The sequence below is a fragment of the Aulostomus chinensis genome, chromosome 17 (genome assembly GCF_037954235.1).
Source record: "Aulostomus chinensis isolate RoL2024-O1b breed Wild chromosome 17, RoL_Achi_v1.0, whole genome shotgun sequence".
Classification (NCBI taxonomy): Eukaryota; Metazoa; Chordata; class Actinopteri; order Syngnathiformes; family Aulostomidae; genus Aulostomus; species Aulostomus chinensis.
Window position 1 is genome coordinate 14,936,427 of NC_141336.1, and position 72,051 is coordinate 15,008,477.

Genomic DNA, 72,051 nt, shown 5'->3' on the forward strand with positions numbered 1-72,051 from the left:
TACTTCACCCTGGAGTTTGGTACTCGTGTTTGACTGCACCAGACACCCTAATTACCCTTACTGGGAACCAGTGAGGGGGTTTCAAAGCTTACCCTGCCTCAGTCTGAGCCATTAGGGCCTTTGGTAGGATGTAGGTACTGAAGAAGGGGATCATCTTTACAGCGCTGCAGGTGGATCACACCTTCACACCGTCTCTCCTGGTGCCAAGACCCCATCGCCTACGTGCAAGAGGATGATTATGGAGGTCAGCACTACAGATCGGCAGTGTCAGCCTAAAATTTATGTCCCACATCTCTGCAAGCTTAACCATGAATTTTGTAAAGTGAATACACAGCTTTCCTGTTGCATTATGAATTCAGTCATTAACTCAAGCATTTTTCTTCAATATTTCTGTTTGTACTTCAATAAATGCAGAACTTGCCTTTCCTGTCGACGGTGTTTGCCATATTTATCACAGCAGATCTTCCTGTGGAGATTCAAGAGTTGCCTGAGACATCTTCAATTCTCTATGAAGCCATTTATAAAGGATCTTCAACTGGTTAGACTATTCTAAAAAAAAAATTGTTATAACCCAAAACAAGCTAAACTTCAGCCAGCCGAATCAATGTGACCAAGTCCAATCCTAAGCATCCCGTTTTGCGTCCTCACTCTGTTGGAGGGCCCTCTCAGAGGAGCGGAGGCTGTGATTTTAGATCAGTTCGAACCCCAACAGGAGCACAACAGGTGTTTGAAAGTTCACACTTAAAAATGAATGCATTTATGAGCAGGTCAAACCTTTGCCTTGTGCATTTTAGAGCCCATCCACCGCTTCATTAAAACCCTGTGACCTCAAACTAATGATGCTCTCTTGAATTAACTCAGCCGGCAGAATAAGGTACGCTGCTATTATTCATTGGAGAGGATCGTCAAAAAGGTAATTAACAAGCACCACTTACAGTGGGAAGGTTGATTCATTTAATGGTGACCTTGTCTTCCCTGTGAATGCTTAAATTCTTTTATTGGATAAAGAACACCAGACTCGACATACAAAGCAGTTTCAAAGACATTGAGTATTGTTCGGACAGCTTGTCCTTAAATATTCTTTGTTGAGTATTTTCACGTATCCCACGCATTTAAAAAAAATGTGTTTCCCTCAAAGATAAAATGCTCCTGCCGTGTCACTGTGGAGAAAAATATACGACAAGCGGATAGGATAAAGAACATTTGGCAGTAATTGACGATGATCCTGTGGTGGAAAATATGAATCGGTTCTGGGTCACGCTCTTACGCTTGACCTCAGCTTGTGTTTTTGATGGTTTAATCTTTGCCTTCGCGGGGATGAAGCAGATCTCCTGGATCAGCAGTTCAGACTCTGTCGTCCTGTCTGTTTTTGTGCTGAGCAGGCAAACCCTGCATGGAGTTCAATCCTCCAGAGGTGGAAATTCACTTCACTCCCATTCACTGCTTTACTCACAGGTTTTAATAACTAATCTGTCAGTTTCTTTATTAACCTCCTGAAAAGAATTATAGGTCCCCTTTAGCTTTCTATAACTCACGGGAGGGACCATTCACAGTTAAGTTACTTCTAATAGTCATTGTTTTTTATTCACTCACTGGCATTCACTTTATTTTGCAGGAGTGGCCTGATCACATTCCCACCTGGAAGCTGCTCTGATTTCCCCATCTGTTGGCCGCTGAACCAGGTTACGTTCGGGGTCTGGCTCATCAATGTACCCACCCAGATTTCTCCTGCAAGTCTTGGGGATTGAGCTGGCGACCCTCCAGCCCTGAGCTTGCTTCTCTGACCTTTAGGCTATCACTGCCCCCCAGTTAGCATAAATTAGCGTGAAAGGTTATCAAGTTTGCTGCCAAGAACTTGTTGAAATATTGTTGTGCATTTGAAACCATGCATATGTCATCAATAAATGCAAGACTGCAACCGTTTTAAATATTTCAGGAACTTAAATCACTTCAAAAACTAGTATCTTACCCACACATATTTTCTGGAGTACCAGGACAACCAGAAATAAATAATGGATCCCATCCAGCGGGGAAATGGGGTTATGTTACAGCTTCAGTCGCACATTCAAAACGAGAAATAAATATGAAAGAAATAATAAGATGAAAGTAGAAATATGAACATCAATGTGTCCACTGTTGCCAAGTTTACTCAGGAGGAGTTGCTGGATCCCTGTAAACTTATAAACAATTCTAGACCAACTTTATCTGCCCTGAAACAAACATCTGTTATGAATTGGTGCGATCTTAATACATCTTTAGTGGAGTGAATACAGCAAAATATGCCTCTAAATATTTAGCAACAGTGTCGCTAGAACCTCTTCGGCAGAGGTAATGAGAGATGCTCCTCTCCAACAGGATCAGTGTCAAATTTGTCGGTGACCCCTTAATTCCAACCGTCCATTTGTACTTGAACAATTGGCCTTCATTAAAATGTTAAAGCGCCAAAGACTGCCGCTGCTGCAAAGCTTTTTTAAATAAGTGATCTATTACACCAACTCTTCCTTCCTTGCAATACCTGTGAGTTTTGGGCCTGATTTTAAGATTTTACTGTGTTTTTTTTAAACCGTAAACGATAAGATATAGAATATGTGTGACTTCCTTATTCCCATGAGCCCGACCGCCGCTGAGATCGTCCAGCAGGACTCTCCCAACGGTTTCGAAATCTTAACTCGTTCCCCAAAGGTGACCTGTCTTTTGCTGTTAAGGTATTTCATCTGTGCAACTCTCTGCCTGGAGATACCTGGCAATCTGTATCCTCTTGTTAAATTCCCCCTTACCTGACTTCTGTTGCATCACATCTAGTTTGTCAAAGAGGTCAAATAATGTAAACTAATCATTTTTATTGAGAATGTCTTCAGGTTGCCTGTGTATGTATGTCTTATCTCGTATCTCAGGAATGTCTTAATGGCATTCTTTCAAAAATTTCCACAAATATCCACGGGAACTCATGGATGAACTGAGAAGGAAACCGTCACCTCATGAGTTTGTGATAACTGTCACATTCTAATTTGTCTTCATTTTATCTGGGAAGTTGATATTTTGACTGCATAGCTACTAAAAAAACAAACCTCCAAAAGCTTCACCAACTTTCACCTGCACTTAACCTCCTTTTCGTACATTGAATATATATATCATTCCAACTAAAGCCATCACTAGCTATAACATTAATTGGAGCTTCATATATATTTCTCCCTTGAATCTATTCCACAACCGCTTCTTATTTATTTCGTGGACATGCCACTGGGCATTCACTGGCCCCGATTTGAAGCAGGATCATCAAGGTAAAAATAGATTAATAAACAAGCATCAAACCGGATCATGTCATATTGCAGGAATTCTAGGGTGATGCTAATGAGCTGGAATAAATGTCAGGCCACCTTCCAGGCTGCTCAACATTTATGAATGCCAGGACTGAGGTGATCAGCCATGTAGCCCAGCATCCCATGTGTCTGTAGGATTTTTATGCATTTGTGGGTATGCATGTATGAGAAATCAGTCATGCTCTATGACTCATCCTAAATATCCATCTTTTTAAGGATGTTTTGCTTTGATTTAGGTGGTGACATGGGGATGCCGAGCTATGAATAACATTACTGCAGCTGAAAATCTACACTTAATCGATCAAAACGTAATATAGCAAGAATCAAACAAAAGGATTTTGAGTTAAAATCACCTGGGAACCAACGTGATCAAAACAGGGCCGGCATCCCTCCAACACACTCTGTTTTGTCAAGGAAATGAGGATAAATGCATGCCTCCTTTCACACTTTGATGAGCAACATGCATGCTCACACACACACATATCGCCACACACAGCGATATGAATGCTTTTTCAAGCTTTCCAAGCACTCATTGTGCAATATGTCTTAGTGTGCCTCTTCTCGTCTGACATGCACACAGCCAACCAGGCAGGTGATTCATAATTAATGCTTAGCTGAATATAATGAAATTCATCATATGTGTGTTTGGCAGTGTGAAACCCACGGGATGTAGTCTCAACATTGCTTTTACACTCTGTGTTTGTCTTACAGGAGTTGTCTGCAACTTCAGATCTCATACGTTCAGTCAGGTGATTCTCATCTTTTTGAAACGTCGCTTATAAAAGTGTTTTATGACTCTATATTACCACAGATTCCTCGATCATTGCTGATATTCCTGGTAGCCCTCTCTGTGCATCTGTGCCCCACATCTGCTCTGGCTAAAGGAATGCATTTCAATAATATCACAGTCCAAAATTGCAATGGCCTCCCGGGCTTTGTTTCGGTGACAGCAGCTGTTATTGGCCAGTCGGATGTGATAAAGCACTTTGGCCCCTGATGTACGGACGGTGCTATTGTCCTGGAAATAAATGCACGGTTGATGGTCGCATTCTTCAGTGCTGACAAGTAGAGTAGAGATGTTTATGGTTTTGCACATGCGCTGTTGCGTGTAAACTGTATGTGAGCATAAGAAACCAAGACCTTTCGTGTGTCATGCATGTTTCTTGTGTAGTTCAATCATAAACCTAACTTCACCCATATACAGTACAAGTAAGTTTTCCAGCTTATGGTGGGATGTTAATACTTGTGTGTCATGTCTCTTGTTGACCTCTGTTCCCCAGGTACTTGCAGGGTCACTTCTCGACAAACCTTAATCGTAGCTGGGAATGTTGGGTGAGAGGTTTTCTAGAAGCTGATGTAGATTTCTTTCATTTACTCTGCATTTAGCTTCTGGAAGTGGTCTTCACATCAGTCCACAAAGATTTCCAGGACTTATCTGAAATCAACCTCTCCCTCCTGGAGGAGACTGAAGAAGAGAGTGTCATCTGCAAACACCAGAAGACGTCAGTCAGCATGAGCCCTGGGATTCCCCGCTTGATGATACCCTCTCCTGAGATTCTACCTGACTGCCTGCATGTTAAGAAGTTGAAAAATTCTATTTCACCAACATCAAGATTAAAATTAGACACATTGATTCATGAAAGATGAGTGCGTTAATCTGAATGTATCACAAATTGTCCGCCTGCATGAGAAGTTTAACAAACTAAGTTTTGTTCATTTCTTTACTTCAAGCAATATTTGTGTCATCTAATTCAAAAGTACACACCAAATCAGAATTAATTCTTCAAATTTAAGAGAAATTTTCAAAAAATAAATTATTGAGAGGGACATGAAAGAAGAAGAAATATAAGCTTTTGATCACTATTGTTTACATGACTAAACTTACACACAGCGAGATGTGAAAATGCCAGTGGAGATAATTGAGCTGCATAAATCAAACTTGCCTCGCTGAGTGAGGAGGGGCAGCAAATGATGGAGGTGGAACGATGACTCCAGGAGTTTTTGCTCCATGCCAACCTCCTCCACCTCCAGCTGCCAGCAGCATTATAGAAACAAGACAAGTGTAACAAGTAGGAGCCAGAGGATACAAGAATGGGGTTTTATAATTATCCCCAAATAATTATGAGACACTTAAGCAGTCCTCCTTAGAAATGCACAAATTCAACACTTTCTGCCTCTTTACACTTGGAACAACAATTTATCTACGCGAGCCTTGTGTGTATCAGCTGCTTTGTTGGGTTCAAATGCCACCGGGCGACTTTCGAGGCATGAGGGAGATTAGCAGTCACATCAAAAGCCCACGCTGCCAATCTGGAACTGATTAGAACAACAGAGTTTCTCCTTTTCCCTTAAAAGAATTCCCAGAGGTAATCCTTGAAACTTTCTCATCATGTGTTGTCTGTGTGATCAGAATACATTCACTTCCTTATGTTACACAACTGAATACTTCTAAGAACCTCTTTATTTTAGTGATATTGTTTTCCTTTGCGGCAACATTATGTTGTTTTGTTTTGTTTTTTAATTGATTTTTCGATCCTAAACAGAATACATTGTTATTTTGCCCATTATTTAAAGGCTGTCAGATCAGACCAGACAACAAGGTACTTTGTGAGAAATCTTTTAGTACTTAAGTCCTTGATTTTTTTTTTTTAATAAATCAGTCCGTGCATTTTAATACATCAGTGTTTGATGCCTGCCTGCCTTTTATCACGAGGTGTGCTGGTGAGGAAGTGACCCAGTAGCAGACGGAGACAAGGAGTGCTCAAAAAAGGGGTACTTATTAATCCAAGGAACCAAAGTACAAACAAAGGAACTCTAAGTGGTAACTGAGGAGCGAAAACCAAGTAACAACAAAAGGGGTCAACGGGCCTAAATCCTGGACACAGAACAAAGTAACAACCAAAACTTACGTAAGGAAACGAGGAACACAAAGGAAACATGAAAAACTGGAAACATACGGAAAAAAACTCACAAAAGGTGAAAGGTGAAAACCACTAGACGTGAGACATAAGACAATGACCTGACATGGATCAAGGGAAACACAGGTTAAATACACAGGTGCAAACGCTGGTGGCGCAATCAAACAGGTGAGACACATGAGGTAATCACAGGAGGGAGCACGGGAAGACAGGACAGGGATCGTGACACCTTGACCAGTCTCAGTGTGTAGCTCAGCCATGACGGTGTGTTAATCAGGGAAATCACCTGTTGAAGTGTTTGGTTAGAAGGAAAACCTGCATGCACGTGGCCCTCCATGGCACATGGTTCCCCACCCCTGCCTTAAGGGAAGGCTACATTTACATTGCATTTCCTGGAGAATTCCCCTTACTGTGACTTTAACTATATTTATAGTATTTTAACTTGACCTGAAACCAAATCCTAACCCTATAATTGGATCATTTATATTACGGGGATTTGGTTTTGTCCCCAAGAGTCTCCATAAAGCGAATATGTTCTGTACTCCACACTTGCTTTTATCAGTTTTTCCTGTGTATTGTGTGAAACACTTTGGGTTGCCGTCAGTATAAAACAAATTCATAAAAATGTGCTTTTCTTGTGTCCCTAGATGTACGTCTCCACAGCATGAGGGATACTGCTCACTGTTATCACATAACCTGAAATAAGATAGTCACACTCTTCCTGCATCCCCACTGGCCTCGCAGTGACAGTGAAAGGGTCTCTGGGTGGTGTGTGGGCTTAACTGGTGTAATTATACACTCTTGCTGTCAGAGCTCTGGCATCACTTTAATGCCTAGCTGGTTCTTATCTATTGAAATAAAAAAGGTTATTATTCTAAAAGAGGGTCAGTCTCCAGTCCTCCATGCTGCACCACATGAGCTGGGTCATTAAAAACTTGTCAAGAAAACTAAGGCTAAGCAGGAGGGGGTCAGATTTATTTTGAGAAAATAATTGCAGTAAATGAATAATAATAGTAAATCAAAGCAGCAAAGATAAAATATTTTTCTCCAAATGCCAAATCCCTGATCCAAAACTGCTTTTAGTCAGATTGTGTGTGTTGTTTGTGTGTTTTTGTTGTTTCAACTCATGTAAAGCATCTTCAAACCCAAGCAAAGTACTGTATAAGTAAAAAGTGTTTTTATTGTTATTTGTAATCGTACTATTAAGTTATAGCTGAATAAAAGGGAAATGTCATTTTCAACCATTCTGGATGGAAATAAGAGTTTGTTTTTATCAGAAACTATAGAAGCCTGATATACTTCAATGCAGTGAATAAAATACGATCTCTTCAGTCTAAAGACTAAAACTACTAACATTAACAACAACTGCATTTTCCTTCATATAGTGAGTATTTGAGTTGAGTGATTTGGACAGGGGTTTTAAAGAGCCCTCGAGACCCTGTATCCATCTGGGATTATTTGTGTCTTTAGGGTTCTTTGATTTCACCTTAAAAAACAGGATATGTAATTCACGTGTGGGGAAAACTCTTGTTCTGGACCACATGATGCTACATTACAGCCAAAACACAAAAACAGGGTTCAAAATAGGCTCAAAATGAGCTTTGTTGTCCTCTGGGTGGGGTAAAATGTAACACAACTCCATAACTTCCAACACAACAAAGGCAAAATGTTACTTTTGAGCAATACAATTTTTTTTTTGCCTTTCTTTTATTCATGCTCTCCTCTCCCCTGAAGTGATGTTTAAAATGTCTCAGCTTCATTTAATGCAGGATGCGTGACATCTTCACCCTGTGGAAATCATGTGACACAGCAAAACTCATTTATTTTACTTTGTTTTTGGCTCGGCTCTCGCCCGACGTCCCCCTTGTGCTCTCCAACATCTTAAATTAGGGGAAACAAACGCCAAGCTCTTCTAAAATCTACTTGTATGATTCTCTGATTAATTTCGGGTTTATCTGGCTGGGATATTCATCATGCCCGAGGCTCATCCTGTCCCCTACTATAAATACGATTGACTTTCAAATGTCCTCTTATCGTTTCCTGGCACTGATTGCATTCTTCTCTATGGTAATATATTAAAATTAAAGAGAACCAAAACAGATTATTAAAACAAACTTTTGTAATTGGTTTGGTTGCACCCACACACACACACACACACACACACAAACTTTCATGCCTGAATGCCACGGCATACCGCCATACTGCTGGGCCACTTGCCAGTGTGTGAGAATATGCAAATATGCTCCCCTTTTGCAGCAAACGTAGTACAAAGTGTCCTGACCTTTGTTGTGCTTCCTCCCTCTGTGGATGTACACATGTACAACATGTTTTTTTGTATGTGTGTGTGTGTGTGTGTGTGTGTGTGTGTGTGTGTGTGTGGGTGGGTGGGTGTGTGTGTGTGTGTGTTTGAGTGGAAGACGCGTAGTGGTGGAGTCGTCGCAAACCAACAACAGAGGAGAATTGTGAATGTGTGATGCTGTATCTCATGAATTAGATCAATTACATACTTACATAAATAATTTATTACATTTATTTATCAACGGAATGAGGTCTGGCCCTGTTGTGATGTGGTGCTGTGTATTAAAATCTAATTAGGTACAATAAATTGACTTTTGGGGGGACGAGGTTCCATTTTACCTAACCTGCAGAGTCGACCAAGTTTAGAAGATCAAGATCAGAACTCAAAAATCGGACATAATCATGAGTCAAGCTTAGTTGATCTTAGTCAACAGATTATTAATGTGCTGGAGCAAACCAGAACTGAACACAACATCGCTCCAGACAACAGAAACAAAAGAACAAAACAACAAAACATGGAGGTAGCTTGAGTGGATGGTGGTGCTCCTGGTTCCCCCACCAACAAACCCATGTAGCTGAGATTCATTCCTCCTGCTGATCTCCTGATTGAGGTGCCGGCGGACGATCGTCCTCACGTCATCGGCACCTCGATCAATACGCCTCAAAGCGCCGTGCCTTCTTTCGCAACCTCTGTGTACGGTAAGGCTCAGGCTCCCCAGAAATGTCCAGCTCATACTTGGGGAGAGGCTCTTCCCCACCGTACGTCTCCGTCACCTGGCAGAGGCTGCCGGGGCCAGAGTCCTCCACTGAGATGACGGGCAGGTTAAGCCTCTCCCAGAGCTTGGCCTTAATTTGGGAGCCAAGCTCCAGGCTGTAGCGGAGGAGGTGTCCATTCTCAGATCTGTGAGGAAGGAAAAGAAAGAGACAAAACTCTGGATTGAGAAACAGATTTGGACGTGATTGGAAAAAATATGACGATGTAACTGCAGGCTTCTAGAACCTACCTCATCATCTCATCCACCACCTCATGATCGATGGCAGCTCTCCACTGACATATTATGAATACGCAGTTCAACAGGCTACTGGGGAACTGCGTGTGGTTGAGGACAGGTAGGAAACGCTGATGGCACAGGCAAGTCATCAGGGTTTATAGAGCCTGATGGCTTTGGGCCCAGTCCCAGTGGCCCCCCCTTCACCAGACGAGGAGCCACCTTCTTCCCTCTTCTTGAAGGAGGCTTCTTGTAGGGCAGCTGTGGAGAAGGAGCCACGTAGAATAGATAGTCAGGAAAATACTGACTGGATTTGAAAAAGAATGACTGAAGACCAAAATTACAAACTTTTATTCAAATTAAACACAGTCATGGCACTGAATGTCAAGTCAGTTTTATTTGTACAGCACCAAGCAGGGCATAGACAAAGACAGATGATGGAGAAAGACAGCTATACAGAAGGAAAGACAGGGATAGAGATAAAGAGGGAGAGAAAGGAGGAGAGAATGATGGACAGACAGGATGTGAACAGACAGGAAGAAGAAAGACAGCAAACGACAACAATAACTAGCTACCAATAATCACAGCTATAGGTCACTCAAGTCATCAATTCAGGTTTCCTTCCTAAAAGCCCGGTTGGGTTGTACAGCAGGTGAGCTACCACTCTGTTCTCTGCTTGGACCAGCAGCAGGAGCACTACTCTGGCTGCTACTAGCAGCTAAGCTAGCATTAGCATCCTTGCCACTGGTTCTACATTCAGCTTGATAAACACAGATATTTCACCTACTTTTCAGGTGTTACAGTGATGTCACATGTTCTCCTCTGCTCTGCTCTGTGTGTGTGTGTGTGTGTGTGTGTGTGTGTGTGTGTGTGTGTGTGTGTGTGTGTGTGTGTTCTTGTACTTGCTACAAGTTTAGGACTAGAATATGTAGCTATTTAATCAACAGAGTGTGGACGTATTTGGAAAGTTAGGGAATTTTAGCTGGTCCTCACATCTTCAAAGGGCCATTTGAAGGTCAAGACTTGGTTTTAGAGTCGAGGTTAGAATCAGGTTCAGGTTAGGTTTAGGTTAGGGACTAGAGATGTGTGCCTGTAGAGGGACACAATGGGTGCACTGGGGTGGAGGTTAGGGTCAGGCTGTCGGTAGAGATGGTTAGGTTTAGGGTGAGGGGCTAGGGAATGTCTTATGTCAATGAAAAGACTCACAAAGATATAAGTACAAGGGTGTGTGTGTGTGTGTGTGTGTGTGTGTGTGTGTGTGTGTGTGTGTGTGTGTGTGTGTGTGTGTGTGTGTGAAATGTGACCTACACTAACACTGAATGACTGATGCACCTTGGAGGCTTGTTCGGCTCAGGTGCATGTCATGTATTACTGGAATGTCTCGCATGTGAATCTGACCTGGGATCATGGTCGCATGTCATCATCTACATATAATACTGACAAATAGCACATACGGTTTATGGAAAAAAGTAAAATACAAAAAAAAAACCTTTGCGTGTTTCACCTTTTTGGACGCATTGATGGGATTCACCTGCTAAAACTGATTCAACACATACTGTAAGTGATGGTTTAAATCAATACACTATTAGCTAATAGAGCTCTTTTTAGAGGGAAAAGCTCAGCCATTTTATGGTCCTAGAGAAGGTAATAAAAATGTCAAGTGACAAGAACCATTGCGTGTTTAATATCTTTATGAAAATTATCTTCAGGACCCACTGTCTGATACAAATATTAATGTTTTTGGGTGTAAGTACAAGACCAGTAGGGTGGTCTCATCATTGAGATAAACTTAAGTGACAGGATTCCTGCTCATCGCTCAATGAAAGACATGATCGAACAATGTGTGAGCTATGTGTTACACACCTCTGTTTGTTCTCCACAAATGGAGCCTTTTCTAAAGACATTCTCTCTATCTAAATGCCTGGAGGACTGCAAGGTTGCGTGATGAGAAAAGACAAAAGAGACCTGCTGTAAAAAAAAAAAAAAATAGAGGTGTGTCATGTGGACGTGGTCAGTGTGGTTGTTCCAATTGATTGTGAGGATTATTGACTGCAGCAGCTGTCGCTATCCCTAACAGAGGGACCTGGCATGTTTCTGGCTTTGGTCTGACAGAAATGTCACTCAAGAGTTTGCTAAACACCTCACACAACAGGGAGGCTGTTAATCAGCTGTTCTCTGTCAGCTGAGGGGGTGCAACTGCAGTTATGGTTTTGCTAACTGCTTAGTTTGAGGCAATGATTTGAATGCAAAACCAAAAAAGAATCTCCAGCTGTTTCTTGGACCGGTGACTCCACAGTTTGGCCACAATGTAAAATCATCTGTTTTATAACCAGCACCGCTCTCAATCCTCACCGTGACTCAAGAACTGTGTCATTGTTACCACATCCCTTCAAGCTGGCTCCTTAATGTTTTTGCTCCCTGTTAAAATCTTCCTGTTTAACATCGTTTACATGGTTTGATAGATTTATGCGTGCTATGAATGATCAGTGGTTGGGTTGCAGGTAACTGATCATGTCTAGATTAGTAAGGGTCAGGAAGAGGAGGCAGCCTAGCACAGAAGGATGGTTTCAGTAATACCTCTGAGCAGGAGGTGGAGTTTAGAGGGATCCCCAAATATGAAAAATGGCAGAGAGTGTTTTCTTTGGGCAGGGTTTACTGGCGCCATCGATGATCATAGCTCACTTTATTGTCCAGGATAATGCCGAGGTACTTAAAGCTCCTCGCTGTCTCCACTGGCTGGCCGTGGGGGAAATGAGGGCTTTTTTTTTATTGAAGGTGTTAAAGATGAGCTTCATTGTGTTGGTGATGCTAATGAGGAGGTGACTGTACACCACTGGGTGAGGTGGGCCACCAACACAGGGAGGGCGAGCAAGCGGTGTTTACTCAAAGAAAATGTGTTAGTCTTCTTAAATGAGATTAAGCTGAGGGATTTAAGTTTATGTGGCTGCACATCCCCGAAAAAGTCAAATGAATGAGTTGCATTTTATTTGACAAAAAAAAAGAGAAAAAAAAACCAGGCTGGCATGGATTTATATGTTTACAGAGAGTCACTCCTGGGTGGAGGTGGGATTTCTCAGAAATCTGTCTTGTCGAAAACATGTCTGGTTTGTCTTTTGGAAACTTGTAGAGAACACACTGTGTTACTACCTGTGAATACCAATACACACACACACACACACACACACACCTACCCTTAACCTAAGTGACTGGCAGCCGGTGAGCATCTCCTCCACTACCTTCTGCCAATGTATATTTCTGTTTTCACACTCTGTTGAGTTTGCTGTCGTGCATCTTCTGAATGTGTGCGCGTGTATGTGTGAGTCTGTGCCTGTGCGTGTCTCTGTATGTATGTCTATGTGTATGTATGTGCCATTACTATTAGCAACACGGTGATGGGCTTCCCTTGTGACCCATAGAAACACACGCTCACGACAACACACCCAGGTCAAAGGTTGGATTTGAACCACAAATTGCATTCAAGGACAATGGCTGATTCATCTCTCTGATCAAATCTGCCTCAGCACATGTCATCCACTACTTTTTAGATTAGAAGTCCATTTTAGAATAGATTTCTTTTATTACGCTCTCAGTACAGCCTGGAAAAAGCCTGATGTCACCTGCTCAAGGACATTTTGCTAAGAATCCAATTTTATTTATAAGCTACACATAAATGTCAAAGCAGAGTGTGAAGTATTTGAAGATATTTTATCATCTAACACTGCTAATCTTTATTTAAATAATAAGCTAATCAAATATCTAACCATTCCGACATTTTTTTAAGACGTGAAGTTGTTAAGAAACCTAATCAAATTTGCATGTTGGTGCAGCTGAGCGCAAAACCTCCATGATGTTGCAATTTTTGAATTGGTTTATTGATCTATTCTGTATATTTCTATTTTCAATGGATTCATTGTTTTCTTTGCCACAGTAATAAAGCAGAGTTGCAGCTACTGCACTAACAATGTGTCCACAACAAGTTTTAATCATACGAGACATGAATTCCCTTTAGAGGCACATTATCTCAACCTATTAAAGTCAAATCCTTACTATCCTTAAACTCTTGCCTGTGGAGAGGTTAAACTTCTTCACAGTTGTTCGTCTTGTGAATATTTGTGATGTCAGGAACAGGTAACAATAACAGCAACATATGAACTTTTTAACGCAACGCTACCTGTAACCTAACAAGATTCTCCAAGTTGGTTTTTCACACAAATAACGCGATTGTGAATACGACTGAAACAGTTCGTACGACACACTACCGCTGCTAATCAGGATTTAGAAAAGTTCTATATCCTAGCTTCCTGAAATCTGTGTTGGCACAGGTGATTACTCCAGTACATGCTTGCAGTGGGTAGGTAAATGATGTAAACTAGGAATACAAAATGAAAACAGTGAAAAATGAAAGGAAAAAGAACATAATTATTAAAAAAAAATGAATTATTTGAAACTGAAAAAAACAACAACTCTGCAGAGAGCGTCTGGTGAACCGCAACAGCATGCTGTCAGTGCTTCAGTAGCTCAGCAAACACCTTCATCACAAGGTAACATTAACATAACATTAGCATACAATATTAATCAGTGTGTTTGCTTGTTGAGATGAATGCTAGGCAAAGCATTTGCATTAATAATGGCTGCGATGACAAAGTTCCATAATCAATATGGTATGTGACACGCTTCCGATGGTCAGTGTATGTTTTTGATGCTTATTCTGGGTCTTTGCTCGCTTTCCTGTGTTGAGGCTTACAGCCAGGATGCGTCATTAGCATTACTGTGCACTGACCATATAAGAATAAAGTAGTTGTAAGGTTTCCTGTTTAACAAACTTGTACCATGCCTAATAAGGCTCATTTCCAACCAGCAGATTGCACCCTAAAGCCAATAAATCCAAGACTATTGCACTTTGAGTTGACCTGGATTTGAACCCTTACTCTCTGAAGATTAAAGACACAACAATTTCCAATTACTGACTAGGGTTTGATATTCATTTGCAATTAAATCAATTATTTATATATTTTTCTGAAATATTAACCAACTATTTGCTAACTTTGTTTTATGTATTGGATATTGATATTTCTTATTGCTATACCTGACTGTTCTGATTACTCTATCACTGAATTACCAGAATAATGAACACTTGCAGCTCCAGTGAACTCATTTTATAGATCCATGGTCATATGAACAACTGCTTGGTCTCAAGACCCAAAAACGTAATATTTCCACTATACAGTCATACATCAATGATAATTTTATTTATTTAGTAATTATTTATGAGAAATGAGGTAAGTTGCAGCAGCTGGAAACATTGATCATACAAAAAAATTATCACAGCACGTCAATGGAACAAGAAGAATACGGGGACTGGTATTAAGGAAACCATTCTTCATGTTCACACCTGCATTTTCTGAGTGTCACATTCGCCAGAGAAAATGTTGATCAAAACAGAGCCATTCTTGCTACAGGGTCAGAATCCGGCAACAAGACAAGCCATTTATCTCGTGGAGTCACAGTTATCCTCTGTGATTTAATACAAATAACATGGCCTGTCCATCAGCTGGCGCCCATGAAGTCCTTGACAGTGCTGCTTTGTCCTTATGGCCTGTTGTAAACCATAAACAGCAGCCATTTCCTGGAGTTCTAACATGTACCTGACAAGCACAATCCCTTTCGTGCTGTCACGAAGTACTTCAAGACTTAACCTTTCACTTCTCGTCAGCTACAGCTGCTCTTCTTCTCTTCCCTCTGCATCTCCCATTCAGATTGCAGCCTGAATACGCGATGCAAGAAGATGGTGCACAGAGAAGCGAAGGGTTACGACTTTGCACTGAGTGATAGATGGGCCGTGCGGCATGTCACAAGGCATTTATTTAAGATCTGAAGGAGGGGAGATGATAGGTGCTGATGTGCCCGCTCTCAAGGCAGTGCCCTTTAAAATAGAATACATCAAAACAACTCTTTTGTCTATTTCTAAAAAAAAATAAAAATCTGAGCAGAGTATGTCATGAATATGTCATAAATAATGTTTGCTACAGTTTATCTTTTAATAAAAGAGAAGAAGAATTTTACTTCGCAGCAGAACAGAAGATAAATGCGGCGCATCAGAAATCCCATTCTATTTTCAGGAAATGTAAGTGTAAATGCTATCGGGCTCGCATTCACGTCGGTGCTGCTTGGTGTGTGATCATGTGCATGACTGTGTGAGAGCTCGGGTCACTGATGACAGTGGTCTTATCCTCCCCTTGAGGCTCCCCTTCAGCAGATTTCCCTGTAGAACCTCTGCCTTTCCGCAATCTGTGTTGTTCTCTCTTTCCATTTGTGTCCAGGCTTTTCACTTTCATTTGACGCTGGAGGCCATTACAGCTTTTTCCTCTTTGATCCAGTTCACTTGCACAAGCCTGCTTGCTTTGGTCCGGGAGGATTATGTAGCACTATAGGGAAATATAAATGAATCGCACATACATGTAGTAAATCAGAAGATATTTTAATTTGATCATTTTAATTTGCAAGAATGACACTTGACCAGCAAGATAGAAGATTGTATAAATTAGCACTTTTCTTGGCTGCAACACATTCCCACATTTAATTACAGTATAATTAGTGCACCGCAGCAGCACTATTGATTTTGTTAACATTATGCTTTAGTGACTCTAATGAATGCAACCCATCAGATTCAGCACATGCAAGTTATTCAGTTCTGCTGTGGTGTATTTAAATGTTAAATGTAATGTGCCTTTTTGATGTTTCGTAGATTGGAAATGTGCCGATAGATATCATAACAATCACCAGCTTAGCTCATTGAATTTTCAGCCTTCATTAACAGATATCTCTGTAACTCGGGGGCAGATGAGCTTAGATACTGGCATATTAACACCTTCTACCCCACAGTTGCCTTTTCACACAACTGGAGCATTAGCCGATGACGACATTAGCATTGATTTGGAGTTACTTTTCCGGCCACCTGAAAACATGCTGGCCTCCACCAACCCCTGAGGGAAATATCTGCCTCTTTAGCTGCCAAATATATCAAAATTAACTGATCTGAATGCACTGAGACTTTCGTTGGAGGTTGCCATGGGGATGATAACTGCTTAGTTTCTGCTGAGTGACATAACGATTCTCCCAAGAGATACCTTATGAGCTCTGGCTTATTACTCCAAGACAGCAGCTTCTATGGCCTCAATTATATCATGAGAGACAGGCGCTGAAGTGCATTGATGTACTGTAGTGTTCAAAAATGTGGGGCACTCAAGTTGTCCTCCTGAATAAACATTTAAAGATATTACTTCACCAAAATATCATCTTTTGTTGTGATATCACTCACCATTAGATGTATTAAATTCCTTCTGTTTTTTTCTCTTCTTCTTGGTGACTTCTTGGTCAATCGAGCGGTCAGAAAATACAAGCCTCGTGCTTGCTACTGGAAGTAAATGGAGAGTCAATAACACATCAAAATACATCAAATTTCAGTTTACAAGCACATCATCTAATACAACCCAAGTTTTTATCGACCTAAAAACTAATGAGTGTGACCATGACAGAGACAGACACCAGAGAAGTCATCTTTGAAGATACAGTATAATAGGAAAATAGAACACAACAAGGTTTAAGAAAATTATTCCATGAAAATATATGACTGTACAGATGTTAATGTATTTGGATGTGCAGACACCACTGCCCTTTAGTTTCACTCTTTCATGAAATGATCATTAAAATAACACTTCTCCTGTACAGAGAGCTAAGGACCTGGATCTGGTTGCTTGTCTCTGAGCTTGTGATCTATGTCTCTCGGCAGCTAGTGGATGGATATGTCCTCCGCGTGTTTAGCATTTTGGTATTCAGATGTTGAATAAACAGAGCGCAAACTATAGTGCATGGCACAAAGGGGCCCTCTTTAGACATCTAATTATCCACAGGTGTGTTTCAGGTGTGATATCTGTCAAACAAATCAGAGCGATACATCTCACTATCTTTCAAGCCTAGGTTGTGAGAGGATTTGGCACGCTGCAATTTCAACAGCGCACACCTTTCAACTCGGGAGAAGAAATGGACTTCCTCGTGTGCCGGGTGAAAGTGCTGCGCATGTCTTATGTTTACATACGGGAACAGCAGGCATCCATCAAAGCCCTCAGATGTAACAGCCGATGTTTCCACATTTTTGGGCATCAGTAGAACTACATTGCAGTGCCACACATCTGCTCATCTGACTGATGCGCCCTTGGAACAAGCAGTTTCAGGTGTCCCATAATTGCAATACACCATGGTTGCAACACATGTCATTACCATATTTTAGCACCTATCAGAGCAGATGAAGCATGATTTCTTTTGCTAGTTAAAGGTTAGGGACACTTGAAATGAAAACATCATCCGCACCAGCTTGAAATGAGCAGCGATGCTTTTGCTAACCGAGCCCCAGCTTGTAAGATATATCCCATAGAGTCAGACACCTTTTTTTGGATTTGTCCTATGGAAGGAAGCTAAAGGTCCCGAAGACAACCAGAAAACACAGAAAGCCCATAAAGTTCGAACTGACAAAGTTCTTACTGTGAGTACCACTGTGCCACCCTTAAGTTGAACCCTCATGAAGTCCTGTGTCCTATTTCTTTATGAGCATATAAATAGTGTGTTTTATTTGGGACATTAAAATCTCTCCAAGGAACGTTGCCTCGCCACAGAGCGTGAGGGGAGATTTTGAGGGGGTCAGTGTGTAATTTCAAGGAGGATTGTCTTATGATGATGTTTTCTCGGGAGAAGTTCTGCTATGTGGCCTATAATTAGGAATCTTTCAAGCCCTACAATGTTTTTTATCAGCACCTTGGGGTCTCTTTGGTGCAGGAACCAAAACTCAGCTTTCATAACATGGTAGTTCCTTCCCTGTGATTTATCACATCAATCAACCGGTTACTATATGTATTGTTCTCACAGCAGCGACCCGGCTGAATGAGTTAGGATGCAATCGGCTGATGGCGTCTGCAGGAGGAAGCAGAGGCCAGTAATGAGCTTGTATGTCAGGACTGCAATCTCATCTAGATGTAAATGGATTCCAGTACAAGTTGGCCCACTAATTTATTAATCAAAATGTAACCTCATCAATTTATCCCTTGTCTTGCCATCAACGCACTGCAAAAGTATGTCTCAAGAAAAGTAAGGACCGAAATGTTCAATTTTTTTTTTTTTTATCCCATTGGGGGATAAAATAGGAAAGCAGCAGTTCTTCCATAATTTCCGATGCGAAATTGAGAAGCCCTGTGGCTTGTGAAAGGCTGTAATTGCTTCATATTTAATATGGCAAACATGCAGGAGAGGTGGTGAGAGGCTGCCGTGGTTGCGTGCACCATGTTGGTACTTGCTTTTATGCTTGTCGGCCTGTTTCCGGTATGCACTTCTCGTGTTTGCTGCAGCGGTGCATAAAACGTGTCACTGGATGAATGTGCCCATGCACTCATTGTCAACGTTTCTTGCTGGTGTGTACGTGGGAACCGGTGTATGTGGGTGTGTTTAGTGGTAGTGGATTAGTCATGTAAAATCTGTCTTGTCATGTAATTGTGAAATGTAACTATTTTCAGATGAGAAAATCAAAAAAATAACCTTGAAGTAGTTTTTCTTAAACTCAGTTTCTTATTCTTTGTCTGGTGCACTTGAGCGGCAGTGTAGTTGCATTTATTTCCTGAGTTCAAATATGACCCGAGGACCCGTCTGTGCAGTTTGCATTTTATCTTTTCTTCCCTCGAAATCCAATGATGTGATAGAATTTGAGACTCTAAATTGGAAAGAAGGGCACGTCTAGGTTTGGATTCAAGAGCTGGACCCCACCAAAACCTCATCTGTTGAACAAATAGACTGTTCCATCTCAAAAGTTCACCCTAGACTGTGACGTATTGGATTTAAAAGCTTAACATTTGGCAGAGCCCGTAAGTAAAAGCTCATTTATTTTTTTGAGGTTGTTTTTTTTTTAATTGTGCAGTGACATTCAGCGTCTTATCAATGATCCAAAAACAGGTGGGCGACAGGAGGTCCGTCAGCCTGAGGAACAAAGTCAAGCAAGGAAGACTGATCAAAATGTACTGGCTGGCAAACAGACACAGATGGCAGGAGCTCAATGGCAAATGTGACAGCGTTTTAATGATTTGGCAGAAAACTGGTGTCATTTATATAACAGAGCATTTAAGGTGATGTCAACCATGATTAAAAAATGTTTCAACTGCATGAAGGAGCTGGAGACAAGAGGGCGTTATACTTGTTGTTGCTCAGATGAGAAGAAACAAGAATAGTTATGTGTATGTGTTGTGAATAATTTTGAAGAAAGCAACACATTGTCATTTTTCATTACTGTTGTGTAACAACTAGATATATTCTATTAAGAAGTGAGTTCAGACGAACATAAAGACAAGCCAGGTCATGCTTGCTAAGCTCTTGCCGAGCGTGATTTGCTTCCTGGCTCCATCTCTACACGCCGTGGTATCAATTTCCTCCTCAAACTCTCATGGAGAAATACAGAATCTTGAAAACTGTTTCTTTTTTATGAAACTAACGCTAACCCTGGACTGTTTTAGATTTGTAGCTTTGTGTAAGCCTGCGTATCGATCCAGAAAGACGTAAATGACCTCTGTGACGGTGAATGACGCACCAGCGCCATGGAAGCAATGCCAATAAAAAGTCTGTTTGGATCCTTTTATCACAAAATCCCCAGTTCAGCAGTGGAAGGCAATCGGCGGTGTTTAAGCTGTTTTGCAGTTTAGAGGAAAAATACTTTAATTATGACTGATTATTCATAAGATACTATTCATGGTCCTGCAGTAAAATCTGGTGTTTGTACCAACAACCACCCCAACCTGCTCCCCGATGCAGGTTGCACACACCAGATACAGTTTCTTGAGATTTATAATCAGGAACCTCAGCCGCACCATCATGTGGTGTTTTTGAAATGTCAAGGATCTAAACTGATTTACGTTGACATTGCAACTGTGGTGCTGCTATGTAATTTTCAACACATTATGCAGCAATGCTGTGTTACAAGGTCACGGTTCCCTCATATATTTTGTGAGACAGTCTTGGTAATGGTATTTTCTATTAAAGGGGTATATTTTTAAGATTTTGCTTCTCCATGAAGTTGGAGAGACAAGTTTAAAAAGGAATTAAACCAGAGTTGAGATCTCTTACTGTTTAAGTACAGTCAAAATTAGTTCTGTCAATCATTGCTGCAAGTCAAACTTCTATAAAAAAAAAAAGATCTTACAAGTGTCAAAACACAACTCTATAACTGCCTGTTAAAAGCTGACATTGTTTAAATGCCATGCCCTAAATTTGAGGCACACAACCCTTAGAAAATCCACAGCATTCCAGACAGTGGAATACAATAGAAACCTAGTCAGAGGTTGGATATTCCTCAGTTAGAAGATTTTTGATGTGTGAAGTCATCAAAAGCTCCATTAATGTGGGAGATGTCCATGATGTGTTTCCACCTCTCTCTGAATCAAAGAGTATATTGGTGTCCTCATGATCCCTGGCAGCTAATCAGGTTAAGACAATGAATGGGTGGAGGACATGTTCCAGACAGGATTCCAAAAATATGAGTCTTCACCACTGAATTATTGATTTTGTGTTTGTTGTGTTCTGCTGTCACTATGCTGCCTGGGGACAATGATTTGATCACTGTGTTGTTTCACTGGAAGGTCTAATCTTGTAGACCAGATGAATGGTAAGTGGTCTCTAAAAGGCTGTCAGTGTTTATTAAATGATAGCTCTCTGAAAAGGTCACCAACTCTGTCTGTTCACACACACACACACACACACACACACATACATACACACAAACACACACACTTGCACTTATATCTTTGTGAGGACTTTCATTAACGTAATGCATTCCCCAGCCCCTCACCCTAAACCTAACCATCTCTACTGACTGCCTGACCCTAACCTCGACCCTAAACCTAACCAGAACTTGATCCTAACCTTGACCCTAAAACCAAGTCTTGACCTTCAAACAGCCCTTTGAAGATGTGAGGACAGGCTAAAATGTCCTCACTTTCCAAAAATGTCCTCACTCTGTTGGTTAAATACGTATTCTAGTCCTGAATATGTAGTGTGTAAGTATAAGAACATACACACACACACACACACACACACACACACACACACACACACACACACACTTCCTTCCTCCCCTACCATTCCCTCAAGCAAAGAAGACGTGCAGTGTAAGCCACAACACGAAGGGTTAAACATGAAAGCCAATGTCGCCAGTTCAAACTAAGCACAGAAATCATACAATCGTTTAACATAGGGACAATTTTTCAAAAAAAAAAAAAGATTAAATGACCACAACCTTTGTAACACAGCATCGTGTAGCCGTGACACCTTAAAATCACACATTGAAACAGTACCAGTACAAGCCAACGGCTAGGACAGCACGTACCTTCCACCAACATGAGCCTCATTCAGCGTAAAAGAAGCAGCAGTGAGCGGGCTCACAGCCACAAGCACGTCACAGTGTGTGGGTGATCCATTGAGATTGTGATGAAACCTGTGGTGAAAATATCACTTCCTTTGTCCACTAGGTGGCAGTCAAGAACATTGTCCCTTGTTAGTAGAGGTCTTCACAGGTTCCCTTGGACCCAATGACCCAAGAGCCAAAGGGTCCGGTGCAAGACCTGAAAAGACAGGAAAACAAGTGCTGTTCAGAGGTGAGTGTGTGTGTGTGTGTGTGTGTGTGTGCGTGTGCGTGTGCGTGTGTGTGTGTGTGGGTGTGTGTGTGTGTGTGTGTGGGTGTGTGTGTGTGTGAATTTGTACTTGCTACATGTTTAGGACTAGCATATGTAGCTATTTAACCAACAGAGTTAGGACATTTTTGGAAAGTGAGGACATTTTAGCCTGTCCTCACATCTTCAAAGGTGTGTTTGAAGGTCAAGACTTGGTTTTAGGGTCGAGGTTAGAATCAGGCTCTGGTTAGGTTTCGGGTCGAGGTTAGAATCAGGTTCTGGTTAGGGGAAGGGTCGAGGTTAGGGTCAGGCAGTCAGTTGAGATGGTTAGGTTTAGGGTGAGGACCCAGGGAATGCATTACTTCAATGAAAGTCCTCACAAAGACATAAGTACAAGGGTGTGTGTGTGTGTGTGTGTGTTTTTGTGTAATCCTGCTCACAGACAAGCACTACCGAAAATAATCCTATTTGTGTGTGATATGCAGGAAACGTCAAGCAAGTGGCTGTGGTTACTGCTGCTAAAACGTGAGAATATTTATATCGAGCAGCTGCCTGGGGGGGGTGGTTGATGAAAATTCTCCTACTATTTCAAGTCCTGTTGCCAAATTCAGACAAGAGCACACTGTCCAAGATTGTATACGAAATGTCGGAGTTGAGTATGGTTGTGCAATGCTTGCAATTAATGATACTAAATTATTCATGTATACAAGAGGACACGATACATTAGCAGTTCATCCCCAGAAGGTGACACATTGTAGGCCCAAGTTAATGGAATTATTGTCCCCTCTAATCTTGTCAGTGGATTCAAATGAGCAGACACTTGAAAATTACTGACTCCAAAGGTCGTTTTTCATGTTGAACTCATATTTTATCAGACATCTAAAGAGGAAGCGAGGCGATTACAAGGTCATGTTAATCCATATACTGATTAGGAAAATGGTCCCGAGTTGCAAATTTGGCATTGATGACACATTTATTGTTTGTATTAATGCATAAATCGCTGTAATACTTCAGCTTGTTCATGCATGATAGTCTTTTATTTTCATTTGTACAAGAGATGATCACCGCAAATCACTAAGTGGTATTAACTTAGCAGTAGCCGTGTTTAATGATGTTTGGACGGTCTTTGTCTGCTTAACAGTTTAATTTAGGATTAAACGCTACGCATTTCATGACAAATGTGTTTGTTTGAATGTTTTATTTCACAGAGCTGCAGCTTGGGTCCTATTTCTTCCAAGAAATCAATTAAAAGAAATAAAAAGCTCTTACAATGCAGGATGCGTTCAAGCCCTTTTCACACTCCTGTCTTTTCTGTGTTGGGTCTTCAGGTTCACCATTGTGGAGGAAAACATCCTGATTACCTGCAAGGGGGAGTTCAGAGGGAGGCGGCTGAGTAAGCGGGTGTGTTGATAAGATTGCCTGCAAAGATGGAGAATGACTCGCTATCTCGATTTCATGGTAACAGTGATGGATTTAAGGGTACACAAGCGTTAACCTCAGTTAAATGTCTATTTCTTCTTATTTTAGCAGCAGCACATCCCAGCAAACAGAACACAGAGAACAAATTTTGTTTATCATCTCTGAAAGTTGTGAGATGATTATATCATGTTTAATTCAACAGATGCCATTTCATGCCTTCCAGATATTTTCGTAGAGTGTGTGTGTGTGTTTGTGTGTCTGTGAGAGTATGGTGTATTGTATGTTTGTCTTGATAGACTTTGCTGTTACCTTCTGTGTCAGCTAGAGGTCAGCAGCTGACAGATGTTGGTGGGGTCACACTTTAGAGAAGCATCCCGGTGTGTATGACCTTATAATCTGCTACTGTGTGAGGGATGAATAAAATAACATAAATTAATGTTTCAAACCTCACAATCGAATTCAAACCAATGAAACAAAAACAACAAAGCAATGCAGACTTTCTTTTTTTAAGGGGAATTCTTATGTTTCATAATTTTGTTTTTAATGTATCTTTTTTTTTTTTTTTTTTCTCAGGTAGGTTTTTCATCGAGACATATTGTGGGCTGCTGCAGATTCAACTACTTACCAGTTCATTGGTTAATGCTCTCAATATAAGCGGCATAATCAACACTTAAATTGGGATCCCATTAAATATAGCTCTGGTGTTCCTACATCTTGAAGTACCGATTACTCCCCCCTCTCTGTAAGCATCAGCAGAGGGCAGTGTGCTTCTGCTCTCCATCTCCCTCCCCCCCCTCCCGTCTTTGAGGCAGCAGAATGACATCTCGGCTGCTCAAATGAGGACATCCCCTCGGTTCTTTGGCAGTCATCTGCATGCTTGTTTTGTCTGCGTCTGTATCCTACGCCCGTCCTTAAAACGTTGCCTAATGTTGAACAAAGCAACGGTGGCTCTGTGTTTGAGCCTGGCAGCGAAAGATGCTCAAGGCCAGCAGACAGAAACTGTGACCCCATTAAAGAGCGACTCCGTGCCAAACTGAACTGCTGCTGCGGCTCAAACCTTTGATAGGGTGATGCTTCTTGCGCAAAATACTCATAACACACAGCTAATAAAGGCATGTTGATATCTAATGTTGCATCAGACATTAAAGTCCACTCGTAAGTAACTATCATTCAATGTTTCTGTTGCTAATCTAGTTCACCTTTGACCCAGTAACTCAAGGTAGAACGAAGATTGCACAAATGTGATTCGTCGTCTGAAGTCAGAACTTTTACAGAAGCTATAATTTTTGGGTCCAAATGTACTTAACTCCTCAAGTACAACTATCAACTTACATGACAATTACTTGCAACAGAGCTGACTTCATCTTCATTCAATGGAAGTTTTTACCAGAATTAAAAAAAAACCTTGCAGAAACCTTGAAACAGATTATGCAGTTTTAATGCTAATGCCCTAAGCACTAATTTTGCTTGATTTACAAGTGCAAATCATCTTGGAATTCATCCTTCTGAGGTTATTATTATCTTATTATCTTAGTTCTTAAGGCTTACGCTGGAGCTGTCATTTTAATCTCGGTGTTAGGGTTTCTGTTATGTCTCAAGTTAATTTAGTTTGGTTCAATGTGTGCTTGTTACTCAAATTCACAGTTGATTTTTGTGTTTTTGCTTTCATCAAAGAATTGTAGGGCAAAAACAGATGTAAGATGAGACCATCTCAGACCTTTAAGCTTTAATGGAACCTAAACTCTCTTTGCTCTTACATGTTTTACCAGTGTCACACCCGACAGTAAACCATGTATCGCCTCAGAAGATGCTGCTCGGTCAAACCGGCAGTTTGAACACAAACACATGGCTCGAAGCCTGATGATGGTTTCTCCCGTGATCTCATAAAAACCCTTTGAATACCCTTAAAATGGTGCTTTATACCCATGTATTATAGATCTTAAACATTCTTGTGCGTGTATCACCTCTATTTTCATGTGAGTTCATAACACCAGTGCAAAAATGAAATAAAACGCACCTCGGATATACTAGAGATGATCTTCAAACTAGAAACGTACATTCAGCAACTGCACAGCTTGTGGGCTTCTTCAACCACCAAACTGATTGAAGTGCACTGGGGTGTTTCAGCCCTCGAATACGGCTGGGTCTGGTCAGAGTGACTCTTCTTTTTTTTCTGCCTAAACCTCAACTCTAGCCAGCCTTAATCATTTGGCCAGGGACTCATCCATTCCCCTCCTCTGGGTCCAAATCAAACTCAGAGTGAGAAATACAGTACGAGCGAAACCCATTCTGCTGAGCTGATCCGCTACAGTGTAAGTAGTTAACCAGCACTGATTTCACACCAGATCAAATCTATCTCTCAGACCAGTTTAAGATTCTAATGCAAACAGCAGAGGGAGGTTTATCCGAATCACTAGTTTTACATAAAGCACTGCGCCCATAAACAGACATTTCAATACAATAGTCTAGTTTTCCTAACATCTGTGGTCTGCTCTCTATCGATCAGCTCAGCAGTCTTTTCCTATCAACAGTGACAGATACTGGAGCTGAGTGGTCCAACCTCAGCTCCACTGCCAATTAAAAAAACTGCTTGCTGTGATGTGTCCTTCCTCATGCAGGCTCCCACTTCTTTACTCCCAAGTTTAAAAGTATAGTCAGCGATAATAATCCAATGCGTTTATCGTCAAATTGAGCGGATTTGGTCTGCAGGCTGTCATTGTTTATACCTCCACCATGACTCTGCAAATGGAAAACAAAAGAGAGTGATCAAGCGATACCAGTCAGCCCTTATTCATGCTCCTGCACTGATTCTCTGGCTTCTTTCCCTTCCTCCTCCACATCCTGGCCAGAAATACACCACGATAATAATGAGAGGGTACCAACATGGGAGTTGTTACCGTACTGACTTTGGTATAAAAATATCCCACCTGCTACCGCAAACCTCACATTCTTTCGCTTGAAATTACACGTCTTTACTTGCGTGAAGTCTTTTTCCCAAAGATCAAGCTGCAGAGTGAAAGGATGTACTTCTACTGCCTGAGAAGTATTTCAATACTCTTTGTGTTAAATTTACGATGACTTTTAAAATGTCAAGTCAAGCTGATCAGGGTTGTAGAGCTGAAAAGAAGTCCTGGATTACACCAGATGATGCATTCGAAATTTTATAAATAGATTTTTTTGTTTTTTTTTGTTTTTTTGGACAATTTTACTGTATGACTCAGTCTCCATTAGCTTCGAGCTACAAAAGGGATGTGGATGTGTTTTTTCCTGAATTGTGGAATCATCATGCAGGGGCGTGGGTTAGAGGGGCACCGTTGTGAGTTCACTGAAAAGTCTTGAAAGGCAAATAACTGCACACCTTCGCGTGACTTTTAGGTGACATATCGCTCACAAATGCATATTTGTAGTTCATGATTCCATATTTATTTCACTTTGCACTGCACTGTTGCCCCTCCGTTCCCTAGTGTAAATAAATATTTATCATCATTCCACATTTATTCCCATTTTGCACTCTGTATCGTACTGCACTTCTGTCCTCCTCTCACATTCATTGTTAATTTTTTGTACACATATTTAAAATATAAATAATTTACCTGCACATAGTAATTTTGATGTTTGTTTACCTTAATCCAGCCCGTAATTAAGTCAGTGAAACAGATTCCATGTACATCCCACGTAAAAGTTGATTCTGATTTTGAGAAACAGGTCCAGTTAAGTTCTTGGAAGTCTCGGAATTTTCAAGCACACATTCTTTGACCTGTGACCTTTGCATCGTGTACCTACAACAATACGTCACCTGGGGACCCCAGACATTTGTGATCTAAAGCAGCCATCGTGGCCAACAGATAACAACAGTCAAAACATTTCCCAGACAAAAAAAAAAAGAAACAGAAAGAAGAAAAAAAAAACAACAAGATTTGTAATCCCTAACAGTCAAGCTGAACCTGACACTTTGACAGTTTCTCTCTTAAGTTTTACATTTATATCAGGATTTGTCACGGCTTTCAAGCCCCTTTCCCCGATTTTGATCACAGGATTTATTTCTCTGCATGAATAAATGTGAAGAAAGACAGCTGGATATGTGCACCCTTTGTGACAGGAAATCTATATAGGACACATCTGGTGGGGAAATCCTCTCAGATCTTCAGTTGCGAGAGGATTTTGGCAGCGGACGGATTCGAGGACGTCACGACATTGATACTCCGGAGTCAACTCCAACCTGGTTGACTTTTATGTGTGTGTGTGTGTGTGTGTGTGTGTGTGTGCGCGCGCGTGCATGTGTGTGTGTGTGCGCGCGTGTGTGTGTGTGCGCGTGTGTATAAATAGAAAAAGTGCTGCTTTGTTCCCTGATTCTTTTAACTTCACCTTGACTAGACATACTGAAGGTAATTTAAAATCGCAACAACCTGTCCTTGTTCTCGCTATGTTTTTGAGCATGATATTCAAGAATGATTTTACCCCAAATGCTCCTTTTAAATACACTTAAATACTCTTGTCAAGTCTGCAGTGCTTGGCCACGGGGCAAGGAGGCTTCTACTTGCCTGCCCCAACTTGCTTCCTGCAATTCCTGCATTACTTTTTGACAACCACATAAAATTCACCCAGCTGTTGCCCGAGAATGTAGGCAATAGTGACAGTGATATTAAAAGTAAAGTGCTGAGTTTTTCCAGTTGACAAAATCATATCCTGGTGTATTATGGTGATACTATATTGAGCAGCTGACTATAAAGTTGAATGATGGAATGCCCGCTGGTGCTTTTGTTTTTCTGAGAAACGTCACCGCTGGATCACTTCGATTTGGCTATTCATGTTTCCCTCGAGATTAAAAACAATGGATGTTGCCTGTCACACCTTCATCAGTTACTGTTTAGATTCGCCCAGCGCTTTGATTCCTGACTAAATACTTACAAAACTGACATTCCCATCAGTCTAAACTTTGTTTTAATGCTACTTACAAAGATTCCGTTGTAGTGTCTTAGAAGATCTGAACCATGATTTTGAGAGGTCTTGAAAAACTGATTGGATTATGAAGTCGCATTAATGTCAGTCTTGCTTTTAAAGGGATCATTTGTAAGATCCTAATGGAGCTCGTGCTGGTCTGTCTTGTCTCCTAACACTACTTTAGTTCTTAAGAAAGTGCTAATAAAAGACAGCTGTGCTAGAGGAGTGTTCATTAAAGCTTTAATTACTTACTCTTACTTTGTTCTTCCCTACTGACGAAACTTATTTTAGTCACTTGAATCTACGATCTTGTTCTTTCAATCATTATCCGATATATAGTTACTTGTCAGAGTTACCGAGTCCTGATTCACAATAAATCAAATTTTGGTACCCAAGAGTACATCTGACAGTTGAATATCAATCAAATTCCAGGAACCAGGTAACCGTATCTGTATTGGTTCTATTATAAATATCAATCTAGTTACCACTGCAGAGTGGAACATAGATTGACAAGTTTGGATATCCCACAGTTCTGAGAATATGCTGCCCCCTGTTGGTTTGGAATGTGACATAAGAAGCTCTAGTCCATTCAGATCACCTTTAAAAAAAAAAGAAGTTTATCATAGTGTAAAAAAAAAAACTACAGAACAATGGAACCGATCTCCACTTGCGCAAAATGTGCAGCCAAGTTGGAATCTATCAGAGCTCATCCAGTTCTGTGCGCCTTGTCTAATGTGGCGTATCCTCTTATCAAATAGCTACGATTAGAATTCTACAACTCTTAATTTAATCTATTATGGTGCAAGTTCACACAATCTGGCTCAAGAACAGCAAATTTAGAAACCTTATAAATCAATCCGTCATGACTTTGGGCTCATGTACTGTAGATGTGACGTCTGAGCAAACGTAAGTTCACCCACCTAAAACTGTAGGTATTATAGAGACAAAAAAAAAGAAGAAGACCCGAATAGCTCATCTGCTGCAGCTGAGATATCTAAGCACATGTGAGTCTCATCTAAAATGATCCCGCTTTCCCTCCTCATTTTAAGCTTAGTGTGCGCAAAACCTGCAGCCATGAAATAGCATCCCATTTTTCCAGCTGTCACCGGATTCTTGTTTATGTTTTGTTACTTCTGTGTTTAAAAGAAATGCAATCCAATTCTTCCTCTGTTCAGATTTGATTACAGCAAAATTGTCCAAGACAAAAAAAAAAAAGAAGAGAGAGATTACATTTGACCCTTTTCGAGCAGAATTACTTCCACATTGAGTGTGATCATATTTGATGGAATATTTTGTAATGAAATCATCTGTCATGTCTTGATAGGATTATTCTTTAAAAAAAAGAGAGAGAGAGAGAAAAAAAAGCTTGTAAATGTGTGTCCTGCTGGAATTTCTGTTTTGCAACACATTCAATTTTAATGTGCGCTGCCACCACTGGTTGAACTGCCTTTGAATAACAATAGAAAGAGCCTGACACTGCCTGCCGCGAGAATGTCTTGTTGATTTGGTGTGGCTCGTGTGGTGGATGGATTAATCGCCTGCGCAGCTTTTTTGTGAAACCATCAAAACGATGTCAGCTCAGCTAGATAGAGATGGAACGTCTGCATGGGCAATTTGCTCGGTTGGATCGTGCATCTGCGTGGCACAACAATCTCTGGTACTTTGTTCATCGTGCAGCGTTGAGCGTCAAAAGAGGGAATGATTGTGAAATGCTGTGCTGGCTGCCTCCCAGATCCAGGTGAAACAATAGCTTAAAGCAGGCGTGTGTGAATTTCAGCAGCTGGGGTTCCTAAAACAAATATTTTTTTCTTGCTTCACTTCCCGCTCTATTAGATTTAAAAGAAAAGTAGAGTCGAGGTGTTTTCTTTCTTTCTTTTTTTTTCCCCCTTCCTACCACACGATTATCTCAGTAGGTTTCCAGGCACAGAGCTGTCCTAATGGAGTGGGAAATTATCCTGACACATATATGACCTAAAAGATGCAAACCAAGAGAAGATGGAATAAGAATAAATTGTTCAGGATGACTTGGTTTCTATTTTGTGTTCTTCCATTTCTCCCCCATCTTTCAGATTGATTTGCAGCTCGACAGAGAAATATGCCAGGCTGGATATAACGCTGAAAACTCTTTAAGGTTCTGTTTTTCTCCCTCCATGGTCTTCTTAGGCGCTGTTGTAATCTCGCACAGCTGTCAGATGCAGAAGAAAATAGATTTTCAAGCGTGTGAATAGTTTCAGGTTTCTTCAAATTCGTGATGCAAAATGAATTATTTCAAAACCGATTTAACGATTGGTGCTAATGGGTTGCATGAAGCTGAATATACTCATCACTGTCCATCTACACCAGAACACAGCATGTAACTCATTTTCAATATGTATTTATTATATTTTCTTAACAAAACTGCAGGCTGAAAAAACTTTTTAACTCTTGCGTCTGTTAGAGACAAGTGTGTAAATAGATTTAGCATACACATAAATAAAACATCAGAGATTACATAGCCGTAGGAAAGATAAGTAAACCATAAGGATATCAGGGATAAACAACTTTTACATCAAATATGAATACATTCATTATACATGTGCTTACCAAACTTTCCTTTTCCTTATCCTGTAAGAGGAGAAGGAGCACCAAACTGAAAACAGACTATGAAGGAGAAATCCAGTCCCATCATGAAGACAGAGGAGGGAATCAGGACGTGTCTTCCCCTCTCTTGTCTGTGCGACAAACAGAAAATCACCCCTTCTTCACTTCTCCACTGATGAGGTTGAGACACTTTGATCTCAGGCACTTTCTGAAATCATGAGGTTGTTTACCATAATATTTCACACACTGCTGACTAGCCACTGTACACCACTATTTATAGGCTTTTTCATCTTTCTCATATTATCTTTCTATATGTCGGAAGATGCACATGAATAAACAAAAAAAGCAGATTTGCAGTTCAAACACCATGTACATCCAATTTGTACAATATCAACTTCCGATCAACTCATAATTACGTAAGTATTTTCTGCTGTTTTGTCGTATTTCCAGTTCTGGGTCTATTACAACCCGTCTTTTATTCTGTACATCTCAAAACATTCACACATTTGTGATGTTATGACAGATTAAATCAAAGTTGGCTTCCAAATGTTCATGCATTTACTCCTGAAGTTTTTTTTTTCTGATAATGAATCGCCCATATCACATCATTTTCTCCGTCGATAATAAAAATCATCGCTGAGAATGTTTTAGGAGGTGTAAATATGCGATGTCTATATGTGGACTTTTATGGCACTTGGCTCGGTTGACGTTCAGGTCAAAATTGGGTCAGAGACCAAAGTCCTGTTGCTCCAAATGTCCATTTGTTATGTGATGTTTTGATTAAAGTTACCACTTCTATAAAACTAGGTTAGGTTAACAACGTGGGATCATCATGGTCCTGTTTTTATTACTATTATTATTTTTGAACTGAGTTGTGTTGGAAAAGTGAAAATCCATCAACACCCTCCCTGTATGGACTTGCCACCGTGTATGGAAATCTCCTGACTTCCCCCTTTGCTCTGGTTATTATGTACATGTTGAATGTAAACTCAAATCACTTTTGGCCATTTGCATTCAAAGGGTCTTTAAATAACCCAAATCTCTCATTTCCCAGACTAACAATTTAAGAATCCTTTCCATGTCAAGTGAGACTGTGACTAAATTAACCGCTTGAATGTCCTTCCATCAATCAAAGAAAACATGATTTTTCAACTGTACATACACACAATAAACCTTTCACAAAGTAGTAAGAACCTGATAATTGTACACTTCATGGGAATAAGAATTTCCACATGTTTTAAGGCATACAGTCATTATGCACACATCTACAATTTGAATCAAAGATAGAATATCTGAAAAACTGTCTGCTGACCATCTGAAGCTGTCAAGCTCAATGAACCCCAGTGTGAACTTGTGGGCATACAGATCAAAGTGTGAAACTATAATGAGCCATGAATCTGTTTCAGTGTGTGTGTGTGTGTGTGTGTGTGTGTGTGTGTGTGTGTGTGTGTGTGTGTGTGTGTGTGTTGATACACAGGCTTAAATTAACAGTAGAAGCAAGCAAGCGAAACACGTTTTTCTTTTCCTCCAGCATCTCCAGATAAGATGCGCCTCAGTGTCCGCTGACGTTTTCAAAACACTATTTTCTACAACAGTTCACCTTTTCCGATTCTGATGAGTCTTAAAGGCTGAAATGCTGCCTTAGAAACGCTTGACTAATAAATCGTTATCAAGCCATTTTGAACTTATTTCTCATGAATATCAAGTGCGGCCATTGTGGAGAGCAAAATAGACACTTGAGAGTGACACAATGCCATTTAAAGACTACTTTTTCGGTAAAATTGTACATTTAACGACCAAGAATCATTTTAAGATTGAAAGTAATTTCCAGATGATCAGTGAATTTAGTCTTGATTAAATGCAATCCACAATTGCTTCTTTTAAATCAGAAAACTGTGAGGAAAACAGTATAAAAATAACAAGAAATCCAGCGGAATAAAATCTTTCTTCTACACGTCTCCTGTGTTTTACTGAGAAAAGCAAAAGTACTGCAGAAACCTGCATTTACTTGCTCTGTGCATCTTCATCTTTTGTTGCCTGAAACCAAATCAGATAAATTTCCATAATTCCATATTTCAGTTAATAATAAGAACATCTGAAAAATATTTTCCAAAAGCGTCCAGGCTCTTTGCAGTCTTTCATGATCCTGCGTTAATCGAAGCAGCAACTTTTGAGCCTGTCTGGCTGAGCGTCTTTCATTAGCTTCATGCATGTGATATACAAGTCAGGAAATTCTGGACAATCCTAGCCCAGTTTCTTGTTGTCTCAGTTGTTTGAAGTGATGCAGGATGAATGCCGTATGGCTAATACCCAGTCCTAGATCCCATTCACCATTTAGAAGGTCTTCAATCATCCTCCCATCAGTCGACATCACTGCGACAGCAAGGACAGGAGCTGCCTACTAATGCAGGAACCTACAAGGTCGTGTAGATGTAGACGAAGATGATGACGACCAAGTTGAGAATGGTCCCGATGATGCCCAACATGGCCAAGATGGTCTCCTCCTTACTTTCCTTGTCTTGGATTCCCTTCTCCTCATCACTGTAGACAGTGTTTACCATTTTCCCTGGAAAAGTCTGAAGTTTTCGTCTCAGACCAGTCTGGAGTGAACAGATAAGAGAGAAAAGGAAAAACACAGGCCATGTGTTAGTCTCTGCAGCCGGATAGATTTTCTTTAAAGACAGTAAATGTTGGACAGCGATAACAACAAGTAAGTTTCCATTGATGAGGAGTTGGCAATAAAATAATTAAAAAGTAATTAATGGGGTTTTTTTTGTTGTTAATCAGCACAATGGCATGTGAGAACATTAAAAGCATGAAGATTTAAATTAGCCGCCCCGCAATTATGGTTGTTTCAACAAGAAATGCGGACCAAAGGAGCCAAATGCGTTCAGGGATTTTGGTTTTATTTTCTGAGGATTGAATATTTGTTTCAACCAGTTCCAACAGATTTCAAAATCTGTCTTTGACACTTGACAAGTTCAAAAAAGCTTTGGCTGTTTGGCTCTAAGAGAAAAAATATGAAAAGTGTTTTTAGCAAATTTCACTTTTGACTCCGATCTATGGCGGCACGGTGGTGCAGTGGTCAGCACTGTCACCTCACAGCAAGAAGGCTCCGGGTTCGAGCCCCGGCTCCAGCACAGGATCTTTCTGTGTGGAGTCTCCATGTTCTCCCTGTTCCTGTGTGGGTTCTCTCTGGTTCTCCAGCTTCCTCCCACAGTCCAAAGACATCAAGAGGGGACGAGGCTGATTGATACTCTAAATTGACCGTAGGTGTGGCTGTGAGTATGAATGGTTGTCTGTCTCTATGTGTTGGCCCTGTGATGGACTGGTGACCTGTCCAGGGTGAACCCCACCTCTCGCCCGAAGGCAGCTGGGATAGGCTCCACCCCCCACCCCCCCCACCCCGGTGACCCTTAACAGGATAACAGGTAGAAAATGGATGGATGGATCTCCAATCTACAGTAAAATGTGAGTTGACCTTTGTGCTACAGCAGCTACACTTTCTCAAATCACACAAACACACATACTCTACACAACTTTATGAAGACTAGTAGCAGTAGTAGTCAGTGGTAAATAAATAATTCGGCTGCATCTTACATGTGGCATGAAGTTTTGTATTAGCCTTCATACCTTTATGATTTATTCAAGAATATGAGATTTTCCATCAAAAAATGAAGTACCTTCAGTCGTTCTCTGGGGAAAACACAGATGTCTCTTGAGGTTAGAAAAGGAATTCAGTGAAGAATCTAAAGTTAACTTGCAAAAATCAAACTACTGTAAATCCTTTTGCATTCACAAGGTTGAATGTATGAAGAAAAAAATGTCCATAATCAGTCAATATATTCATTATGCCTTCATTTATATAACATATCGACGGCATTCATACTTGCATGCACCCTATGGCTTAGTTAGCTGTTTTATGTTTAGGTTCTATAGCAAATTTTCACTTTGTCTGATATTTCAAATGCAAATTTAGAGGATGAATCATTTTGGCGTGTTCAGTAAATGCATCATTTTTACTTGTGATCAGGAAAACATAGTATATTTATGGTATATCATATATAAATATTCACATACACGTGCAATATTGAACACATCATATTTAAACCACTGTGGAAAATGTACGTACATGCATATTTATATATGTCCCTCATTTTTTATCTTTTTTTTTTTACTCTTTTTATTTATTGATTTTTCAAACTTGACAATGGGTTTGTCTTAGACATGATTGTACACATTTGTTTTCTTACGTAAAAGTGAGATACTTAGTAGAAACTAGTATTCTGTCTGTTTTTAAAGTATGATAAGAGCGGAGTTGCCGCTAAACTATTTATTCAGACAAACTACTCTTAATATGTTCAGTCGTTTCCCACCTTCTTGACTGGACTGACATGCTGGGCACCTTCCAGAAGCGCAGTGAGCGAAGAAAGACAGCAGAAAGTTTACTCAACTGTGGTATTTCATCAGCTCTGTCTCTGGGAGCGTTAGCACACGTGTGATATTTCAAGGGGTGTGTGTATATTTGTGTACCCCGGGGGTGGGTTATTAGAAACTAGCTGCATGTTTTTAGCCCAGAGGCACAGCAGCTTGTGCAAGTTGGCATCTAAACACCTCTCAGGAGAAAAGCGCTCCTTTTGCGGGTCAGTGGGTTTCATACACCAACTACATGTAAGCTAATGTAGACTAAAAATAAACCATGGAATGGGGAAAAGCTTAGATGCAACTGCATGTTTTTTACTTCCAAATAAAAAAAGAAAAGAAAAGACATTACCTGAAGTACTACTTTTGTACACCGCTGCCTCTTTGGCTGACATGAGGTTTCGCTTACAACAAGGATCTCCTACAAAAGTGTTGAAATATTCATGGAGACGTACCGTCTATCTTATACACAAGAAAACAGAAACATACAATTTCTTAAACTATCAACAAACATCATGATGAATTCAATTTTACACATTTTTTTTAAGCTATCATCCAAAAGTCCAGCTAAAACAGCATTTCAAGATTCTTACTGCTGTTTTGTGACATAATTCCAAGTGAAAGCGGATTGAGAGACGTGAAATAACCATGGGAGGAACTTATAGGAATGCTGTAAATTCTACATAGCCGAGCGTGTCAAGCCTTAAAGTAAGGTTAGCAGCATCCATCAGGGAGAGCAAGATGAAGCCCACACTGTGCTTCGTGTATTTACTGAAACAGTCACACATCCCGCTTTCCTCAACATGAGTAAGTTTGAGCCAGCAGGCCTGCAACCTTGGTACTGTTTTGAAAGAAGACAGGTTTTGAAGTGACAAACACGCACGGATGTACCGTTTTGGCTAGCTAGCAAGCTAATGTACCTTAGAGCGCAGTCACTGGAAGCTGGATTGATTGGCAGGTAGACGTAAGGTTACTTTTTTGGTTGAAATTGGTTAAAACTTGCACACAAAAAAATGCAAAGGTTTTGGCAGAGGATCTCAACTAAAAGCATAAAAATATTAATTTCAGTTTGATTTATTCAGAAAGTCTTTTGCTTTAAAGTTGAAACAAAGAGATTTTAATGACCAGGGCCTTTCAGAGATGCCCCCCGCCCTTCCACATGATATCAGTGTCAATGTCAACCTGTGCGTTTACGGACAAGGAATCCTATGAAAACTGATGAAACTTACTGAGTAAGAGTCAATGCTGCTGCAGAAATGTTCGATTTTATGAGTCAAACACAAGCGTGGGGAGTCTGAGTCAGTTATAGAAGGCAGACGCTGTGGATGTGACTACAGGTTATCTATACCTTCTGTTTACAGCCATCTGTAAATGGCCTCTCCTCCTGTAAAAGTCAAAAGAACCTTTGTTCCCACCTATTTATAAGGGTAAGAGCATCACAAAGATTTTCTTCTCTGACAAGCTGAACATCCCACACAGTGATTCTAAATGAAAGTCCAATCATCGACATGCATTGTGCTCTTGACGTACATAAAAATCCCATCAGGCTGTGTTTCTGTGCTAAAGTGCATCCTCCTCCTCTGATCTGTAACAATGGGCTTTGATTGCCTCTCCTGGGGAACACTATAAACAGGGCTTCCCTCGACCTGAATGGAGATCTTTGTGTGGCACCCTGGATGCGCTCTCATGCATGAATATGCCTGCTTGCTGCTGTTATAAACAAGTGCTCAGCAAAAAAAAAAAAAAAAAAAAAAAGAAAGGGGAGAAAAATGATGCCCGGGGTTCTTCTTTTTTTTTTTTTGAAGGAGATGGAGGAGGAGGAGGAGGAGGAGGAGGAGGAAGGGTGGCAGTGACGGCGGTGGAGGTGGGGTCCAACGCTCTGCCAAAAATCTGGGTGCTGAGGAAACAGCTTTAGCGACGAGTACAGCTGTGCGTCAACTCCTCTGGATGCAATCCAGTGCTTCTTCATCCAACAGTCTGTCTGTACAGTGTACAAGAGAGAGCGCTCTGTTTCAAGAGGCGTCCTGTAAAGTGCCATAATCCTTAACCGCACACGATGACTTCCTCTCTCTCTCTGTCATGCTGCACAATGTGAGATGGGGATCACAGCTGTCAGGACCAGCCAGAAATGACTCTGTCTTTATAATAATGTGGCTTTAACACATGGAATTAAGAGATTATTACTCCAGCCAGTCCTCCACTAACAATCCTCATTGAATTCGGCTGTGCTATTCTAAGGTAAAGAGGATTTTGCTATCTTGGTATTGATTTCTGCTGTCAGTCAAGTAGAGCTCCTGTGCCTTAACTCGGGCAGGCCTGTACAGGATTTCAATATCATGCATGTATTATCCCTGGATAAACTCTTCATTGAAAATAAAAAAAACAACATCTTTTTCTTTTCTGAGTTGTCTTACAAAATCACACCTGGTATCTGTGCAGTAACAGCCAGCAGCAATTTTGTTTTTTGTATAAAAAGAGCAGACAGACGGCGAGAGAGAAAAGGGGGGCAATACCATACCTGGGACAACAAATCCGGACACTCCTGCTACACATAATAGAAACTAACATCCTCAGATCAGTGAAGAGTGAAACCTTTTGCCACTTGAATAATCCTGCGCATGTCAAACCACTCCAGACGTTAACCGAGTCTGACAAGCAGTGTCGCTTTTGGCATTGTTTTAAACTGGAATTAAAGGATCTCAACCCCTCCCAAATGTGCACTCACACACGCACAAGCACACACACACACGCGCATGTCCATCACACACGCACACATGCATACATGTTAGAAATAAATTAGAAATCAAAGAAACAAGCGAACAAGTGACTCTTTTAAACTTCTAAAGATCTGACATGAAATATTACTGATGGTGAGTGTGGCCAATTGGTCGTAACGTGAGGAAATGATCAAGCTTCGTCTGAGGACAAATACAGAAGATAATTGATATAAAGTAAAAAAAAAAAAAAACATCCAAACAACCTTTCATAAAAACTGAGCCGTGTAGAAAGTTGCATCTTAAATTGAATTTAAATTGAAAAAGGAGAGCCCCTAACCCAACTACCGTAAAGCATTCGTGTGTGTCTCGCTTTAAAATCGAATTCCATAAATCCAGAGGAAAAAAAAGAAGTACAGTAGCTCGCCATCTGATCCAAATAGCTAAAGGAAAGACTTTCATTTCTCTGTGCTGTTACATAAGAAACATTCAAACCTGTTAAGAACAAGCTTGAGGAGAAACTCCCGGAGGAGCAGGTGGACAAAATAACCACGTCGGCTAACTGAATCTCTCAGAGTATCATCTGACACCCGGAGTGTCTCGTCCTCCTTGATTAATGATTCATATAAAGACAACTCAGCCTGGAAACATCCCACATTTGTACAGAATATATCATGAGGCATTATAAATTCATAGCTATTAACTGTCAAGATGTTTAAAAAAATGCTGAAAGATTTATTAAGTTGACCTTTTAAAGATGCTTTACAGTAGGATATGATAAATGATGTGGGATGACAGGAGACGTACCTTGCAAAGCATCAGGAATAGCATAACATTGGACATGCTGGAGGTGGACACCTTTCTGTAGTGCACAGACATCCCTGGCAACTAAGGTGAAAGTCGACCCCTCTCATCCTTTGGCTGTGGAAGGGCACAGGATCCAGAGAGGGCTGGCTCGTCTTCCAGGCGTTCCAATTTTAGGGTTCTCGTTGGTTGCCGTACCCCGCAGTGCTCCAGCGTCTCCTCCCTGAATTTCATCTCACTAGTGGCCAAGTTCTTGCTGCTGTCACTTTCTCCTTCTCAGCCTTCTGAGGGCTGAAACTGCTCTCTCCTCTCGACTCCTCGTTCTTTTGCCTCCCCTCGTCCTCTTCCTCCTCCTCTTCCTCCTCCTCTTCTTCTTCGAGTCTGTGTGGAAGGATGATGTCAAGTTGAAGAATGGAGTCAGTTGATGAGCAGATGAGGGTGGGAGGGTAACAAAGCTGTTTCATGTGAACATTTCTATCCTCCTTTGTCTAAATTCTACAACCCCCCCCCCCCCCAAAAAAAACCCAACAGATTTTCAGTTTCAGTTTCGCCTCTACAGCCCTCTAATCTCTTCATAATTATTGTAAAAGATCTTCTTTCTTTAATCAAACTTTTAAGCTGCTCAGAGATGTAAAACTTGTGCAGCTGATGTCTCGGCTTTTAAATGTTTTATACTGAAATAAATAAAATGAAAAAGGCAGCCCTGCTGAAGTTATGGAAACCCCTGCTTGCTCTACATGGTGTGTAACCTGACATACCTTTTCCTGTGCTCCACTGGCTGAGTGTGTTTCCCTAACTAACAGAGCAGAGCGCAAACACTGGACAGCTGAGAGAGAGAGAGAGAGAGAGAGAGAGAGAGAGAGAGAGAGAGAGAGAGAGAGAGAAGAGGCGGGGATGCTGTGAAGGAACCCGTCACCTAACACTGACGCTGTCGCGGTTGCTTTTGCTCCACAGACAGAGGTATCCCCTACTCCCTTTCTCCCGCGCATATTAATGCAGCTGCCGTTGCCTGGCAACCGACTCAAGGGAGTCACACAGTGCCTCACGACAAGAAGCATTTGTGACAGAGGCCAGGATGAGGGGCGAGGGTCTTCTTGGTATGTTTGGAGAATTGTGTGTGTGTGTGTGTGTGTGTGTGTGTATGTGTGTGTGTGTGTGTGTGTGTGTGTGTATGTGTGTATAATGGTGGGGGGTTGGGGTGTTTGACCTAAGCCACTTTCAGCAATACAGACCAGATTTAAGACCAGTAATTGGCGATGGCATGGGTGATTGGGGACAAAAGCTGTGGCCCCCAAGTAGTAAAATGCTGATTTTTTCAGTCAGTGGTCAAAGTTAGAGGTTTGACTCCAGGAAATACATGTAAGTCTATATAAATACCCTTCAAGGAAATGAATGTGCATGCGTGCAATATTACCTATTGCAGAAATTAACACTAACATTATCAGGACAAGTAATGTAATTTTAGAAGTTTTGGTTAAGGTCCATCCATCCATCCATTTTCTTCCACTTATTCCTGTTGAGGGTCATGGGGGGGGGGGGGGGGGCTGGAGCCTCTCCCAGTGGCTTTCGGGCGAGAGGTGGGGTTCACCCTGGGCAGGTCACCAGTCCATCACAGGGCCAACACATACAGACAGACAACCATTCACACTCACAGTCACACCTACGGTCAATTTAGAGTATCAATCAGCCTCGTCCCCTCTTGATGTCTTTGGACTGTGGGAGGAAGCTGGAGTACCACAGAGAACCCACACAGGAACAGGGAGAACATGGAGACTCCACACAGAAAGATCCTGTGCTGGAGCCGGGACTCAAACCCGGAACCTTCTTGCTGTGAGGTGATAGTGCTGATCACTGCACCACCGTGCCACCTGTTTCGGTTAACGTATGAACTGGAAATCTATGTTAATCATGTTATGTTACGATGAGGTCAAGTTTTCACTTGTTTTCATGTTTACATATGTTTTAAACCACCAGTCAACCAATTTCTGTGTGTATGTGTTTGACAACAATAGCAGCTCGTGTTTGTCAGGTGAAACATACTTGTCACCTCCGATCCTCTTTCCACACACACATTTCGTCATGCAGCCTTCATATATCTTCGCCGTAAAGCACTTTCTTATCCATCCTTCAGGCGTGCAAACACATCAGTGTCAAAGACCTGTGTAACGGTTACGCTGATGAATAACCACCAGGAAATTTACCATTCTCGAAAAAGAACCCAGAGTCAACTGTCCCTTAGAATTGTCTCACCTTAGCCAGAGGGAAGGACACAAGCTTCTGAGATTGAGTTGCGCATTTATGTCTTTTAGAAAAAGTGACTCATGCCAGCTGTGAGCGCTAAGGCGCTTTCTGTCTTTCAGAGGAAGTGACTCACCCAGGCCAGGCCATTCATTCCTCATTTAAAGAAATAAGTAGTTTCACTGCTTGAATATTTGTAGTTATTAATCAATTCACATCGCAGCCATTTGGCTTTCTATGAGGGATATATCATTCCACTAAATAGGACAGGATAAAGGCTTTTATTTTTACTGTTAGGCTTCTTGTGTCCTCGTACGACAGTTTATTTTTGCATCCGGATCCAGCATTTGTTTCTCTGATTCTTAAAGAAACACAGCGACATTGTAGATTTTCATTTTACCGGTGCAAACTCAGAGGTTTTGAATATAAATAAAAGTTTGGCGATAGATTTTCCCTTTAAACGATATTTCATTGTGCGAATGGGTTGTTTAGAATGTGAACAGCAGCAGACAAATGAGTTTAGGCATGATGTTGTTTTGCGAATGAAATGACCCGGAATGGACAGCAATAAATATGGAAATGTAAAGGAAACATTCCCTCTGAACTGAAGCCACTGGTGTGCATAATTTTATTGCAGGTTTTCCATCCTCCCCTGCATGAAGATTAAAATATAGACTGTTGTTGCCTTCACGGCCATTCATAACAATTAATCATTCCATTTTCTCATTATCCGATAGCCAAACCTGCGGATAAATTTGAGATGTCATTGTTTTTGTTCTGTAGACCGAAGCTTTACTTCTGCGCATCGGCCTCTCTCGTCGGCAGCTTCGTGTTTAGATACTAAAACCGTGACCAAGTCTGTGCTAAGTTACCTGTTCAACATCCTGTGATAAACCAGGGAAATTAGCAACCAGCTGGTAAACATGCAGCAGTTCAAAATACTAGATATTTTTCCTTGGGACAAATAAAAAGCTAAAAACTCTAAAAGGTGACAGAAAAATCTAACTTTCAATTCATCTGATGGTCAGACGCCATAGACTGATGTGAAGCCATTATTCTCCCTTGATTTAGTACTTTAGTGAACATATTTTTAATGATTTTATGGGCTTTTGAAACTCTTTAGCCCTGTTGGTCGAGAATGAACGAACAAATGGTATTGAAAGCATCTTTTTATTTTCGAATGCGTACGATATCAACCCTGTGTTTCCTGTATGACCCATAATGCAGACGGCCGCTGTGCCGTGGTGTTATGTTTATGTCGAACACTGCCACGTGTGGACACAGCGATGCATGACGTCCCCTCACTCATAAGATCTGCATTCTGTGCTTAATTCTAAAAAAGATTTCTGTCATTCTGCGTTTAATCTGCTAAACATTGCATTGCATTGTCAATTCAGTTTTGACAGATCAAAATTTTCAAATTAAAAACTGTTATTAACATTAACAAAAAAGTTTTTGTTGCCCGCAATATTAAAAAGCACTGCCTATGTCTCTCAGAATAAAAAAAAATAAAACTGTGAAAGTCATCAGGGTCACTGTCCATGGTGCTGAAGGGTGCGAGGGTTTCTTCCAAGAGGACCCATAATGTGAGTAGACACGAGTTTCAAGTGTTCCTTGATGTGGATGACAGGCATTTAATAAAATATGAGTAAAACAGGCAAAAAGAACATCATGCTTTAGGGTGGCACTCCCTTGTGATTGACAGGTCATTGTCACAACAAGAAGAATCAGGATAGAGTTTAGGGGGCCATCCATCCATCCATCCATCCATTGTCTTCCGCTTATTCCTGTTATGGGTCACAGGGGGGCTGGAGCCTATCCCAGCATCTCCGGGCGAGAGGCAGGGTTCACCCTGAACAGGTCACCAGTCCATCACAGGGCCAACACATAGAGACAGACAACCATTCACACTCACAGTCACACCTTTGGTCAATTTAGAGTATCAATCAGCCTCGTCCTCTCTTGATGTCTTTGGACTGTGGGAGGAAGCTGGAGTATCAGAGAGAACCCACGCAGGAACAGGGAGAACATGGAGACTCCACATAGAAAGATCCCTCAGTTTTAGTTTTTATCATATTTAAGTCTCATCCACATGGCACCGGCATTTCAGGAGCCCAAATATGTTCATTTTTGAAACGCGGTCCCAGAATGGACAAAACCTGAAGACGCCACCCTTGCGTATCCATGTTTACAACCCAACTCTTTTTTGTGACAATGAACCCGTAGACACCAAATCCCTTAACCCGCACGCACTAACCCCCGCTGTGGCGGGTTACGTTTGTTTGTTTACATCGCACGAGTCTTCTTTTCTGTTTATGGTTTATTTCTGTGGCAGCGTTACAGCGCCACTTACAGGCCTGGCATATACAGTATAATACAGCGTTTTCAGTGGTTTCGTGTGGACACACACATTTCTTGAGGCGCCGCATGTTTACAGAAAACATTTTAGTCTCCGTGTGGACAAGGCCCTTGTCTACATATGCTCAGGTCTGAAAAAAGATAGATAAATACAAAAAAATCAAGATGGTGACAACCAAAACACCATAATTTTGAAAATAAGAGTTCAAAAAAGTGATGTCACGCTTCCCGTGTCCACTTCTTTACAGCGTCTATGAAGAAAAAAACTGAAGCCACTTCAAGCCACTTGGGTGTGTTCAAAGGCATTTACTTCCAAGCTTATTAACAACTTTAAACCCTGAAAATATGTCAGTTTACAGCTTGTTTCCCCCCCCCCTTCCCTAAGTGTCAAAAAATAATTGCATGCAACTTTAACCTTATAAAAAAGAATTAATTTCAATATCCCAGCAGAAAAAACATCCCTAACGATGAAATTGCCAGGGAATAACAGATATATATTTTGTGTGAAGTAAGCTCAACAGAATTTGGAGAGGTTGTCAGATCTGAAACGTTGAAAGCCTTGAGTTTACTTTAATTAATTTCACAGGGTAAGATACTGCACACCTTTCATGAGGTAGATCGAAGGACACAAAGGCCTTGCTGCAAATTAGTGTAAAAGAATATCACGCGCGCACACACACACACACACACACACACACACACACACACACACACATATATAAGCACACTCGGAGTGTAAGAGTTTTGCTTTAGTTTCAAGGATAAAGTAAATGGAGTCTGAGCGTCTTCACAATCCAGATTAGTGGAGAAGTAATCATCAATTAATGCGTCTGGTTTTCCTCTTCACAGCTGCTCTCTTTTGTGCTTTTTTTTTTTATTTGCACTGTCTAATTTGTCCTTCAGAGAACACTGCTCAGGACTGCCACGCCATCCATTAAAGACAAGCAAGAAAGAAGTTACGCCGTAGACAAACAAAGTTTTCAGCACTTCGCTCAACAGGATGGTTTCCCCTCCTTCTGTTGATCTTGAGAGAAATATAAAATTAAAAGTCGTCTAAACCTTTGGTATTTGTGCCATGAAGAAACATCAAACACCGGCTGAGGGTCTTAAAAAAACTCAAAGTGCTGGGAAGACTTGAAAGAAAGATCTCCACAAGACTTCAATCTCCGCACTGCCTTTATTCTTTTTGTTTCCTTTCTTTTTTGATGGGCAGAGAGACACGACGGGAAATTGAATGGGATCCTGTGAGTGGGTGCATGAGAGTACAGAGAAGAGCCGTGTCATGGCAGCCATTAATCCTAATTAGTGGAGAACATGACAGCAGCATATGGGTGTCCTCCAGTCAGAGAGCCAGACGGCTGCTCTCCTTGTCCTGTCCCTCACTAATAGAGATTTCTGAGATGAGTGAAGTAAAAGTTCAGAATTTGAACCGTGTTTTATTCCTCGCTGATGAACGAGCCCAAAGCAGAGGCAGGACAATGTAAAAGCATTATTGTTGATCCTGTCCTAATAAGATCTGTGTGTGTGTGTGTGTGTGTGTGTGTAGGTGTGTGTGTGTGTGTGTGTGTGTGCGTGTGTGTGTGCGCACGCGTGTGAAATGACTTGAACATAAGAAAAGCCATTAAAGATTGATTTTTGATTGTTTTATTTTTCTGTTTCTTGGTCCAAGTAGCTCAGAATCTGATGGAACAAGATAAATGAAAATATCTGAAAAAGCTAAATGACCCAGACATGGACGCTGTAATGTTGTTGGGTTTTTTTTGTTGTTTTTTTGCTTGATTGCAACAAAACTACCTTTTTATTGGCGCTCAGTTATTTCAACATGAGGCTTCACAATCCCATAAGATGATGTGTTTCATCTGAATTACGTACAGGTTTACATTTAATGTTGTGTTCCATTAAAATTGATGAAAATATCATGCATACTGTGATTATAAATATAGTATTGAAGGTGTGCTTCACTGAGGAACGTGTTAGTGAAGTTGACATTGGTCGTAAAACATCTTGCATTAAAATTATATACATAAACATTTCATTTGTATGAAAGAAAAAAAAAAGACGAAGACATACTTCATCAAAATGTTTCAAAATAAGAAAAAAAAAAGCCCAGACCAGATTCATCAATTCAAACTTTTTCTCTTTTGTCGGCAACAAATAAGACTTTTCTGTTTTATTGCAGATCAGTGGCAGTACCATTCTATGCAATAATATTTCAGATAATACGACTCGTGCTGTTTCCCACCTTCATGACCTGCTGCATTATTAGCTTCTGGCTGATGGAGCCGCTGGTCTTTACTGACTGAGTGTTGGGCCACATTACTGCCACCTCTATTTTCCGTACTTGGGATGTTCTCATTGACCTTTATTATTACTTTTGCCACATGTATGATTGTCTACATACAAGCAGTTACAGCAGATAGAGAAAAACATCCCCTCCTCTTTGTAAATTATTTCATAATTTCTTCACCGCTCGTGGTTTTAACTGAATTCACATTATGACGCGAACAACTGGAGTAACAGTTAACCACTATGACTCGTGATTACAGTTTCGTAATTGCCTCGTATGGTTCACATTTATGGTTCTTTACCATATGAATTAAGACCTGAAAAGCGACTGTTGTTCCATATTGTTGTCGTGTATTGGAGTATACGGTGTCACCCTCATTTAACCGGTTAATCCGCATGACTGGGATGTGAGTGCGCGGATGCCTGAATTAACATTACAGAAAGGGCAATTCTACTGCGTTACGACCCTGTACATCAGAGTACGTGAATGTACTGACGCCAGGCTGTACGTGATTGATATTGATTTCAGTGTACTCAGAAATAAGTCAATCAATCAGATATTCAGGATCTGTTCTTTTTTTTTTTTTTATAAGAGTTTTAATCCTGAATGAATTCTTGTCTTGTTATTTTCATTAATTTCTCAGCGATTATGTGGACCTTGGCGGACATCTGTGATAATTTGCGTCATTGCGGTGAGAAAACAAGGGACAACGTGGCTTCTTCGTGGTTATAAAGCTTTTTGAGATGCTCAGACACTCTTTGTCTCTCTAGAGATTTTGTCTATATCAATGCAGGAGCCAAAAAAGGAGCTGACAAGGATACTAATGAGGGCTTTGAGGCATTTTACACGGAGTAACGTGTTCCTTTCCGATATCTGTGATAGAGAAGCTTTCGTGATTTGTGTTTTTTAACTACACATCTTGATAGATCTTTCAAGACACATCCCCGAAGAGTGTATTTTAAACATAAATATATAGTTTAAACATCAGGTGCAAACACCTTTCTCTCCCACTGTGCCTTCCTCTCCTCCTCTGTCTTCCTCTAAAGGCCATCTTGATATTCTGCGAGCCTAATCTCAGGCTCTACTCCTTATATCAAAAGCCTGTCAGCCTGAGCACATGAAAGCCTGTTTTCTGGGAGCCGCTCGCCGTCCAACTGGAACACCCGACAGAGCTTTCATTTTGATCTTCCAAATATTCGACAGAGGAGTGGATGTGCTAGCCCATCCTGAAACGTCTGTGGGTCAGCACATACACTTTCAAAGTGTTTTCTTCTCATGTAAATACATTCAAATATATATAACCCTTTGACTATACGCAGCTTAATAGAGTCAGAACTTCTGAAGTACAAACAAAACCTCATCATCAGTCAGTCAGATGGTCTGGATTTTTAAAAGAAGAAGAAGAAGAAGAAGAAGAAGCATGAAACAATCGGCTTTGATGTTCAGCTCCTTCCCCATTACTGTCAAAGTCAGTTATGGAGGCCATCTTTGTTTCCCAGCAGGCATGTGACACTCCAAACTTCAATTGCCACAGTAAACAACAACTGGCTTTATGGAAATTTCTTCTGACATTTACACATGTATGATATATGGCTCATAGCTGCTGACACCACCCATGCAGATGTCCCGATTCTTGTGGTGCGTGTGTTTGAGTGTAAATGATAGAATGAATAAGAGATTATAATAAGTGGGCTTTTCTCTTGCACTCTTTACTCGACTGCAAACTAGAAAAAGCACTTCCTGAAGAGAAAATGCTATGTGAAACTGTGTGCGGCTAAAATAACCTGAGAGCAGAATACTTTGAAAAGTAGAACAGGCAGAATGGAGCTCAGTTCAAACATGGCTGTCAGCGGGGCTTTGGGTGAGCGTACTCTAAATCTAAGAGCTGTTTAACCCCTCCAAAAAGAGATCCTGCCACTATTTAGACAACAAAAACTGACAGAAATATTATTTCTCCAAGTTAACATGTATACAATTTATCTACGAAGGTCTGTGGACGTTATACTGAGAGTCATCTTGGCATGGGGGGGGGGGGCGGGGATTCTCTGTTTTCTCAAATGTGTTGTCAAAGAGATGAGAATTCACAAATTCTTTTCATTTCACTTCCATTACATGGAAAAAAGCTGTCACAAACCTGATTTTTTTTTAAAGAAAAAAATGATAAAAGATAGAAAATTGAATGGTTTCTCTAGCTGAAAGTAAGGAGGGGGGAGGTGTATGGAAGAATAAATAAATAAATCAAGAAGTTCAATCATGTTTTTGCATTGTAACCTTTGTAATTACTGCACTTTAATGCATTTACTGTGTACAGGAGTGAGACTTCTGATGCTTGCAGATGTTTTTACTCATTTAGTTATATTTCAACTACCCCAACCATCCATAATGTAACAAACATCTTTAAAAAATGTATTTCCCAGTGAGAATAAAAGGAATATCCAGCACTTAGCTTGAGCCTTTCAAACCCGACTCCAGCAAATGCAGCATCTCCAGTTGCTGTAACTTCATGCAGGAAAAATTCTGCATAACTTTCCACGAGATATTTTTCAAATGTTTTATGGAAAAACGTATTCAAATAATAATGTGTCATTTGGCCGACAGTTCAAGAGAGAAAAATAAATCAGTCTCATTATCCTGAAACTACTGATTAATAGAAATACAGAGCAAAAGCAGCTTCCTTGATTCTTTTTATTTTGGAAAGTTTCTCAAATAGCACGCTGTCTGCTGCGGCTCTGATGCTGCAACAGAAGGTGCAGTAATAAATCATGCCTTGAATACAAAACCATAATAGCTCACAGGCTATTCAATATTGAGATGCTGCGGCCTGAATCTGAATGTAGAGAAGAGCCTTTGTCTGTTTCTCTTTGAAATCAATGTTTGCAAAAAAGGGAAGAAAAAAAACAAAAAACAAAACATTGATTTGATATCCAGGTGAATTTCACCCACAACCCTTTCCTCCTCTTCATCGCAGCACTTTTATTCAAGTCAACAACTAACAGTGTTTGTCTGCTGTTCCATAAAAGTGTCTCATATATAAAAATGCAATGGAAATCTCGCTCTTGAATCAGCCGTAAGCTATTAAATAATAAGGATAATAATCAAGGACAGAGCAGCATTAGCGCGATGTAGAGGCATCCTCCACATCAAATGATTATTTTCTCTCCAACTTACTGAAAGCAATGATAAGTAGGCTAAGTAGGACACTGTGGAACTGAGAAATAGATCATTATCTGGCTGAAGAAGAAAAAAATAACACGTTGAGAAATGATTCTGGCAATTCAAACATACAAAAGCTCCTTTTCTATTTGCTTTTTCTGGGTAGCGACAATGTAATGTTCATCCTCCACTGTGCACCATCTTTCATACGCCTGGAATAAAACTCTTGATCCTGCTGAAAATACATCCTCTGTTTAACACACAAATACATGCATTTATTGTTCTATTGATGGCGAGTCTGACGGCTGAAAGGCACACAGAGATTTTAAAAGGGTTGTTGATACATCTGTCTTTTCTGAAACGGTTGCAAGCCCATCTGCCAAGTCTGTCTGATGAATGATCCATTTGGTGGGAGACATTAACATATTGAACACGGGGGGGATATCGAGCCAAGGGATTACAGCAACACAATCCTGGATGGATCCAATCTGGAGGTATTAAAAATGAAATAAGGAATCTTTGGGGGTTTGCATTTGCCTGCTCTGGTCGCTGTAGGTGATTTAGCAGCTTTAACAATCGTACAGATCCCGCGGGGCAATAACTGCTCATCTCTCTGACCATCACACCAGTCTCATCCTCCCTTTTTTTTTGTACACAAAGAAACACCGACTAGACATGAAAGATCAATGCTCGCAACTTTGGCCTGTGTTCAGATCTTATTTTCATCAATACCACAGTAAATGTTTTATGCCAGCTTTGTGTATTTTCGCCAGAGGGTGTGTGAGCGCTTTAGATGTATGGCGTTCAAATGATTCAGTCCATTAATGAGTCCTTGTCTTGTCTAAGGAGGATGAAAAAGTTTCAACATTGCTCAAGTTTTCAAATAGTCAACATTTGTTGTAACTTTCTTTTCTTTTAGTTGCATCAACAATTAAAGCACTTATTCAACTGATAGCTGATGAATGAAACATTTTATTTTCTCTTGTGAAAAGCTGTGACCCAGAAAAACACTTGAAAAGATGAAGCAAAAATTAAGAATGACATCATAAATGAATAGGATGTGCATGGGGTCCAGCAGGTTGAATGTTCCCACCGAGTCAAACCCGACTCCCTCTCCCCTGAAACTCTTTACTCCTACACCCCAAGTTTGAATCCTTTAAGGAGCAACCAAGATCCTGAAATGCCTTCCTCCCCAACAGAGAGCTGTAGGGGTACAAAACATAAAAAAATAACACGAGATGGATGCCTGATGGAAGGATGGACGGATGAAATGCAGACCAGCACTCACCTGTCTCCCCCACCTGCACCACAATGACCCAGCTTCTTTATCCTTTCGGTCCCGGACGAGCCCCGGGTAAGTAGGGAAATGTCTCGAGGGCGTGGGACTAGCAACTATGGAGCAGAAGTTCTCATAATCATCGTGTTTGGTGGTAAGAACTGGAAAATAACTGAGCAAACAAGAACCTAAAACTGAAAGTAAACCTTAAGAGGATGTAACACGGTAGCGAGCTTATCAGAGTCAAGATCTTACAAGAACTAAAGAACTTGCAACAAAGGGCTACACAGCCGGGGAGCTGCCGAGTTGTGAGGAGAGAAAGAATGCAACTCTTCTCCTGCCTTTATACTCCAGCCAGGTGACATTGGCCTCTCAGGAGACGGAGTACAGACAACAATAAGACATTTAGGATCCTTTTTGTGGTCTGCGCACAAATTCCCTGGTTCACTAACGTCAAGATTTCAGTGTTTCCTTTATTGTCATTTTTGCTTATGAACTTCCATAAGTAACAAAAGAATAAAATGTAGTTTCCCTTAAAAGACAGTCAAATAATGGAAAAATGCATTCAAACATGTCATATTAATTCCATCTTAGCTTTACAGCACTTTTCGAGCTTAAGCACATGAGTTACATTCGTACGAAAAAGTCACCACGCAGGAGGTCGATGCCAACAAACAGCACCGGATATTGTGGGAGTCCCATTCCCAGCAGAGGATCTCATCTCAAGAGGCTTTCGGCGAATAAAAATACCATCAAGTTTTTCTACAACTAAATAAACAACCTCCATTCACCCTTGGATTGTTGGGGTTTCGTGTCTCTGCCACAGACGGATCTTCACTCGCGTCGTGTTGTTATTGTCTCCACGGCGCCGGCACGTAATTTTCTAACATGTTGTACCATCGCCACCACATAACACAGCGCTGGGATGTTGAGGTCATTTCCTTTTTTTTGTATTTCTTTTTTTTGGGGGGGGGGGTGAATTGTGTTGTTTCAATAACATTTATACCATCTCCTGTCTGCAAGTAATTCCTCTGTTGTTTGACATTTTACCAGCAGATGAAGGTTAGATGAAAGTAGATGGCCACTTCACTCCCTTAATAGCCCTCTCAGCGAAATTTCCTCAATTTTTTTTTTTTTGACAAGTGAGCCTGGGTTTAAAATTATTTATCTTCATTATTATTATTTTTTTTAATCTTCTTAAACACAGAAGAGGGATTTTAAGCTGAATTTTACGTGGTCACCTCCTAATGAGTCTGATAGAAGCGTGAGGTGACGTTTCTATTTAATAATCAGGATCACACTTTTATCCATTTAGCCTCAGAAGGCTTGACTTGTCCACCAGGAGAACCCCCCCACCCACCCACCCACCGTATCAAAATTGCCCCTTATAGTTATTAAGCTGTGAAGATATCAACCCCAGCAGGAAATTAATAATTCTCTTTCGATAACGTCTTATTTCAGTCTTCATGATAGGCGAAATGCAGAATAGCCATCCACTGACTGCTCAGGGGAAACAACTGATAGGGAACATGTCATTTTTAGATGATAAACTTGTTTAATTCCGCTGTACTTGACACAGCGCTGAGAATATGCATGAGTGAGTATGCATTATTAAAACGGCCTGTTCAGGCAGCCCTAACGCAATCAGGAGAAGGGTCCTCCGTATTAATCTTACAGTCGTTCACTGCTGCTGACTGCGCTGGTATCAAAAGTTCGCTGCTACGTTTCAGGTCTCATTTCATAATCATATGCAGCGTTTGCATGTTTTACTTAAGATTCCAGAAGAGAGGGGAATCCTGACGCTCTATCCGGAATTTTATTCCCGCATCTTTGCATTGATAGAAATCACAGTGGATGACAGCTGAAACAAATTTGTCTTGAAATGTTTTAGAGATTTATTGATCTGCAGAAAAAATACATAATTATAGGCAAATTGAATGTTACGTTTGAAACTAGGAAGATTAATAGTGTTTTTTTTAACATGTGTAAGTTATCATTTCTATTCATATCAAACAAGTCAATATTATATCATTATATTTAATATTATATTATGTAGGGCTTAGGGTTAGACGCATTATCTTTGCCCAGACTCTCAATCAGAGTGAGGAAAAACAACCACCCCAAAAAAAACATTCATCATAAGGAAATGGAAGAAATCTCAGGAAGTTGCAACACAAAACTGATGACATTAATTTCTGATAAATGCCAAATTGTAATTTGGTTATTGATTAAAAGTTTGGGTTGAGATCCAAATACTTTAGCTTGTCAAAAACAAAAGCTTTTTTTTTAGCCCATGAACAGCATTGATGTTAGGATTTTGAGACTTGAAGCTCTTCTATAATTGCAAAGAAAAGATAAAGTTTCCATCAGCACATTTTTGTAATTCCTCAGGATTCATAGGAACACAAATTACAGAATTCATCATCTTTATTTTCATAAAACCGCATTTCGGCTTCTTCCAGGATTCATATTTCACTTAATTTCACACCGTTACTAAGCACATTTTGATTTGGGAGAATCTCACACCGTCATCCTGAGTGTGTTTATCAATCTCTTGAAAACAGACGTGTCAAAGACATGGGCTGGTGAAGGAAAACGCCCCTAATAAACGGAATTGCTATTGTCACCTCTGGTTAATCGTCATTCCATACAGAGAACAGCTGAGTGTCAGCAAATCTTCATTTGCCACAGCGCAGGCTCTAAAGTGGCCCCGGAGCAAGTCCAAGGAGCTGAGGGAAGCGCACATCAATAACAGTAAGCCAATTAAAATCACTCTTCATTTAAACTGTGATCTCTATTGATTTGCCTTTCAATCCTCATCCATCAAAGCAGCAGACTGCCTTGAAGGCTTGTCTGACTGACTCACTCTCTTAGCTGCTACTGTACCGGCGGCTTTTCAAAGAATCTAGCTTTCTGGTTACATAAACTCTTTTATAGACGAAACAAAAGTCAAAGCCATGTGGATTTGACACCGCTGCAAAGTTGCAGAGATGGAGAAGCAACTTAAGTGTCAACTATGGACTGAAACAAGCACAGAACACACGCTGAACAATAGGAATAACCAGGTTTTAGCAGCCAGGGAGGCATCATAATCGAATAACAACTGACTCACTGACTGGTTTTGTGTCTCATATTCATGCAGATGCAGCTATTTAACACGGCTGGCAGTAATTCAACTAATGACATTTGAAATAAGACAACATATTCATAATTTTATAAAGTGGTTACATGAGATTGCTTATATTCAGTTCATATTCCTGCAAACTAAAAAAAAACTCAAACTGCAAAAGTTGAACTAATGGCTGAAGATGCCCACATTACATCCCTATGCTCTGTGTCGGCATTTTCAACCTGAAACTACTCAGCCATGTTGTCACGAAGGTACATTTTGGGTTTGTGTTGCTCATTATTCAAAACTGTATGTTAAGGGCCAAGTTTGAAAAGCAGTCTTTCATCATGAAACAGTATAAACACAGTATTTGTTGCCAAATACTACAAAAACTCTGGTCATTGTTAAATGGAGGCGAATACTTTTCTACATCTAACATCAGTAATGCGACTGAGACAAAATACTCCTACATGTCTTCTTTACTGTAAACATGACCTTATTCTAATTAAGGTAATATATATATATATATATATATATATATATATATATATATATATATTTACTGTTTATAAGGCAGCTTCTTTGTGTCTTAACCAGGTTCATATCAGAATATTGCCCTCTTGACACATTGTGTATCAAGTGTGTTCCTCCCAGCACCATCCTAACCTCCCTTACATATTTTATTGCGTTAATTTCACTAAGATTTATATGTGTTTATTCTGGCTGATTCTTGTTTTTTTGAATGGTTCCTCTAAGGATTTTACAGCCACATAATTTGTTATGTAATTGAACTGTCATAAGCGTCTCCTTTCCTCAGTCTTCTGTCTACATTTGTGGTCAGATTCTTTAAAAGTCATTAGAAATGGCTTAAGGTTCAAGAAAGAGGGCTCTGCTTCAGATGCAGCCGTGTTATTTGACATTATCTGAAATACATATGCAATAAAACACTTGCATCGGCTCTGCCTTACGGAGGGGGTGGTTTATGTTGTGGCAGGTTAAAAAGGGAGCCTAAAACATTTACTGTCGGTTCAACTGGGGCCACTGAAAGTGCTGGTGGAGTTTGAGGAATAATTATCACGTGTAACGGAAGTGAGAGAGCAAATGGAAAGACAAAGTCGCTCTGCAACAAATCTCAAAACAGATTGAGAATGAAACAGACAAAATTGGGGGCTTCCATTGTAGCCGGCAGATATCTCAGCCTAGACTTCCTTCTCTGCTCGCCGGTTATTCTTAACAGTCTTTACAGATTATCAGCTTCAGATTTGAGAATGGAGTTGAGTGACAACTCATGCGAGTGGATTGTCTCAGGTTACGTGCTTATTTACTCAGAAGCTATCAATCATCATTGAACGATGCAAATAGGTGGCGAGATTGCATTTTAGCTCGTGCGCTCCACCCGCGCTCACGTAATCAAAGCCTCCTTAGAATCAACAAAGCTGATGACAAACAGAAGCAAGAATACCGATAGTTTCTGGATTAATGTATAAAATCAAATCAACCAAACCCATCATTTTCTGAGCTTCGAAGCGATAAACTGACGCTGTTATTCTCCTCGCAGTCTTACCGATGAATGACACCACAAAACAGTTCATTTTATCTCTGTCTGGTCCATTTCACACCTCTGCTGAGATGACTTTAAAAGATCTTCCTCAGAGGAGTCAAAAATCTGTCAAAGACAATCTCCCCGATGATCAATGCCATGTGAAGGTCAGGTGGAAGACGAGCGTTGACCCAAGGGCTCTTTTCTTTTTCTTCTTTTTGTTCTTCTGACACTGTCTCGCCCTTTACAAAAGACGGAGAGGTGGTCGAGGTGCACAGTGTGTGTGTGTGTGTGTGTGTGTGTGTGTGTGTGTGTGTGTGTGTGTGTGTGTGTGTGTGTGTGTGTGTTGGGGAGGTTGCTGGTAGAATGACTTGACATGAATTGTAAATGAGTGAATAAAAGAGTGGACGTGAGCACTCATCAACACAGCACTGCTGCAGCCTTCTTTTTTCTCTCTCTCTCTATTTTTTTTTTGCTTACATAGATTTAATACTGTCCTGTAAGCATGCCTAAATATTAATAATTCCAGTGCTTGCAGATGCATTTCTTCCGGGCCCCCGGTTTCTTGCAGACTCAAACGGCCTTGAACTACCGCTGTCTTCCCCCGCGAGCACATACAGAACACTGTTTCAACTTTCTGGTTCAGCAGCTTTGATAATAATCTGACCTCACCTGTTTGGACAACTTGGGGAGCTGTGATTTTCATTTTATATGCTGCAAAAACACCACAAAATAGTCACGAATGAGAAGCCCTTCTTTATTTTTACAAGTTTGTGACCACAGGCCTCTTGTTGCAGACAGCTTTGTCCTGAACTAGAGCCAATATTTTTTTCTTACGAAACACTGCCAGTTAACATTAAAATCTGGCGAGAGATGGCACCTCCATTTTCATTATCATCCCTTGATAAAGAGCACCCACACAAACACACAGAACCACGTTCAAAGGTCACTATATGACAAGGCGACAAGCTGGCTCCAACTGTGAATTCTGGCAAAACAAACAAAGCCAAATTCTAAAGACTTTACTGTGCAGTTCATGGAAGAATGGCTGGGAACTCCTGCAGCTACACCTTCTGTACATTATTACATGTTTTTCACCTTCATAAAATAATGATTCACCCGAAAGGTTGAAAGGAAGGTTGCTGTTATGATTTTTGATTTATTCATAGTGGCGCTTTGAAGAATGTGTGTATAGCTGACAGACCTGAAGTGGGTTATATGTACTTTTACACTTAATACACCTTGAAAGTCCGGGGCCACATCTGGCTTTCTTTCAGCCTTTATTCCTGCCTGCAGGCTGTGTTCCTTATCATGCAGTGTGTACACTGTGTTTTAGTGGTGTTTCAGGGTTAATATTGTAATCTCAATTTGTGTGTGTGTGTGTGGGGGGGGGGGGGGGGGGGTTGACTTTGTAAATGATGATGAAAACATTGACCTGTGCTATAATGTCCGGTCAGATTTGTATGTCCGTAGCAACACATATGAGCAGGATCCCTCCAAAATAAAAGTTGGTTGTGTCATTTTCATCAAGCTCTGAAGCATCCACCCATCCATCCATCCATCCATTTTCAATACCACTTATTCGTTAAGGGTTGCGGGGGGGGGGGCTACAGCCTATCCCAGCTGACATTGGGTGAGAGGCGGGGTTCACCCTGGACGGGTCAACACTCACAGGCCCATCAGGAGCAGTTAGGGGTTCAGTATCTTGCTCAAGGATATTTCGACATGTGAGGATCGAACCAGTGCCCCTTTGGTTGCTAGACGGCAACGCTACCTCCGAGCCACGCAGCCCCTGCTCTTAATCATGGAAATTTTTTATTTCAAAGACTTGCTGCACTAACAGATGTATCCAAACATTTGTTAGGGTTCCTTCAGTTCAGATTTGAGCAGATTTTGACGCCCAACCAGTACCTGCAAAGTCAGTACTTTTATTTTACATTCTCAAAATAATCCCAGTTATAAAAGCCAACGTCCAAACATCTCAATTTCCAGTTTAATGTTGAGGGGGCTTTTCAGGCTATTAAATACAGTCCAGTCTTTGGCTCTAAGATAAATTTTGTTTTTCCTCAGATCGACTTTGCAGTTTGCGTTACGATTACAGCAGATTGCATTGTTTTTGTCAAGATTTGAAAAGTGGAAATACTTTCTACCAGATGTTTCGTACTTATCCCTGACAGTGAAGTACTTCAGTGCCATATGTCTGAAAACACGATATCAATTTACTGCTTGCTGGCTGCTGTTGAGGCGATCATATAACCAATGGAACACTTTAGGGCAAAATCGAGAGAAGCTATGAGATTGCAATTATTGCTAAATTAATCTTTGCCGCAACATTTTTTCTTTTTTAACTCTGACTTCTTGGACTGCATTGAGTGTTGTGTTGATAGGCAGGAATTTATTGCAAAAATATTTTTCCTGAGATGATGCTCTGGGTGCTGCTGAGATTTTGCTGTGGCAACACCCTGGCATGAGCTAAGTCCCGGTGTTCCGGGCCACCACTTTGTTCTGTCAATGATTAATTACGGCCCTGATGAAATGTGAAGGCTCTGAAAATGTCACCGGGATGACACGAGCTTGTCATTGTGATCCAGGTGGGAGAAGAAAATCATATAAAGACACCGGGAGGGATACAAAGGACCAGAATCTCACCGCCTTTTCAAGGAACCAACTTATTATGGGCTGTTGATTTTGATTTTGTGTATTTCTTGCCTGGATTTCAAGCATCACAATGCAGATTTCCTCTCCTCACTAATGAATTGTAAACCCCAACTGAGTCAAAGCAATTTCTCATGCAACGCCTGAGAAAGTGTTTTCTTACTTAACTCAACAATCAATATTCACTCACAGTGACTGAGCAGTAAACACCTGATTATATTAATTGTATGTACAGTAAGTTAAAGACGCCTGCGTACGTGTTTAATCCGTTTGCGCTGGTAAAATAGCGATGGAAGGTATTGCTTGATGAAAAACACAAATGACACGCGAAATTTCCCTGATGAATTGGTCCATTTACTGAAATAAATCGAATTGATGCAAAGGATCCCAAAGGAGGAGAATATTGTTCAGCTATGGATGAAAACCCCCTCTCGCAGCTAAAGCACCTACAAGCAGCCCTGATTTATTTGTAACGCATGTAAGAGTTGTAGAGTTGGCTGACAGCCACTGAGCTGATTTTTTTTTTTTGAACAACTAAAGCAAGAGCTAAAATGTTTTTTCCTTTTTCAATTAACTTGGGAGGAAAACAAGAAGACATGCAATTATTTAAATGAATAAATATGAGTTCTTTGTTTGGATGTTATTTTTAGCCCCTCGAATAAAGTATAAGCTCAATAGAAGATCCAGGACCTCCATTACAACTAAAAATAATTACATTTATAATTAAGGATAAAGATATCAATTTCATTCTCATTTAAAGTTGCGTTAAATTTTTCTGGGCCATTCAAAGTCACCTACAAGAGTTTAGCCTTGTCGCGTATGTTCACGCCTTTAAGCAGTCACAGATCCATCTCTTGTCGTCGTACTTTGAGGCTGCGAAACATATGGCAAACAACCAGAATGACTGTGAGAGCAGATGTTATTGGTTAATTGCAATGCCTTTGATATTGAATGATTAGTGTCCATCGGAGCGTTTTCTTGTTTGGTGTCTAATGATCGGGCTGCTGTGACAGCGTGTTTTCTCATGCTGCTTTTATTGGCAACTTATCCACATGCCATGACCGGTCCCAGATAACTGATGTCAGCGCTGCTGCTTAATTCATGACATGTAATATAATAATATCAAGTCATCTATTGATGCGCCGAAAACCACATCACCATTTCAGGCATGCTTGTTTTTTAACAGTATCGTCACATCAGTAGTACCAGTAGTAACGTGTGGATTTTGAATAAATGAACAAATGGGCTCTTTTGTTAGCGGTACAGAGTCAAACACCAGCATTTCTATTTTTTTTTCTTGTATCTTATTCGGCAGCACGGTGGTGCAGTGGTCAGCACTGTCGCCTCACAGCAAGAAGGTTTGAGTCCCGGCTCCATCACAGGGTCTTTCTGTGTGGAGTCTCCATGTTCTCCCTGTTCCTGTGTGGGTTCTCTCTGGTACTCCAGCTTCCTCCCACAGTCCAAAGACATCAAGAGAGGACGAGGCTGATTGATACTCTAAATTGACCTTAGGTGTGACTGTGAGTGTGAATGGTTGTCTGTCTCTATGTGTTGGCCCTGTGATGGACTGGTGACCTGTCCAGGGTGAACCCCGCCTCTTGCCCGAAAGGCACTGGGATAGGCTCCAGCCCCCCCACGACCCTTCACAGGATTGGCAGAAGAAGATGGATGGATGGATGGATGGATGGATGGATGGATGGATGGATGGATCTTATTCAGCCGTGTGTCTCTCTGGCGGTGCTTCTGCTCACTCGGTGCTATCAACGACAACAAGATGATCCTCTACAAGAGGTTATTCCTGTTTGGTTGCGTCCAGATAATATCACAGTGGACATGAAGCCTTAAAGTAACATGTTCTTATACCGTATAACGTGGGTCAATAACTATCCGAATCCAATTTTTTTGTCCCTTTTGCATCAGTGAAGTTACGCGGGACTGAACCATTAAGTCTAATTTCTGCTACAATAAACAAATGTTTTTACATCTGCACAACCCTGACAAAAACTTTTCAGTCCACAATAAGTTATCCCCATTAACAACAAAAATGAAAAATGAAGAAAGGTCTACACCACAGGGGTGAAGGAACATTTGTACTGCTGACGTTCGTGACTGAGATTTTATCACCCTTGGCTGGTACTGCACCACCACACACGTTGGTTTCACACCTAAGCGAGGCAAAGCACAACCCTGTCACAACACCCTCTAGTTGACCCCTAACGGTCATTATTTCATTAGCATGTACATATGAGCAGCATTTAAAAAGCTAATTTCAACCCATGATGTCGAATGTTGTTGAATAAAGCACGGACAACAAATTGTACATATTCTTATGCACAATATTGATCTGATAAGTTTGCACATTGGTACGAATTGTATATTCAGAGAATATTTATTGACAAATCTGCTGATTTTGATTTGTTTTCAAGGAATTTATTGTGCTCATAACCACGAGTCATAGAACTGCTTCGGAGGAGGAAAAAAAGCAGATTTAAAAGTGGTTTAAAAAGACGAATGATTCCTTCTGAGCAAACCGGCCTCCAGCACGTACAGAGATGATTACTGTTACATTTTAATCACTCTAATTAAACCTCCTCCTTCCAATATCAAATACGGAAGTCCAACAGTCGTAGATCAGAACAGGAGGAACATTCCTACCAAATGATCCTTTGCTGACAGTTACCTTGACTTTGGACCACCAAAATCGTTTTAGTTTATCCTTGAGTCTCAACGCATGTTTGTGCTACATTCCAAAAAAATTCCCTCAGGGCGTGAGATAACACGTTCAATTTTAAATTCAGAAGCAGAATTTGGTCTGAGTGCGTGTCCCGGCGGGTTTGTCTTTCTCGCGCTACAGTTCTACAATTTATATTTCAGAATTTTAAAATTTATATTATTAAATTTATAATTTAAATGTTCTGATTCATGAGCGAGCAGACTTCTATGAAAAAGTAATCATCACATGGCTGAATGAACCAAAAAAGCAAACCCCAGCAACTGTCCTTGGGTGTCCGGCTGAGCTGAGGGGAAACCTGAGAGTGTACGATGAGTTCACTGCTCATTGGGACTGAAGGAAAACAGTATGCTGCTGTGGTGAGTTGTACTCGGGATCAATGGTCATTAATCTTTTCAAAGAGGCCCTGGCAGCACTTTTTAAGGGGTAGAAGGATTGCTGACCCAAGTACAGGGCATTTTTCTGGGTCCAACAAGCAAGGTTTTCTGTGTTTGGGTGCATCTCGTCTTTTCTTTTTTTTTTTCCCCTGCTGAGCCCGGTTAGAATGGACACTGACGTCCAGGCATGAATCTTTTCAGTGATTCTACTAAGAAAAAGATTTAGTTAACATTGAGTTGTAGATAAACATTGATTGTGCATTGCAGAGGCTCTTGTTCAACATTAAATTACATTAAACCACTGTACCTAAAATACCTTGGGTGTCATGATGCAGTTTTATCACTCTGACAAAAACATAAAAAGACCTCGAGTCTACAACCAGCGGCTCTGTGTGAGCCTTCACTTACACAGCAGCGCTATGAGCTAAATGCTAACGTCAGCATGCTACCTCACTTTGGGAATGCTGATGTTTAGTCAACCTGATCTCACAGTGTGAAGAGGCTGTGGTCATTCCATGTATCTTCTGTGAGATCGCCCTTGTGTAGCAGCCCGAGATGAATCATCGGAGGACCACCAAAGTTAGTACCACCATGAATGTATGGACACTCAATCCACCTTTCAGAATAAAATGTCTGCACTGGATGGTTACGCCAACCATGTAATCTGAATGTTCAAGGGTTTGTGAGTGATTTCAAACTAAACTCTCAACCTCATGGTGATGGACCGTGTTTTAAATTGGGATCCATGAATTTTGAGATTCAATTTGTATGTCAGTCTGTCAGATACGTGTTAGAATATGAGTGAAAACTTGCCACCAGTAATGTGAGAGGAAAAACTAGGAGAATACAGTCATTAAGTTGATTAATATTTTCTGGTTAGCTAAATGTAAGACCGTAACATTTAACACCTTATTATAGACATTTTGGTAAATACACATGCAAAATAATTCTGTAAATAATAGAATAAACACAGTAGATAGTAGCTTTGCTCTTTAGTTAAGAACACACTGAAGACATAAGATAAATATGACAGAAACCTGCTCATATTTTCTAATATCTGTATTGATTCTTTTGGACACTATAGCGATCTGATTTCCTCACCAGGTTTATTCAAATTTCAACAGAGAGTGAGAATTGCTCAAATAAAACAGTTTATAACCTCCAAAGCATATTGATTGCGACCTGTGCTATGCACTTGTGAAGCCGCTCGCAACTTCTGCAGAACGAGGTGGTGAAAATATCACGTCCTGTGTCTGTTACGCTAGAAAATTTGGTTTGGTAATCTTGGTGACAAACAAACAAATATTCGCCACCAAAAACAGGACATCCGTAATAGAAAAGTAAAACACATCGAACCACTGATGATGTATCAAACGCAATAATAAACTTGATACCTCTCCTCCTCAAGAAAGAAGGAAAATTACCAATAAACCAACTGGGAAGCAGAAAGAGAAAACTGGCCAACTGCTGTGAAACATATTTGGAGGGTACCTTTCACTCTCAAGTGAAGTCGTGAAATTTAATGACTTAAAAGTATGGTTTAGTAGTTTAATGAGCCTGCACATATAATCCCTGTGTGATTCAGCCTCCCACACAAGACTTTCACACAGGAGCTAATGTAACATTATGAAGAGTTATAGGCAGTGCTGTAAGTATAGCTGTCATCGCACCAGACTTATGAGCAATTTCTTACTGTCTTACCAATATTAGCCCGACGTACCAGAGGGAATTACACGACATGTGACAATGTACCATTAAAATCAGTAGGTGATCTATTGCTGTTTTGATATTATTTTGACTTCTTACTGTGAAATCTGCTGGGAAAAAAAAAAATTCAATCATATGAGACGATCTTTTCGGAGAGCTCAATTCCCCCCCCCCCCCCCCCCCCCTGATCAACCTGAATAACTAAATTGATGATGTAAGATTTGTTGTCCTTCAGCTGCCCTGCACTGTGTTTTTGGAGCGTAAATGCAACCTGGAGCACACCGACAGGCTCGGCGCTGCTTTGACTGGCATCAAGTGCACTTAGTGAGATGATACTAATAGAGGCTGGCGCGCAGTCATACAAAATACAAATACGTTTATTTAAGATGATCTCATACCATTACGCCTAGCGGCAGTAAAAGGAGCATTTGACATCCGTCCTGCCTTCGTTCATTCCTCGATACGGTGAAATACAGGAGTAAGATTTCTCAGTTTACGAGTCACAGTTGTTCCAAGCAAGTTGTCATCTGTCGTCATCTCTACTTTTAATCAGATGTCGTTAATTTCCCCCCGGCAGATGGTGCACCACAGTTGCAGAGAGATGATTTAATTGTAAATTGTAAATTGCCGTATGTTGAAGCTTCTGCAAAGAAGTTCAAACACAGTGCGCCATCATGCCAAATGAATGAATACATATAAATGAGCAACACCTACGCTGCACCAATGTTAACATATTGAGGGATTTCCATGCATCACAGCCTTTCCCTCTGCAACAGTCCATTTATTTTTGCCGCCCGACATTCTTTTTTTCTCTTTTTTTGTGCATTTTGTCAGTACCGCAACGGCACTGAAGAAATATTTTATACATCAGGCTCATTATTCACTAAGTCTAATTAATGCTACACTTGAAATAAGGAAAGTGCAATGTAGCATCTTCTGCCTATATCCCTGCAGGGGTGGTGGGGGGTTCGTTTCGGTGTAATGTAAAATCCTCTTTGATGTAGAAACCTATTTTCATTAAGTTTGTTGACCCTCTGTCAAATCTCGAAAGGAATTATGTTTGCCTTCAGTTATTTGTACTTTGTGATTTCAAGTTTAATAGATTTTCCTGGTATTTAATTTAATATTTCGGCTCAAGAAAAATCCATCTCGGATTTATTTTGAGAAAAATGCTTCGGATCATTTGGAAAAAGGAGAGCGCAATCATTTAGAGTGGAACCAATGTTCTCAGCAGGTGTAGCACCCAGGTCTTTTAAGGTGAGGGAAAGATGCAGGGTTTGTGTCTTCATTCCCGTTTCACCTGCTTTTCAGGGAACTGAAAGGCATCGACCTGACAATCATTGGTTACTATGTTGTTCACCTTTTGAAACTTGTAACAAGCTGAAAATGAACAGAAAAAAGTAAAAATAACAAATTCAAATGCCACTGATTCTCAAGAGAGTTCGTTTAAAGACTGGTTAAAAAAAAAAAAATTCAGCCACTTTTCCTCCCCGAACAAAAATAACAACATCAGAATTAAGCTCTTGTTAATGACTGCAAGAAAGAAAGGAGAAAAAAAAAAAAGCCTCTTGTTATTGCACGAACAGAGCTTCACCCCATGGCGGGTTTAATATTTAATAATCCTCTCTGACTCCAGGAGCAAAAACCTTGGCCAAAGAACACAACATTATATTTATCAGCACAATGCTGTTTCAAAATGGAAGTGTTCAAAAACATCACAGTATATATGAAGCGAGGCTAACGTGTAGAACTGTATCTTGGTCCACAGGCATCCAGTGGCAGTGAAAAAGACCCAGGTGACCCACATAAGGAATCACTGTGGATCTCATCTGGTCTTGAATGTGGACACATGATGGACCTCAGCTGCAGTTTATCGCAGCATGCAATCACAGCAGAGCCAAGTACAGTTACATAAAGAGTTCCTTTCCAAATATAAGAATCCTCCATCATGTACCTTTTCAAAAACAGTTCCTGGCATCAAAATGGGACTCGCTAGTCCAAAAATAATTTGTTGATATTGAGTTCAATTTTTTTTGCATTTCGACGTTTGCATACGCATTCTATGGCCACACAGGGGTGCAAAAAAGAAGCTCGTGTGGATATTTTGTCATATGTAAATGTGAGCGAGTGTATTAGCATGTCTTAGGCTGAACAGTCCTCCACACAATAGAGCTGCTTTGTTGCGGGAATAACTACAAGATCTGCATTTTCTTGTATGGATGAAATTCTACTCACCAAAAAAGCTGAAAAATCCCATTAAATCTCTTTCAGCATTCTTTATATTAATGTTTATATGCCATCCTTCAGGTCCTGGCCTAAATTCCTGACAGGCAGTATTCCCAGTAATTAGGCTGACGAAAGCTCCGAGGAATGCTTTGAGATTCCCTGTGACAGACTGGCGAAAGATGTCAAGTATAAATTATATTTACAATCAACTCAGCCAGTGCACCATGTGCCTGTAGTGTACCAGACCTTTAAACATCATTATTTCGTCCTCCGTGTCCCACAGTGCCATCACGCAGCATTACCAGAGAACCTGATGTTCTCTTTGACGGGTTTTGACCTACATATCCTGACTGGAACTTGTATACATTTATGCACTAACAGCCGCCGCTACGTCCTTCCGCCACTGATTTCATTCTTCGTATATATTAGCGTACTCGAGAATGTTGAGACTTCTGTCCTTCTGTCTTGTGTTGTGCTCTTGTTAATGGATTTTTTTTTTTCAATCCTCGATTCTTTTCATCGTTTTCAAATGAAGTCGAATGGTAACTCACGCACTATGGAGGGGGGAAAAAGTTTTTCAGTGTAGAACACGGGAGAGAGAGAGAGAGAGAGAGAGAGAGCTGTGTCTATCAAACCATTCGTCATCTAAACTAATCAAGGAGAAACAGCTACATTCATTAGCTCGCTTCGGTTCACGCCCACTTATCTGCAAACTTCAAGCTCCATTATTGTTACGGGATAGCTCGGTGACATTTGGCCACCTTTCTGAATCTTGATAAATGAAGTAGGAATGATCCGCCAGCCTGACATGATCAATGAACAGTTGTGCTCTGAATTTGTGAAAGGAATTCACTGAACTTTTTTTGTTTCCAAACTATGGGTAGATTGTATTGGTTCCCAAAAGAGATGAGATATCAAATCATTATTGACAGACTTCACCGATTTATCAGATATGGGTGTGATGCTGCCGATCCATTTACTGATCCGATTTCTGTTCCGTAGCGTGTACTTGATCAGGAACCCACCATCACATAACAGGAGACCAGCTCAAGTCATTTTTACATGTTTTATAAAAGCAGTGTGTTATTTTCTGCAGCCTCGGGATTTCAATGTAAACACAATGCCAACAATCGCAACAATAACAGTAACAACGGCTGACAAAACAGGCTCTGTTATTGGAGTCAGAATGGTATCGGAAGATACGCATCAGAACTGGATCAGAAGGAGAAAAAATGTGGATCAGTGCAATTTTTGTCTCTTAAATAAAGCTAATTTACCTCTGGTACGTGCTTTTCAAGTCTTTCAATCAAAGAGTGATTTGAACACTTTTTTCCATACATACATTTTAGGGCCATACCTCAGCAAGAGAGTCAGGAAAGGCAGTGTTGTGCTATGTGCTGTTATCATCTGGGGAATCTTCAGTTTTTAATCTTACAGTTTTTCTTTTGGTAATTGTAAATGCAGAGAATCTTTCTCAAAATATTCGAAACTAGATGTACTTTGTGATGAAGGGCTCGGCATTATTTCTCATTTTCTCAAAGCAAACCCAGAGAGGAGGCTCCAACCAGTCCAGGCTCTGTCTCTCTGTGTATGAGCCAGGTAGGTGGGCATCTGGTAAAGAGCAACAGTCTCCCCTTGTTCTTCCTGTGAAGATGAAAGTGAGCGTCTCTGTCAAAATAAGTGAAGAGAACCTGACAGTTTTCCTTACAATGATAACTTGAGGCAAGATGTAAAAGATTAATGAGAAAACTCAAATCAGTCACATAAAAGCTCCGTCATCACATGCTTTTTATACTTTCTTGCCACAACCTCCTCTTCTCCCAACCCCCCCTCAACATGTCATCTCTGTCTTTTTTCAACTCAACAGACAAGATGACAAGACTTAACAATGAACATCAAGTGCATGACTAATATACTGTACAAAACATCACAGCGTCTGACCTTGCATGCAATCAAATCCGTGCATGGCGATTGGTGTTAGCCTGCGAAGTGACAGACACTGAAAGGTCAACCACGAGAAGTCCTAGACAGCATGCTATACTAAAAGGCTGCTGTGACCTTCAGGCGGTTGCACTCGCAGAAGAAGAGAGTGGCATTATGATGTGGGGTAATTGCAACACGGTGTTGTGATTAGCAGAGCTTTTTATTCCTGACGTCGTGATGGGAAAAGGTTACCACAAGGTGCGGGGTTCTTCATCTGGGCTTGGTGCCTTGCTCAGGAGTAGAGTAATGTAAGCTGGAAGAAAAACAGCAAGGAAATAAAAACATACTAAACTGTGGAATCACACTAAGACAACACCCGTCATCCACTGAATTAACATAGCTTCCGTTATTTCATGAGACCTCAATTTCGAGGATCGTTGGTTCACATTTTGCTCCTGATCAAGATACAATCAAGTCTAGAGGCAAGTAAGGTTACATCACTTTAAAATCAATCTTTTTACGAATGATCAGCAACTTTTTTCATGTCCCTGAAGGAGAAAAATTAATTTTATTAAGCCAAATCTCTGGAATTGTAATCGTTTATTATAGACTAAAAATGGAAGTGTAAAAAATACATTTAGAAATCTTCTTTAGCTCATATGGAATGTGGCCATCTTTTGGGAGGTTTTTCGTGCGTGTAAAAGTGTTCAGCATGACATCATACTGGATCCAGATAATTTCCAGAATCCAATCAATTGTTCATTTTTCATCAAAATCCATCCACAAAGTTTTGAGCAACTATGAAAGCAGCCAAACCATACACACACACACGCGCACATATTTATTTATTTATTTTATTTATTTATTTATGGTGGCATAGCTCAGTTATTTCATCCAACAAAACAACACTTTAATTGTAGTTGATTATTTCAAGTTTAATCTGTCAATCATGTGAGAGGCTGAATGAATAGGGAAACAACTTGACACATTCTTTGAGATCCAATTCTCCTTTAATCGCTACAGAGGGTTTATCCATATAATTAGTCTGGATGATAATGCAAAAACTGTGACCCACGTCACCATAACAACCTGCTGATTTCAAACACTTTATTGGATTTTGGCCTAAAGAATGCTGACAGGCATGTGGGTTGCATTTTGTTGTTGTTGTTGGTGGTGGTGGTTTTTTTTTAATCTCTTAATGTCCAACCAGAGGATCTATGTACAAATCAGAGCCGTGATGAGCTGAACTACAACAGAGGCTAGCTTGCTCTATTGCAGCTGACACCAGGGGTAATTGCCCTGTTCCACCGCTGAAATGTCACGGCTGCTCTTATCCCAGGTGGGCTATTCCATCAACTAATAAATGTCATTGCCCCTCTCTCAGCTCCAAAGCACCGTAACATAATATGACACAACACTCATAAAAATAAGCAGATGACACACACACCTCACCGCAGATGTAATTAGCAGCACTTATCAAGATCTCATTTTGCTCGCTGTTTATATGGGGACTAATTTGTGATGTGACTTGTGTTTTAGTGCTTCTTTGTAATCAGATTGCATTAAAGGGATTAACTGGATTTTAAATCAGGAAATAAACCAATGTTAATGTTTACATTTGCTCTCATAAGCTCGTTCTATCATTTTAAGGTGTGTGTGTGTGTGTGTGTGTGTGTGTGTGTGTGTGTGTGTGTGTGTGTGTGTGTGATGAATAGAATAGTCTTCCCCGTGCATTGCATCCCCCATTTCAATTGACTGTAAGGCATCACTATTTCCCTTCACATGCAGACAGTTTGTCTGCAACACATGACTATTTGGCTTTAATTTCAGCCAGCAATTACCAAAGACCTTATCTCATTTATATGGTAATAACACCTCTGATGTCATCTCTGGCAGTGCAGAGCGCAAGCTGAGCAGGGATGGCCTTTTGTAGCTGGAGCTCGTTCACTTCATTCTCTTGCCTGACTGCACTGATCGGCAAAGAGAGGTCAGCGTCTGAGGGGATCAAGCAGCAACTCTGCTCCGTGTGTGGGGAAAATTTAATTTACTGTGACATATTGTTGGTAGCACTTACAGAGGTAATATGTAGTCTTTTTTGTTTTGGAATGCCTGCCCAAGGAGTGGCTTGACCTTCAGCTGTGTTTATTAGCAACAGGGTTGTTATTGTCCTTTATCCTGCCTTTCACGACAATGAAAATAACTGGCATGAGATCACTTAACCTTGACAGGAAAAAAAAGAAGCTAAAAGTTGATAATAAAAAAATTACATTGAAATTGTTTTGTCATGCATTACTCATAAAAAAAATGTTATTAATTAATTGACCGCGCTTTAACCTACTCTTTTCTGGAAAAGAATTGTCCAGTAACCTTACTATGTTACCCGGGTTCAGCTCTACTAAAAGAACAATGTCGTGAATAAACTGTTTGAGAGATAGGGTCTCTACATTATTAACTAGATTAACTAGATGTGTCATGTGTGTTTCTGCACATGTGAAATTCATGTGTGTGTTTCCCTGTAAGGGACTGTGTAGTAATTCCCTACTGTTAAAACTGATCCCGGATGCTACGTAAGCAATTTTTTCTTTATAGATAGCACATTTCATACCCAAAGGCAAGGCAAAGTGCTGTACGGAGTATAAATGACAAAAACAGTAACAGCATGCAAGCAAAAGCACAGAATGAAAAGATGACTACAAAAAGCAAAAACATAAGTAATTACGAGCAATTGTAGGGGTGTATGATTTGCCTTTTGCGTGGATTTTGAAGTAAAGTGTCTCAAGCTGCATGGAGGATAAAGGAAGTCTGTCTATGTTTTACTAATGATCCAGAGAGTCGGCCAACCTGAGACATGCGCAAGTTTCATACTTGGTCAGGAGATGAAGAATCACCAATGTTTGGACCTGAGAACTTAATGTTGTGGAAACACAGATTCTCTGATTAGCATGAGTCTGAAAATGGCAACAAGCTTTGCGGAATCTCACCAAAAGCTCAAATAATACTATGTCAGCCCTAATCTGCTGACATGAATAAGTGGGGGATGTTACACTTTACCTAAAACCTACCCCACCTTAGAAGAGCCGCGTTGTACTAGACAGAAAGAGACTGGAATGGGTTATGGGGTTATGGGGTATATATATATATATATATATATATATATATATATATATATATATATATATATATTAGCAAAGGCAAAGGCAATATCCAAAATCTCTCCAGTGAGGAAAACCTTTCCTGGAATACAGCTTTTCCACGTGTGTTCTAAAATAGGATACAAATAACCAATGACCAGCAAACCAAAGACTAACCAAGAGAAAAAACATGAGGGATTAAAAAGCATCCAGTTCTACGAGAAGAACAAGTCTGTAACCTTTGAGATGAAAACTGGGTTAGGCAACATAGTGACCTTAAAAGCCCAGGGGAAGTCTGTTCTAGTGGTTCAAAAGGTGGACCTGGAGCCAGTGGCCTAGATGTGGGCGACTTACAGCACAGCCCCCTTCTTGATTTTTAAACCTTACATTAAAAGGTGTTGACCCACCATAAGTATGGCAGACCAAAACCGCTGACAGGTAACACCTTAATGGTTGATGGAGCTTTTGTGAAAATGGCAACAACAACAAAAAAAAGGAACAACACGTGACTTTCGCATTAATTGGAAGATTTGGTTACACCAAGTGTTGCATGCATAGGTGGGGTGTCTTTCACACTAAAATGGGAGAATATTTGCATGAGACGATGAAGCTAGGGACAACTTTACGATTACTGGATGATAGGATCTACTTCCTAAACCGCATCCACACCAAATTAGCGACTTAGGCCACAACTTAACTTTTACCCAGGTAATAAATGAAGTCCGAGACATTCTCCTCCTGCTGGCCATTAAACAGAATGCAGGTTTAAGTGCCACTATGTTGACTTCACTCTGCAGACCATTTGGGTTGAGCGTTGTTCTTTCTTGTGTGCAGCGACAAGGTCAGAGTCTAGTTGGCGAACATTAATGATGTACATACTTTACAGTCACATCATAATATATTCCACTTGAGCTGGCTGACATCTTAACAGTCTGGCAAGAGAGGATTCTGTTACACGGAGCAACCTGATTACCACTTCTAATCAGTATTCCTACAACCACCTTGCAAGTGTTTTTTTTTTTTTTTGGTAAATGGAGAGATAATTCTTTCCATTTTTTTTGCTCAGAAAGGATTAATAGAGACTTGGCAGGAAAGGCCACTCCACATCTGAGATGTGATTTGAATATTGACTTGAAGCAGTGGTATCCATGTCAGACTGTGATAGCATCTGCTAATGGGAGGTCAGCCAGGGGTCAAAAGAAAGCAGGAAGATGCGCTGCACACATGAGAGGTGAAAGCAATGCCAACAATCTGAGAGTTAAAACCCTTAATTGACATGAAGGGATAATAAACAATATTTTTCATGCACCCTACAATTTTATTAGCGTATTTACAATGAGATGTTTTTCCTCCGGACCGTCACTTGTCTGCATCTAATACTACGTTGGGTTTGATTTCTGTTTCCTTCCCTGCATGTTGAAAAATCTGACCTGTCTTTTATGCAGCAGTATGAGGACATTAATGAGAAGCACAGTATTGATTTTCTATGAAAACACTGCACAGCTTTGTTGCATTTCCTTAACCTTGCCTACCCCGAAACCGAGGCTGCCCAATTCAATTTTTCTTTGTTGGATTTTTCATATCTCTCTCTCTCTCTCTCTCTCTGTCTCTCTCTCTCTGTCTCTCTCTCTCTGTCTCTGTCTGTCTCTCTCTCTCTCTCGCTCTCAGAGGGAAATTTCATTAACTCTTTACTCACGTGTCTTCTGCTTGGCATCTGTTGTTCCACCATGGTATGGTAAAGCTTGTGTAATAAAGTTACATGCATTTACATTCTCGAACACTTTCACTTCCAAAACTAGCTTTCAACTAGCTTGTGGTGGGTGAAACCCCACCCGCAGATGAGTGTCGACAGCCTTGCGTTTCATGCTGCGTTTTAAGCTCATTTGGGCTCAACAGTCTTGGCAGGTCAAAGCAGAGCTCTGAGCGACTTTGGGTTTGTCTCTGACGGTGGTCTGTTTAACAGGCGTGACATCTCTCTGTCAGCCTGGTGGGGGACTGAACTAACAACGTGCTTCCTGTTGGATCTCAAACTTAAGTCGTGATACCTGTTTGACTTCTAGCTGCAAAGGATGAATAAGTGCGACATGGACATTCAGTTCAGGCTAATAATTCAGCGGCTGTTCTTCTGTGTGGAAGTTGTTTTTTTTGTTGTTTTTTTTCTGACAAGGGTTGATAGCCAAGGCTACAGGGCTGCATGTCTCCAGCTCCCTGCCCAACCTGTAAACTCCTGATGTAAACTA

General features: G+C 40.6%; 2 protein-coding genes and 1 long non-coding RNA gene across 4 annotated transcripts; all 3 read right to left on the bottom strand.

Moving 5' to 3' along the window:
- Positions 1-8,812: 8,812 nt before the first annotated feature.
- On the bottom strand, positions 8,813-9,899 carry LOC147246433 (uncharacterized). Its single transcript, XM_086183491.1, has 2 exons — positions 9,541-9,899; positions 8,813-9,437 (listed from the first exon to the last, which is right to left on the bottom strand). Exons 1-2 carry the CDS (start codon positions 9,675-9,677, stop codon positions 9,188-9,190), a joined length of 387 nt encoding a protein of 128 aa, XP_086039617.1. The 5' UTR covers positions 9,678-9,899; the 3' UTR covers positions 8,813-9,187.
- Positions 9,900-14,876: 4,977 nt separating this feature from the next.
- On the bottom strand, positions 14,877-22,197 carry LOC147246434 (uncharacterized). Its single transcript, XR_015109845.1, has 3 exons — positions 21,938-22,197; positions 16,844-16,939; positions 14,877-15,950 (listed from the first exon to the last, which is right to left on the bottom strand). It is a non-coding gene; the product is annotated as an uncharacterized LOC147246434 (long non-coding RNA).
- A 10,361-nt stretch (positions 22,198-32,558) lies between these two features.
- On the bottom strand, positions 32,559-50,562 carry tunar (TCL1 upstream neural differentiation-associated RNA). 2 transcript variants are annotated; one of them, XM_086182524.1, is made up of 3 exons: positions 50,425-50,562; positions 39,104-39,481; positions 32,559-33,760 (listed from the first exon to the last, which is right to left on the bottom strand). In XM_086182524.1, exons 2-3 carry the CDS (start codon positions 39,173-39,175, stop codon positions 33,575-33,577), a joined length of 258 nt encoding a protein of 85 aa, XP_086038650.1. In that variant the 5' UTR covers positions 39,176-39,481; positions 50,425-50,562; the 3' UTR covers positions 32,559-33,574. The 2 variants fall into 2 exon arrangements, with proteins under 2 accessions (XP_086038650.1, XP_086038649.1); XM_086182523.1 differs by lacking the exon at positions 50,425-50,562 and adding an exon at positions 39,859-39,905.
- Positions 50,563-72,051: the final 21,489 nt, after the last annotated feature.

What these genes read in the sequence shown, in the direction of transcription:
- LOC147246433 (XM_086183491.1), bottom strand. Translation starts at nt 9,677, where the DNA reads ATGACTTGCCTGTGCCATCAGCGTTTCCTACCTGTCCTCAACCACACG. An exon ending in GTGGTGGATGAGATGATGAG is followed by an intron (nt 9,438 to 9,540) that starts GTAGGTTCTAGA and finishes CCTTCCTCACAG; the next exon opens with ATCTGAGAATGGACACCTCC.
- tunar (XM_086182524.1), bottom strand. Translation starts at nt 39,175, where the DNA reads ATGTCTGTGCACTACAGAAAGGTGTCCACCTCCAGCATGTCCAATGTT. An exon ending in TATTCCTGATGCTTTGCAAG is followed by an intron (nt 33,761 to 39,103) that starts GTACGTCTCCTG and finishes TGTTCACTCCAG; the next exon opens with ACTGGTCTGAGACGAAAACT.